Genomic DNA, 72,089 nt, shown 5'->3' with positions numbered 1-72,089 from the left:
CAAGGGCCTATCCAACTATTGTGAACGGTTTTCCACACACTCTGTTGGGCAATTCTAATATGAAAAATCTGTTTACCAACATATTTGAACCAACCAAATAGGTTGTTAGGGGTCCTAGGGCCCTTAGGAACATATGTTCTCATGAAATGCATCAAAAATGGGTCATAGAACTCTCAGGGACATGTGTTATCATAAAATGCATCAAAAGGAGTTGTAGATGCATTTGAACCAACCAAATAGCTCCCTACAGGTCCTAGAACCCCTAAGGACATAAGTTGTCATAAAATATGTCGAATAATGTATGACCCATTCTGACGCATTCGAACAAATCAAATAAGTTCCTAGGGGTCCTAGGGCCCCTAGGGATATATGTTTCCATAAAATGTAGTGAAAGGGGTCATAGGTTATCCTATGATGCCTTTTAACACATTTGAACCAACCAAATAGGTCCCTAGGGGTTCGAGGGTCTCTACAAACATATGTTTCCATGAAATGTAGTGAAAGGGATCATATATTATTCTATGACCCTGTGAGGCCTCACCTCGACCCATCATAGCATAGCTAATACATTATTATTATTTTGATACTCACGACTCGAGATGTCGAGACACTACCTGATACACTGAACATATTATGTTATTTAATGTTGTGCGATGTTTTACTTTTAGATATTTGATTTTGTCATTTAATGCTTTATGAACATATATACTGATGAAGTAAGTGAATGCAGAATTAGCACTTTGAGTATGCAATTTTGATGATTAAGTATATGAGTGGAACAAGATTTAAAAAATTGATTTTTGGAAATTAGATGTTGTAATTTAGGTGATTTCCCTAATACATTATCTACATATATGAATGTAATTTTCTTGAGCTACTCATGTGTGCGATGAGTATGTAGGATATTTTTAGCCAAGAAATCTAACAGAGGAATGAAATAGAACCCTATGTACCATTTGTGGAAACCTCATTGTATGTATTTTATTTGTATCGTGAGATGTATGAATTTGTCATTTTCATAATTAGTTTATGTTAATGTTTCATAACAAGTGTTTTATAGTGTCGCTTGACACTCGTGAATTGTATATACATCTCAGCATGTTGGTCAGGGTTAATCGAGTAACCTAAGGATTTTAAGTCGTACTAGGTTAATGACCCTATTGCATCAGTGTAGTATTGAGATTTATCACCCCTAATCTAGATTAGCATTTAATCTGCATTTTGGAGTTGTTCGATAGTCTTGTAAATTTCTAACTTTTGTTAGGTGCCAAATTTATCCCTAAGGCCTAAAAACATGAAATATTAATACCCAAGGGCTACGGGTATGGTTTGGGGGCATTTTCTACCCCCCCAGCCCCTTTTGTTGACTTTTGAGGTTACTCAAAAAGTCCATTTTCGCTTTAGTGCGAAAATAGAATGATTTCACCATGGGTTGAATGACTCTAACCCCACCTTGACATTAGCCTTAGGTTTAGTTGAGTTAGAAACCCCTAGATCTTTAGGCAAGTGGCGGGGGGGAGGAGTTATTGGTTTTTTGAGGTGGTTGAGTTTAGGAGCTTATTTAGAGGTTTTTTTTGAGGAGATTTGGGTTGTTACCCAACCTCTAGTTTGAGAGGGATTTTCCAAATTGAAGGAGAAGGAGAGGAAAGCTAGTTCTTCTCAAACTTGTTCATTGCCATAACCTATTTTCTTGAAGGTAGGAATACTTTACCCCTTTTTGGTTTTATGTAGTGCTTCATGTTTCAGTTTTATTACTTATGTATGTTTGTATGTGTGCTGAGTATGATGGGAGGGATTGGAAACAATGTTTCTTCAATGTTTTTTCTTTATGTTTGTTTTGAATTTTTAAGTTTTCTTTCATGGGTGTTTGGCATTACTCACCCTCGGATAGAGCAGAAGTGGCCATTTTCGAGGGAAAGTCTTCAGTTGGACTCCAGCAGTGTAGAGTCTCTTCTCAAGATGAGAAGAGGGAGATAGGGTAGGGTGTTATGGGCCCCTACCTATTAGCACAAACTACGTATGAGTTTTGGCATGTAAGAATGGAAGAACAGAAGTTCTTGGGTTATAGCTCCAATTGGGCACCTATTTTGGTGTTGTGTCTAACATCTCTTATTGGAAAAATCCACCTTCTCCCTAGTTTTGTTTCAATTTTGAATATGTTGTGAACACTCGGTATGAAAATGAATGTCTGATTTTGTTCCTTATTATGTTTGTTTGTCACCTGGTCAGTTTTTGTTCCATCCACAATCTCAGTGATGCATTGCAAAAAATGATATGGATCCCTTGATAAGGGCCGTGAAGGAAATTTAACTTGATTGTTGAAATTCAATTATGTTCGGGATTAAAATCTTGTGTAAACTGTATTTAAAACTTTTGTTGTAGTGGCAATGATGTCAAGTTTTCTTCCTGATTCTTTCTTGACAGAGCCTTTGAATCAGGTGGTCAGTAAAATAATGAATGAGTAATATCATTGCATTTAAGTTTTTCATACTTTCAATTATATATATGTGTATAAAAAAGAAGAAGATAAAATGATGATGTTCAATTATGCAAAATTCACTTTTCAAATATGTTAAGACAAAAATTATGTTATGTTGGGAACTTGATTTGTCTTCGTGCTTATTAGGAGATAAAATTGCTCTTGCTTTATTATGATAGCAAACCATTAAATTCTATGTTTTAATACCATTAAAAGAAAATATATCCCCCTTTCTATAAAAAAAAGTTGCTTGTAAATTCACACTTACCATAAATAACGACTTGAAAAAAAAAACAAATTTACCCACCAGGAGCAAAATACTCTCTAGATTTTGCACGTAGAAAGATTTTAATCCCTTGGTGCAACAGGGAATATTCCTCAAAGATGCCCTTTAAAAATCATTTGTTTTACAATAAAACACAACAATTAAATACATCAAAATTAAATAAATTATATTTATATAAATTCAAAATATCCTAAAAACCTTACCTAATAAACTTTTACCTTTCATTTCCCTCCCCTTAGTCCTAGTCCCCACCTAAGCCCTTTACTCTCATCTCTCGACATGACTGTAGCGCCAGACTTGAGGTCTCCCACGTGGCCCGATGTCACTATCACTAGTACCTGTGAGTGGCAGGTGGTGAAGGTATGGGATAACGCAAGGTTGTTGGCATTAAGTTTTTAAACCTTGTTTCTTTACTTTTTTTGTAGCACCCACTTGTGAAGGGATGTCATGCATGTAAGAGGGGACACTCCTGTTGCAAGGTATGCCTAGTCAGTGCTTGGACAGGGCGTTGCAAACTTGGGCAACATTGTTAATGTCTGTAGGGTAATGGGTGGGTGGTCTGAAATTAGTGGTTTATGATCAAAGTTAATTTAGCTTTTGTTTGTAGTTGATTTAACAGTTGTAGATTTTTGCTTGAAGATTAGTTTTATTGTTCTTTTGATAATATTGGTTATTAGGTAGTTAGTGATTAGATTAGTTGAGGTTAGTTAAGTTGATTTAGTTAGTGTTTTATATATTATTTTTTAAATATAGTTTTGTTTAGATTTGTAAATATTAGTATAGTATTAAAGTTAGCTTAGTTTAAAAGATAATTTAGTTTAAATTAGAAGTGTTTAGATTTTAGATTAATCTAGAAATTAGTTTTTAATTAAGTAGAAAATTTAATTAGTATATTCAAAGTTTCAAGTATACTTAGTGTTAGCTATTATCTTGTTTTATTAAGTTGGCACTAATAGAGTAGTTTGTTTGAAATTGTTAAATATAGATTTAAATTAAATAAAGTTTTTAACCATTAAGTTTGTTAGGTTTAAAACAAGTTTATTAGTATATGTTAGACTAATAAGATAATTTTAATTTGTTTTGTTTTATCATTTAATCAAATATAAAGTATATTTATGTGTATGTTAGATGTGGCATTTATTTAATAGCTTTATGATTTTTATATTTCAAAATGATTAGACCCAATTCATTTGAATTTTTATTCAAATAATTTTAATATATAGTTGTAATCTTAATGTAATAGCGAATCAAATGTTGATACCATTGTAATAACAAGAGTTTAACTTTAACTATTTATTCTTTTTCATGATTGTAAACTTAAGATAAAATGTAGTAAAACTATTCTTTCTCTTGCGAATCATCTCTTAAACCTTAGTGAACCGAATTCTTATTACTTTAAAAAAAAATTATTTGTGTGTTTTTGCCGTCATATTTTGGGCATGATAGACCCCTTTCAACACATTCAAAAATTTCAAATAGGTTCCTAGGGGTCATAGAGCCCCTAGTGACACATGTTGTCATGAAATGCATCAAAAGGGGTCATGGGTTATAATATGACCCCTTTCGATGCATTCAAACAAACTAAATAGGTCCCTAGTGGTCCTAGGACCCCAAGGGGCATTTGTTATCATGAAATGCATCAAAAGGGGTCATAAGTTATCCTATGACCCTTTTTGACACATTTGAACTAGCCAAATAGGTCCCTTGAGGTCTTAGACATATGTTCTCATGAAATACGTTGAAAGGGGTCATAGTATAATGTATGAACCCTTTCAACCAATTCAAACCAACCAAAAAGTTCCTTAGGGGTCATAGGATCCCTAGGTACATGCTATAATGAATTGCATTGAAAGGGATCATAGGATAACCTATGATAATTTTCAACATATTTGAACCAACCAAAAAGGTCCCTAGGGACATATGCTATCATTAAATGTGTCAAAAAGGGTCATAAGTTACCCCATGACCCTTTTTGTTGCATTCAAACCAACCAAATATGTCTTTAGGGGTCCTAGGGATCCTAGTCACATATTCTGTCATGAAATGTGTCGAAAGGCATCATAGGTTAGCCTATCATGAAATGTGTCAAAATGCATCATAGGTTAGCCTATCACCCCTTTTGATTCATTCAAACCATCCAAATAGGTCCCTAGGGATCCTAGGGCCCCTAATGGGTCACAAGAGGTTAGATTTTATCCTATGACCCCTTTCAACACATTTGAACCAAAAAAATAAGTCCCTAGGGGTCATAAGGTCCCTAGGCACATATGTTGTCATGAAATGCATTGAAATGGCTCATAAGATAATCGATGACCCCTTTGGACACATTCAAACTAACCAAATAGGTCCTTAGGTGTCCTAGAGCTCCTATGGATATATGTTGTCATAAAATGTGTTAAAATAGGTCATAGGTTATCCTATGACCCCTTTCAATGAATTTCATGAAAACATATGTCTCTAGGGGTCCTATTTGGTCAGTTGAAATGTGTCAAAAGGGGTTATAGAATAACCAATTATGACTTTTTACACATTTGAACCATCCAAATAGGTCCCTAGGGAAATATGTTGCCATAAAATGCATCAAAATTGGTCACAAGTTACCCTATGACCCCTTTCAATGCGTTCAAATCAACCAAATAGATCATTAGGGATCTTGTGACCCCTAGGACATATGTTGTCACAAAATGCATCAAAAGGGGTTATAGGATAACCTATGACACCTTTTGATGCATTCGAACCAAGAAAATAGGTCCCTAGGGCTCCTCGAGACATATGTTGTCATGAAATACATTGAAGAGGTCATAGAATAAACTATGACCCCATTCGATGCATTCCCATGACCTCTTTCGACACATTCAGACCAACCAAATAGGTTCCTAGGGTTCCTAAAGCTCCTACGGACATATCTTGTCATGAAATGGGTCAAAAGTGATCATAGGTTATTATATGACAACTTTTGATGTATTCAAACCAACCAAATAGGTCCCCAGGGGTTCTAGGGCCCATAGTGACATATGTTGTCATGAAATGAATCTAAAGGGGTCATAGTATAACATATGAACCCTTTTGATGCATTCAAAACAACCAAATAGATCCCTAGGGGTCCTAGGGTTCCTAGGGACATATGTTGCCATGAAATATGTCAAAAGTGATCATAGGATAACTAACGACACCTTTTGGCACATTTGAACCAACCAAATAGGTCTTTAGGGGTCTTTGGGCCCATAGGGACATATGTTGTCATGAAATATGTTGAAAATAACCTATGAACCCTTTTAATGCAATCGAACCAACCAAATAGGTCTCCAGGGGTCCTAGGGCCCCTAGTGAAATATGTTGTCATGAAATGCATCAAAAGAGGTCATAGGATAACCTATGACCTCTTTCATGACATTTGAACCAAACAATTAAGTCCATAGGGGTCTTAGGATAACTACAAACATATATTGTCATGAAATGCATCAAAAGATGCCATAGGATAACCTATGATCCCTTTTGATGAATTTGAACGAACCAAATAGGTCACTAGGGGTCCTAGGACCCCTTGGGACATATGTTGTCATGAAATGCATCGAAAGGGTTCATAGGTTATCCTATGAACCCTTTTGACGTATTAAAACCAACCAAATAAGTCTGTGGGGTTCCTAGGGCCCCTAGGGACATTTATTCTCATGAAATGCACCATAAGATGTCATAGGATAATTGATGACCCCTTTGGACACATTTGAACTAACCAAATAGGTCTCTAGGGGTCTTAGGGCCCCTAGAGATATGTGTTGTCATGAAATGTGTCGAAAGGGGTCAAAGGTTATCCTACAACCCATTTTGATGCATTCAAACCAACCAAATTGGTACCTAGGCATCCTAGGACCCCTATGGACATGTGTTGTCATGAAATGCATCAAAAGGTGTCATAAGATAAGCTATGACCCCTTTCAACGCATTCGACTCAACCAAAAAGGTCCTTAGAGACATAAGTTGTCATGAAATGCATCAAAAGTGGTCATATGTTATCCTATGACCCCTTTCAATGCATTCAAACCAACCAAATAGATTCCTAGTAGTCTTAGGGCCCCTAAGGACATATGTTGTCATGGAATGTGTCGAAAGTGGTCATTAGTTATCCTATGACCCCTTTCAATGCATTCAAACCAACTAAATAGGTCCCTATGGGTCCTAGGACCCCTAAGGACATATGTTAACATGAAATGTGTTGAAAGGTGTCATAGAATAACCTTTGACACCTTTTGATACATTAAATAAAAACCCAATATGTCCCTAGGGGTTGTAGGGGCCATAAGGCCCCTAGGGACATATGTTGTCATGAAATGTGTATAAATGGGTCATAGGATAACTTATGACCCCTTTCAATGCATTGAAACCAATGAAATAGGTCTCTAGGGGTCTTAGGGACCCTAGGGAAATATGTTGTCATGAAATGTGATGAAAGGGGTTATAGGGTTATCCTATGACACCTTTTGAAGCATTTTAACTAACCAAATAGGTCCCTAGGGGTCTTATGGCCCCTAGGGACAAATGTTGTCATTGAATGCATTGAAAAGGGTCATAGGATAGCCTATGACCCCTTTCATTGCATTTGAACCAACCAAATAGGTCCCTAAGTGTCATAGGTCCCTTAGGGACATATGTTATCATAAGATAACCTATGAACCCTTTTGACACATTCGTGCCAACAAAATAGTTCCCTAAGGTTCCAGGTCCGTTAAGGACATGTTATGTCATGAGATTTGTCGAAAGGGGTCATAGGATAACCTATGACTGCTTTCAATGCATTTGAACCAACCAAATAGGTCCCTAGGGATCCTAGGACCCCTAGGGACATAACTTGTCATGAAATGCATAAAAAGGGTCATAATTTATCCTATGACCCCTTTCGACGCATTCAAACCAACCAAATAGGTACCTAGGGGTCGTAGGAGCCCTAAGAACATATTTTGTCATGAAATACATTGAAAGGGGTCATAGGATAACCTATGACCCCTTTTGATGCATTCAAACTAACTAAATAGGTCCCTAGGGATCCTAGGGCCCCCAGGGACATATGTTGTCATGAAATATGTCAAAAGGGATCATAGGTTATCCTATGACCACTATTGACCCATTCGATCGAATCATATATAATATCCTATTTAATATAATTATAATAATCATATATATTAATATATTATATTTATAGGTCATAATTATAATATTATTAATAATAATTATTATTATAATAATATTGTATATTACTTTATTATATTGATTAATAATAATATCAATTAAAATAATAATAGTAAAAATATAATAATAATAATCATAATAATCATATATATTACTATATTTTATTTAATAATAATATTCAAAATTATAATTATATACAAATAATAAATTTAATAAAATATTTATATATAATAATATACAATTTTGTTCACATTGCCTACACTTGCCAAATTTTGACTTTCGTCCAAAATTTGGGCATCTATTTTGGGTACCTGATATCATATTAGGTATCTAATTTGGAATCAAGTACATGAAATAATGGTATACTTTTTGCAAAATATTCGCTATCATTGTAGACTTGGCAATCACTTTTTTTGTGGGCCATTTTCATGCATTTGGAGAAAAATGATTTCTCGGGGCCATACAATTGAAATAAGCTCTATAATGTATGATTAATTATTCGATATTGTTTTTGAATGGGGAGTAGTAGTCATTGAAAGGATAAAAGAAAATGGAAGGTATGAATGAAGTCATTGTAGCATATATGGAAAGGGACAAGATAAATCACCAAAGGAAGAAACAAGGTATGCTAAATGTGAGTTAAGTTGATGATGTATTGATCAAAGGTGAAATCATAGAGCTAGATAATGGATATGTACAGTTGGGGTATGAAGGTCCAAGAACACCAAAATGGATAACTGAAATTGATGAAACAATTATTACCAATTTGGAAGGGAAAAAATCAAAAAGAATGATTCTGTTAAAGGCTTCAAGGCTATATAAGATGTTTTTTGACAACAAGTCAGTAGTGGAGCAATGCCAACTTTCTATGCATTTATTAAAGATGCAAAAGATGATACCTATGCTTTCCAAATTGAAGATTTGTGTTAATAAAAAATTGGAAATGAATGCCATTATTGTGAAAAATCATTTTAGTGCTCTCAATAGCATTGGAAAAAATAGCAGGGACAAGGATAAGAGAGTTTCTCAAAGGGTTATTAAAACTTCCTTGGTAAGTTATCATTTGAAAGAGGGTAGATATATGAGACAAACTTGTATTGACTTGAACCTAAATTGTACTACTTTGAGGAGAGCACTTAGTACATGAGAGAGAATTGATGATCCTCTTCAAAATGAAACATAGGCTTTTGGTGGGAGGCTTCCACATTTTGATAAGAAGCTATCCGATGATGTGAAGGAAGAAATTATATAGTTTAGACACTCTAGCTCAAGAGTATCACCCAATGCTAAAGACTTATTAAAGTTGAGAATTTGCATCAGAGATTGTATGCCACACGAGGTAAGTCAAACTATTTTATTCAAATAATTTAGAGAGATTCATCCAATATTGCATATATCACAATGGGATTTTGAATCTTTGAAGCCATTTTATTGTGTGCCACTTAAAATTTGAAATACATGTTGTTGCAAATATCACGTCAGATTTTGTATGCACCATGAACTATTACTCTCCATCTATTCTACTTTGCATAGCAAAGAAATGTTCAATAATTGTGGTGCTAGTGGGCTTCCAAAACCATCAAGAGACTTGCTAGATCAATTTTTATGTTGTAGAGTTGATGGTTGTTTCTTTTATAGAAATGCTTGCTTAAATGAGAAGTGTTTAGAATGTGGTGGCTTATCCAAGTTTGACACTTGTTTCAATGAGGGGTGTGAACAAGATCTTGGGAAGACAATAGTAAAAGAAAAAATGGTATATGAAATGGAGAAATGCACATTGAAGAGTGAGGGTGAGGTCTCTAGATGTGAATTGGTCGCAAAAGAAATCAACATGGCTAGTTTTATTTTATATTTCAAGAAAAATATTTTCTACAAGTATGCAAGGCATATTCATAGGTCTCAATGGCTGGATCAAAAATTTAGAATGTGTAAGGAGAAATTTCACATTGGCAAGTTATTATATCAATTGTTGACTTTGCTAAAAACTACACATTGCAGCCTCAAAATGAGACACAATCATAGTATTACAACTCCATTCAGATTGCTATTTTTGTCCACATAGCATATAGACATGCCCCTAATAGTGTGAAAGATAATCAAAAGATTATTATGGAGTACCATTTTGCATGAGTGATGATAGATCTCACTCTCATGAGTTTGTGTAACATTGTTTTGAAAATTATTTTGATTTATTATAGGAGCATGACATTGCTGTGGATAGACATATCATTTGGTTAGATAATTGTATACTTTAATTTAGGTATGCTCACACATTTTATTTGTTGTGTAGGATGCACATAGGGGGGTGCCTCATATTTGGAGTCTTTTTAGTGCCTCATATGTGATCTGCAAGATAAGTTGTATGTTGTATTTAGGTCAAAGATCTTCTGATATATTTTAGCAATTGTATTAGATAAGGGAAAATCCTATGGACTTAGGTTGGCCTAATAGTCATTTATAAATCCTTTAGCAGGGTGGCATTCTAAGTGAATGTTCTAAAGTTCTCTAACTAGGCCCACTTCTAATATGGTGGTTAAATCCTCTAACAAGGTCACATTTAATAGTGCATTGTAAAGCCTTTAATAGGGTAGGCCTTTTAGAAGGCATCACATCAGAATAGTGAGAATTGAGTAGCATGTTACTGGTAGTTTTTTCCAAATTGGGTTTCCACATAAATCACTGTGTGAATGATTGAATGTGCTCACTATACTTAGTAAAAAGTTCGAATAGGACATTTGGACCTTGAATAATTTTATTCACACCCCCCACCCCCCACTCATTATTCTAAAGAATTTCTAATAGGTGTATCGTCCAAAAATATAAATTGATACTTAGAAAGATCACCTATGAGAGCCAAACAAATATTCTTGCATTTTATGCAAGTATGGGGCACACAAACATGTGATGAGCTTGCCAATGATGAACTTGCACCAACATCATCAACATGGGGAGGGAACACTAACCTAGCCTAGGATTTCAATAGACTACTCAATCTATGGATCACTCTAATAGTATGAGAGCTAACATCTATAATGATATCAAGATGCTCCACTAAAGGAGGGGGGGCTGATATCAGTAGGGGGAAAAAAGTGCTAGCTTTCTTCCATTGGGAAAATGTTCCAAAGCTCCTCCTCGTACACTAATGTTGGGCATCATGCTCCAATAGTTCACCTTGAGGTGAAACACAATTTTGGCTTACAATTTTTTAATGAATTAGAATGGTACCTTTAAATTTCTATGTGGAGGGATGTCAAAAAACATCCACCAATGATCCCAAAAGTGCACACACATAGCCTCATTTGTGCACCATTTAATTGATAGTTTGGGCTTTGTGTGTTCTGCTTGTTTATTGGTTTTTGGGTTGGCAAAAAGGCTAACTATATCATCTTTAGTTATATTTAGGGTTGCAACCTAATCATAGTCCAAACAATCATCAAACATGGTTTGCATTTGGTCATGCCAATGAAGAGAAACATTTTGTTCATTGGTAAATGTTTCAATATTATCCACTATGGTGGTTAACGTAGATAAAATGGGAGCCAATGCGAGTATAGTGTTAAATGTGGTTCACAAAACCCTCAATTCGACAAGATTTTCAAATATCAAATCTTTAATTCAACGAAGGTTTTGAGCGGGTAGGTGATTTTTTGGTGGACAGTTTTGAGGAGTTACTATTTTGCTTGGGAGGGTTACAAGGAACATTATTTCCTGCCTCAACATCACCATTTGGGTCAGCCATACCTTTTAATTTGCAAAACATAGTTTCTATTAAAAACAACCTAAATTTCAACAATTTCTATTAAAAAAAACTAATTTTGAACAAATTCAATTTAAAATAACTAATTTATAATAATATTCATTCAGAACATTTTTTAAAAAATGTTACCTATATCTAGTACCCATTCAAAAATCTGATGCCATAATGGAGCTCAATAATAAAACAAAAAAATGCAATGTAAAAAGAGCTTTTAGGTTTTTCTTTAAAAAAATCCTATGTCACAAATTTTGGGTATTGAATTTCATATTAGATACTCAATATAATATTGGGTATCCAATATGAAATCAGATACCTAATTACCGATCAAATACCTAAAAAGACTTGGTCCAAACTCTTTAGCCTTGGTATCAAGATGGGTGGAAAAAAGTCTAAGTAGATTTTGAAATGCTTTTAGATGTTTTCAAACTCTTCTCTTTTCACATCGCCCCTTTTTGGCACATCATGATCCTGGACATACCCAAAAAATATAAATTATTCTACATAGAATATGTTTCTTAAGTTAGAAGGGTTGATCAAATTATATGTAATTAATCTCTTTGAATTTATAAATATTCATTTTATTTAAGAAAAAAAAATGTTAAAATAAAAGTCATTACCTCTGGTGTTCAAGTAGAAGATATATACCCAAAGGATTATAAAGATAATATAGTTATGAGTATATTGTTTAAGGCAATTTGAAATAATTCTAATATTAAAATTCATAATTTATAAAAGGGATGATTAATCATTCATTTAAAAAAATTTCTTGATTTTAGATGAAGTATAAAATCATGTATGAAAAGGTTGAGTATAGGAGTTGTGGTTGATTTCGATACCAATGGTTATATTTGTATAAAACTACATTACATTTATATGTATTATAAGATTAAATTTACAAGTAGGGTTATAGGTAGTAAATATATTATTATTTTCTCAAAAATAATTCATATGTTGATTTAGTGTATTTGTGCATGGTATTTCTTATCAACTAATGAGTTTTATAAATATAAAAGAGAATTTTTTTTCCAAACTAGAGCCTATAACCTTTATGTTGTTGGAAACTTATAATTGGAACAATTGTTTTTTTTTCATTGATGTCAAATCTATGGATGAGACATATTGCTACCTAATCTAAATGTTATATCTATTTGATTGATGAAGAAGATTTGAGAAGTTACTCATAACTACAACACCTAGAGAAAAGGTTCAAGTTATGAAAGTGAAGTAACAATGTACATTTGATTAGATAGACTTTTATACAGAAAAGTAATTGTTTATTTCATGAAAGCTAAGGTAAGTCGAGCAAAAGAGTAAAATACTAAGGACTGCTAAGTAATGCTAGTGTCAACCAAGCTATAGCAGGGCTAAGAAAATCCAGTGTTGACTAAGAATTAGCATTGACCGAGAAAGTTAGTTGATGCCAAGCAAGAAAAGATTTATAGCAATCGAGTATTTCAATGTTGATCGAGTATCAGAATTTAGAGATTGCCAAATGAAAGTAAGAGATAAAATTCAAATAAATTATAAGATCAATATGACTCAGTTGATTTCTTGGGACATGTAAAACATGTTAAAGATAATATTGATGAGTATGATCATTAAATTCAAGGAGGTGATTAGGTAAAAACCTAAGAAATGGATTCTAGAGAGGTTTCTAAAGGATGATCAAGAAGATGGATAGATACATTGAATTGAGTTCAACATGATCATAAACCCTTAGATCTACGATGGATGTAGAAAATGGTAAAGAACAAATTGTCTATTTAAAGAGATATATAACCCATCATTTGGTGCCATGTCTAGTCAAGCCCTACCAAGCCCAGCCAATCTGTGTATGAGAAAGTTTGTATGTGAATGTGAAGCTAAAGGGGAAAGCTTGTAGATATAATATTGTTGCTGATAAGTGAATTATAGAAGAAATCTTAAGTGTTGATGAGAAGAGTGGATTGATTTCTTGAAGGGTGACCAAGAAGATCAAGATGAAAGATGGAAATGTAAGGCTTATTGATGAACTAACATAAGGACTGAACAAAGATTTGAACCTAGAAAAGTAATTTGTAACTACACAGATTAGACCTTCTTTTTTCTTTCTTATCATTGTAAACATTTTTTATTGAAATCCTTTTAACGAAGGTTGACATAATAGTCATTTGAAGATTTAACAGTCTGTGTAAATCCTTTAACTAGGTGATAGTTTAAATGTAATGATAAAAGTCCTTTTACAAGGCCACCTCGAATAGGAGAATAAATCCTCTAACCAAGTCACATTTAATAGTGTTTATTGTAACCTTTAACAAGGTTGGCTCCTAACAAAGCTAACTTTGAAAGAATGAAAAAGAGTGAAATTTTGCTGGTGGTATTTCCCAAATTTGGTTTCCATTTAAAATCCTAGTGACAAACTATGATGAATGTTTTATGAATGTTTTCATTTGGCAAAGTTTTCATTATACAATGCAAGTTGTATTTATGAAAGTTTCATAGTAGAGACTGAGCAACAATAAGATGAGCATAACAATGAACTGATTAATGTTTAATTATTCAAGTGGTACATATAGAACTTGAGTAATTGATTCACCCTCCCAATACACTTATTCTAAAAATTTCTAACATATGTGAAATTATTATGTCAGAATCTTAAGAAACCAAAAGACTAGTTATGTTTATTCTTGATGTGATGATCCTCTTTGTTAAAATTAATGTCATGTTTAAATATAAGGATGTGTATGTGAGTATTGGAGTGGGTTCTTATTTTGGTGCCAAAGGCCTATGGATTTTTTGATATTCTTATTCATAGTTAATGTTCCTATGATCTCTATTCTTAGAGGATAATTTGATGTTTAAGTACTATTGGGTTTTAATCTCATAATTAAGGCTTCTTTTTGCTCCCATTCATGTTCATTGGCATATAATTTTTTGAGTTAATCAAATTTTGTCTCAAAACTTATTTTGGTTCTATTAACATTTTTCGATATTAATTTTTCTTCTTCTTATTTTTATATTGATACTCTTGGAGAATGATTGCATGTTTAAGGAATAAAGTTATATTATTTTATCTGATTGGGTTGTATGAATCCAAAAGAAGACATATTATTATAAAATTTGGATTGATGGCTTTCACATGGAATCTAGAGAGTTACTATATGATTTTCTTTGAGAATTTATGTGATTTTGATGTTCTCTCTATGATATTGGCATTGTGTATCATTTTTATGATTATGTATATGCTTGAAATGTAATCTTGATGAATTATTTGAATATGAGTACTTTATATAACTCTATCTGATATGTTTCTTTATTTATTCTTTGATTTTAGATTTGGAGCATAGGAGGGGCTTGCTATGAACGTAGTGTGACTTGGTTTTGGGATTCCACATTAATAAAGATAACGACACCTCACTCATGGTTTGAGGATGTGTTCACTCATTTTTTGATGATGTGTTGAGAAGTACCAGTCTTTCATGGGGTATTGATATGAAAGTGTAACACCTTGGTTAAGTGAGGTAATCATTTCCATATGGTGTTCACCTAGGCATTCGATCTAAAGAGGTTATGGGATGGCACTTGCAAGGAACCATGTGATGACACCCTTTAATTTTTATCCTAGGAGTTTATTGTTGTTTTTTTTAGATTTACCTCTAATATAGAATATATGTTTGAGATAATTAATGGGTATGTGCAGGATCATGATCAACCAAACTAAGCTCTTGAGTGACACTAAAAAAATAGCAAATTAGGGTTATGTCAATTTGACAGGATTTTTTTTACTTTTTATAAAATTTATATAAAAAATTTGAGAGAAATGAATCTCTAGGAAATTGAATTTAATTTCTAAACTGCTAGACCTTATCTAAAAAAATAAAAATTGATTGGTCAATTTTAGATTTTAATGCAATAGTACAAAATTTCCAGGACAAAAATAAGAAGTAAACATTTGTCTAACCACCTTAATCAAAATCAAATGATAATATTATTTAATAATATTCTAGATATAAGAAGTAAAATCATGCCTAGATGTGACACATATTTTTGGGGTATTTTTATTCTAAATAAATAAATAATTGTTAATTTTCTACTTTAGCATTTTTGGAATACAAAACTCTTGTCTCTGATCAACTTAACTAATTCAAAGCTCTGCAAAATTTTTCTTCCTTATAGTATAAATAACATAGAATGTGATGCATTTCTTGGATTTCAAAAATGTTGTACCATTCAAAAGTTATAGTTGTTTTTCAAGAAGTGTGTTAGTTAACACTTTATATGTAACTCCATTAGAAAATCAGTAATAATTAATTGCTAAACTCACAATTTGAAAAACCTTACACTTATGGAAAGCTAAGAACATTCTTAAGAAACCCTTTTCATTTCATGAAATTTTTGTGGAAAAAGTCATCAGCTACATGTTTGAAGTGAAAAACACAAAAGATCAGGTCAAAAACACCTTTTTGTGATGTTTTTAAAGTTGACCATATAGGGATGGTATCAAAAGATATAGTAAGCCTTGTAAAGGTATTAGTTTTTTTGGTTTAGTATCAAGATGAGTGGGAGAAAAGTTAGAATATATTCAAAGCGTTTTAAAACTACATATTTTTCAAATTGCTACTTTTTGGCAAACTGTAATCCAGCATATACCCTCTTTCTTATTATGTTAGTTACCCCTTTTTTTCCCTATGGAACTCCTGGTATGAGATTACCAATATTGTTTTATTTCTTGTATCTGATCTTGGCTTGGGGCCTTCTATTACCTCCCAACTCAAGGGAGTGGGTTCTAAGATTTCACATAGTTGGGTGGAACATATTTTTATCTATCAAGTATGTTTGTAGAGTTGTTAGAGTGTCTTGGATGATCATGTGAGGTTATATAATTTCCTTATACAACTTTTTGTTCATGTTCTCAAATGTGTCCATCAACTCTTCAATATGTAGCTTAATGTTCTTGCATCATGACTATATTATAATGTTGATGTATTAATGTTTTATTGATATTTTCTTGAGGAGACACATATAAAAATATATGTGAAAATGATGTAGAAAATACTTGTAATATATAAAAGTAAACTTGTGTTTGTGGTCATTTGCAATGGACATGTCTATGCATTTTGGATTTCCAATAATATGATATTTAGGTTATCCTTTTTAAAAAATTGTATTTATCTATTCATAATGTTAGTCTATGCATACTCTTATGATGACCTTAATTTATTGACATATATGTTACATGTTACTAGTAGCAAAGTTGGGGAACCTACAAGAACTTGGTATCTATGTAATTTTAAACATTAATGTTTTCTATTGATAAAAAGTATTATAATGAATAATTTTTAGAAATAACAATATTAAAACATATGTGTAGCATATATATATATATATATATATATATATATATATATATATATATATATATAGTTATACTTTCTTTGCATGCACTATGATATGATGTTACAAACACATACATATTCACATATGTCTATGTTTACATATATTCATATGTCACTTTATGAGCATAATAGTCAAAACTTATAGAAAAATATAACATGCTATGAAGGCTAAAAAATGGGGCATGACAAGGAAATTTGATAACATGTAATGTTACAAAGTGGTTTCTTGGCCCATAGAATAAATCATCATGACATTGCAAACTTGAGAAATCCATGGAGATAATTTATGAAACTTGTGCAACAAATTTAATAATATGAGATATAGATGTTAGGGTAAAAGTTCAATTATTATATTATTTTTCATTCACATACGGATATAATATGACTATGCAGAGTACATGTTATATTAGTGCAAAAAATATGAGATTAGGGATCTATTTTACATTAGAATTTGGATAAATGCATGTTATGTCCATTGGCTCATTATGTGTAAGTTTATGGAGATGTTTGGGAGAAAAGAAGAAAGAAGTGTATTCAAAGTAATAAAAAAAAATCACATGGACATTCCTTTTAAGAAAAAGAAAAACAATTGCAAAATTGCAAAAGAGATTAGAAGACATTGATATAAGTTTGTAAATGGGAAATAATAATTCAATTTATAAATTTAGAAGATTAACAATAGAAATAAAAATATAAATCAAATCTACAAAATTTAAAAGAAATCACATGTATAACAAGTATAAAAAAATTGAGTTGAACCATGGGTAGGAGAGAGAGCAGAATGGGAAAGGGAGTAGGAGTGGGAAAGGGAGTGAACATGCCTATTGAAACCTAGAGTTTTTGGTAGTGGGAAAGGTGTTGCAAGGGTGCCTCAACTTGTTGAGGAAGATGATAACAAAGAAGATGAGCATGAGCGTGAAACCAGCAATTGGGGAGGTCTTTTTTCTAGTGTATGGGTGCTCTCTTACCTTGATTTAGGTTTTTTTTCTTGGACTTTGATCATGTTTCTCCGACTGTGGTGCCTAGACACTTTGATCCCCTTTAGATCAGAAGGTCTTCGAATCCCCTTACTCTGTGTGTTCTAAACTAGATACATGGGTCTTATGGTTGTATTTTCATGGGATGGTGAGGTGCAACTCGATGTGGGATTTTCTAGATTTGTGTGGGAGTCATATGGTCATGGATAACATAACAAAGGAGGGAGTGCAATGAATGAAGTCTTGTTTCCTATTTTGGTGAATCTGATGGTGATATTTTTTATGGATTTCTACCTAATGTCCTTATTTTTTTCTAGAAAAATGGGAAATGGAAAAATTATTGGCATTTCTATGTGCTTGAACCATGGGTCTCTAACTACCAAGTTTATCTAGGATTTTCTTGTCTTTTTCATCAAGTTTGAAGGATCCTATGTTTTCATCTTCTCTTGTTGGGAATTTTGTTCTATTTTGGGTTTTATATGGTCTACTTTGTGGTTTTGTAGGGGTTGTCACTCCTTATATCACTATGTTGGATGTTTTATTGGGCTATTATCCTTATGAATACCTTTGGTTGTGGAAGCATATGTTGCTTGGTTTCCATGTACTTTGCAAGTACCTAGTTTCAAGGTTGTTTATGGACCTTACACATTTGAAGGTGGAGATCTCTAATTGTGGGTCTTATTTGTTGGGTATCTCATTGAAATCTTTCTCTAGCTATTTTATGTTTCCCAACATTTTTTTGTGTTTGGGTATTGGATGTTCTTGTGCCTCTATACATGTTGCTCATGTTTGGTTTCCTGCTTTAATGGATGGTTTTTTCCTTGTTGGGAAGGCTCTCCAACATTCTCTAGTTATGAGAAATGTGAAGTTATATAGGTGGTGGACTTGGATATTTATGTTTGATTCTTCTTGCATGGCTTCTATAGAGGTGAAGCTATCTCTTATCAAGGTGGAGAGCAGGTGCAAGATTTTGGAAGTGGAGGAGACACCTATTGAGGGGGATATTTTTAGGGCTATCAATTTTGGAGGGGTTGGGGGATGGTGGCATCACTACCTTAGCCTTGGTATTTTAATATTTCTTCACTTTATTTCTATTGAGGTGGACCCTTTCACTATTAAGGTGTGAAAGGAGACTACAATGGGTTGGAAGATCTTGGAGAGTGTTGAGCTCAACAAGGGGTCCAGATGATTATGAATCTTTGTTTCTATAGAGAAGAATGGACAAGTAGTTTGCTACTTGAGTTTGGTTATCAAATCTTATGGTGATGCAAGTGTTTTTTTGCTTTTTGTCTTCCCGTCATCATATGTATGCTAGAAGTTTTAAAGGTATCACCTAGGTCCTTTGTTACTATTTTTGGCTAAAGTTTACATCTTTTGAGGGGGCTTGTCCCAAGTTGACATTTGTCAATATTGACATTGGTTTTAGTCACTTTTAGACCTTTTTCTTTAATAGAGATAGGTCTAGATGCAACTCTTTCATGATTGAGGTTATGGATGTTTGGCACTAGGTGATGTTATTATTGTTCAAGAGTACCTAATGTCTATTGTTTGTACCACAGGTTAGCACCCTCTTGCTACTTTTCTTAATAAAAAATTATTATAAAAAACATCAAATAACAATAAAATATGAATTTTGTAAAGATATAAATATAGGACATAATAATCATTTTATATGACTATTTACAATTCATTGCACCGTTATCATTTTTATTGATAATTTTGGTTTCTAAATATTTAACAATTTTATGTCCATGGTACCTTTCCATAAAGACTATACTCTTATGCAATTGAGACTAGTGCAAGGGTGTATAGAAATTGGAAAAGTGAATGAATATTCATCAAATTTTAATAGTGCTCACTTTCATTATTGAGGTTTGATTCATTTAAAATTTTATAGTATGCCAACCAAATTGGGCAAAGTGGCCTAGAATTTGACTCGCCAGGTAACAAAATTTTAAAAATACCTTTATTATTATTATGAATAGTCCCTTCCTTATATTAAAAAAAGACAATGAAGTTAGATATTCACCAAAGAAGGGGCTGAGGGAAATAGGATCATCGCACGAGTTCATACGGCCATAGGCCAAACATCAACTATTCATCACAAAAAGCATTTAGAAAACATAAGAAAATATAGAAATCCTCAAGCTACCAATGCAACACCAGTTGAGGGAGGAGGATCCTTATCATCAGAACCCCACCTAAGGGTGGGGTAAGTAGAAAACTTAGGAGGATCCCTACTATCATTAGTAGCAGTAGTAGTATCTTCATCTTTCTCTCTCATAGGCGGAGGAGGAGAAATAGGTAAGTATAGTTGAGGAAACACCCACTTGGGATCTGAGTGCATAGAGGGCCAATCGATAGAACAACCAGCAAGGGGAGCCATTGGGGACCACCCCAAATAAGACCTCTAGGGAGGTGAGGTAGAGAATTGATGACCACCAGATTCTCTAAAAGAGTGACGCCAACCAAAAGAACCACTACTGGGAGAGTGGGGTAGTTGAGAGGAAGGCATATGTGAGTGGTGAGAAGAAATACTATGTCCTTGATGACAACCACAAGGAAGAGTATGATCATTGAAGGTCAAATCCAATGAAATACAAGACCCTATATAGGGGAAATTTCCCCAATGAACCAAAATCTCCTATAAGTGAGCCACCTCCAAAGCCACCTTATCTATTTGTACTTGAATCTGCAACATGACATTGTTATAAATACATGCTTTAGCATACATAGCCACATTAATGTCAAGTGTATTGTTCGCATAAATAACTACATTGTGATCTTTCCAAATGGTAAATAAGATATCCAATCTAAAAGCATGCCATACCTGGGCATACTTGAAGGATATCTGAGTATTATCACCTAGAATTACCATATGTCAAGAAAAAGGTTGTGGGTAGAAGGGGCAAAAAAGATCATGGATCCATCACCAGTAACATTGAGCCCATCTACAAAACCAAAAAATGTGCAAAAAATTCTTATATTGATGATACAAAGGGCAATGTGGGTCAGGAACTCCCAGGTTCTATAGCTAGGGGCCCAAAGGCAAGCCCTAAAAAAGAATACACCAGGTGAAATGTACAATTTTGGGTTCAGTAATGGTGTACCACATAGTCAAGAACCTATGACTTCGAGTATAGTTAGAAGATTGCAAATGTCATTGTTGGTTGAGAACATAAACCATGGGTAGGTGAGGAACCAACCATTAGTAGCCCAATCGAGGCTTATAGCTAGTTATTGGGGTGTCTAGATACCACTTCTAGTCTTTCCACCAAGGGCAAGAGAACTGAATGCCCACTTTATGTAACAAATATGCACACACTATAGCAACTAGAAGATCAAAAGTTTTCTGATCTAGATGAATGAGATGGAATTTCACTTTCATGTCCTCCCACAACCATAAGCTCATAATAACTCTAGAGAAAATATCTCTAGGGGTTCTTTTGCCACATTTAAAAAATTGCAAAGCACTAGCTCCATGCACTTAGCTAGGGGAATAGCTTGGATAGAAAATAATGGTCACCACTAGAGATTGTGCTAGTTCATGAGAGCCCATCTCTCAACCCATTTCCAACCTAGTGAAGCCAAGGCTTAACTACTTCCCAAGATTTCCAAATACTCTTCGCAACAAAAGTACCCCAAATCTTGATAGGTTTAGTGGTGACAAGAAGGGTCTGAAACCCAATCCCCTTCCATGCTGGTTGATGAACTAGAAAGCCTAAAGAAATGCAATGTCTTAACAAAATCTTCCATGCTTCATTGTTGAAAAGAGCTCAAATCACCCATTTGGCACATAAAACAATCCCTTGCTTCTGGGTGGACAACAAGCAAGGACTACCAAACTCTTTGGGAAGATAGTAGAGATCATAGGTGACTATATGAAAGCCTAGGTTAGAAGTGTCTGATACCTAGAGGAAGTCACATAATAGGTGCTCAAGCTTGACGTAAGAGGCCTTTGAAGGAACCCAATAGGAGGAGTAGTATACATGGGTGGTAGCCAACACTTTGCAGAAAATTTGGAATTTTCCAGTAAGAGAGAGAGGTTTGGTGATCCAATACTCTAGTTTCTTTCATATTCTGGCAAGAACTACATTCTAGAGCTCAAGAGCTTAGGCTTGGAAGGAAAAAGGGATGCGTAGAAAATGAAAGACTTCCCCATGCTAAATCCATTTCCATTAATATTTCTCAATCAAAGCTAGATGAAGGGAAAACTACTTGTAGCAAAGGGTTTTGTGCCACTGAATAGTAGACCTTGAAGAAAGACAAAATGTGTCAAGACATTGCAAAGTAGAAGCAACATTCTCTTCATCATTTATGAGAGTGAGGAAGGAGTTGTTTGCAAAATGACCATTTACAAGTTGATCAGGGAAATTCAAGATGGAAATACCCTAGACCCTCCTTTTTTAAATGGAAGTTGTCAGTAAATATCAAAAACCTTCTACTACCAACACATATAAAGATGGTGCCAATGGGCATCCTTGTTGAATTGAATGATAAAGCCCAAAAGCTTGAGACTGATAACCATTAATGGAGATGCAAGTAGAGGCATCCCATAAAAGCAACTAGACTAACTACAAAAAATGTAGGGCTAAACCCAAGAGCCTGAAGAATTGCAAGGATGAAAGGCCACTCAATTCGATCATAATCTTTGGTCAAATTAATTTTGAGAAAGATGGCCTATTTCTTAGAATTTCAAGCCCATTCCATCCCCTCCCACATAGCAATTATATTGTCTAGGATATAATAGGATTTGATAAAACTCATTTGTTTAGGCTGAATGATCTGAGGAAGAAAATGATGGATTTTAAGAAATAAAGCCTAGGAAATGATCTTGTAGGAGACATTCAACAAAGTAATAGGCCTCCAATTTCATCTGTCTTCAGGGTCACGTACCTTAGGTATGAATCTAATAATTCCCTTGTTAATAATATTGCCTAAAGAATAGGAATTGTAGTCTTCATTGTAAACCTTATGCTAGTCTGGTCTAATCTCATCCCAAAATGTTTTGTAAAATTCACAAGCCAAGAGCCTTGTCATCCACTATGGAGAAGACAACTTCCTTAAGGTTTGCTAAAGTGAGCTTCAGCTCATAGAACACATATTGTTCTAGACCGAGTCTTTTGGGAGTGACAGCTAAACAAGCCTACAAGGCTTGGTTTTAGGCAATTGAGGGGCCCTATGCAGTGCAAACTTTATCATAGTGGTGAAAAAAAGCTTGGAAAATGTCAGGAATCTCATAGAAGGTGTGTTGACCCTCCCAAATGTATTTGATCCCCACTGTAGAGTGACAAGCCCTCAACTCATTGAAAAATTCCTTGGAAGCTTGATCACCAACCTCCAGCTAGTGAAGGTGGGCTTTGAGTTGAGCTCCCTAGGTAGCATAATTGCCTACAACTTTGTTTTGGTGGTGAAGGTTGGCAATCAAACCTAGAGATCCATATCAAATGCATTCATGGAAAGAGCTTCAATGGCCATACAAATATCTTTGGTAGTGCCTTGTAGGATCTCTTGTGGCAAGTGGCCAACTACCTCCCATAAATGCAAAGAAACCTCGTAGTATGGGTGATGGCATCATTCCACAACTAAATCCACCCATAGGAAGAGTGGAGCCTAGGTTCAAGGTTCCAAGTTTTTTAAAATATGAGAAATAGTGGGTGGATGGGATAGCACTGACGTATTAAGGTAAACCTGAGTTTTACAATTACAAGGAGGGGTAGAATGCTAGGTAATCGAGAAGTGGATGGGAAAATGGTTTGAAAGAGTCATGTCATAGAGTGTAGTGAAAAGTAGCAGACTCATGTGAGAAAAGGAGAAAAAGGACTAAGCAAAAATCATAGCATGGTCTAGCCTTTTAAGGATCCTATCAACTCCCTCTCAAAAGTTGTACCATGTGTACCAGACATCATCAGTCTGGTGGTGATGAACATTGCGATCAAAAAGACCCAACTTGTTCCACATGTAAAACCATGCTTCTCACTCTCCAACTGACCATAAAAATGGCATAGGACCCACTTTATCAATAGACAGCTCAACCATATTAAAATCTTTGTAGAATATCTAGGTGGCAGGAGGCAAAACATTTAGCTAGTTAGCTCTAGAAGTGTGAGCACTCAACCGCATCATTAGGGGCATAGATATTGATAATTCCAATAGAATGATTTTGAAAAGATATGAAAATCCAAACAACTCTCCACATGGGGTCAAAACCATGGGAAATAACAAAAGGGAAAAGTTGAGGGGAGAGGAGAGTGACTACACCACCTCAACCAACTTCATGCTAAGAAGAAAAGCTAACACCATTCGGCCATATCACAAGGCAAGCTAAGTTGAGAAGAAACCCAGAGACTTTCACTTCTTGCAGGTATAAAACATCAATATTGCCAAGCCTATGCTTGGTATCATGAACAAAATATTTTCTAGGGAGGTTTTTTAGGCCCTGCATATTCCAGAAGAGAAAATTTATGATAAACCAGCTTGCATATTCTCCTTGTCCTCAAGCACGGAAAAGTTGTTATGCAAGAAAATGGAGGATTCAAAGGAGGGGTCACCCAAAGTGATGGCTCTTCATTTATCCCCAATGATAGCAACTACATGTCGGCCCTCAGGGGTACGAGAGTGAGTGAAAAATAGAGAGGAAGTCATAGAGGCTTCTTGAGGTGAACAAGCTTAGGCAACTTGGACCTCCAACTATTTTTTCCCTTGCAACACAAGGTTTAAAATAGGTGGTGGTACAACCATGGGAACCTCTTGTGCCCATGGCACAAGAGGAGCCACATTGGAGCTGTGATGGTTGGGTTCTTGAGAAATAGGGGTTGGCTTAATGGAACCCTTGCCTTTCTTGAAAACCTTTGTCCACTTATCCCTTTTAAATATGACAGCTAGCTTGGGTACCTACATTATAGAGTGATTGCACTCAAGAAGAGGAAAATCCTTTATCTTATTGCTAGTAGATTGATAGTGAAAGAAATTATTTAGGAGATTTAGTTAGGGCACCTTTTGGGTAATGGTGGTAGCACAAATATGAATTTCCATGGATTCTTTAAGGTCCCTAAAGAGGTTGATCTCAACACAGACCCTCCACTAAAGTTGGGCATTAAAATCTTTGTTTGGTTCCACACAAATCACTTTGCCCAAAATTTGGGAAATTTCTAGGAGAAAAGACTAGCAAGAAATGGGAAGCCCAGGGAACTCTACCCAAACTAGAACCCTAAGTTTGTGATCATCCAAGATGCAAAAGTCTTGAGGCCATCTCTAAAAAACAAGTAGAGATGAGAAAATTGTCCATGGCCCATGGCTGAAAATTCTCTCAACCTAGGAGGGGTTTCCAAAATAAAACAAAAAAGGCCCTTAGTGAGGTTCTAAATCCCTTCAAGGAAAATCCACTGGGGAATCCAAGCCCTCGATACCCATTCACACAGTGTAATTTTAGATCGAGTGTGTTCCACAAAATACCCAATAAGGGTTTGGGTTTCTAACCATTTTCAAGAAAATTCAAAAGTAAAAACATTCAAAACTAGGTCAAGAGAAGAATTACCTTGTGAAATACCTTGGGCACAAATGTACAGAGATGTTTTCTCAGTGGGGCTATTTTTGCATGTAGCAACAACTCTAGCACCAGCAGCAACTGCTGGGCCAAAGAGGGTTGAGGCCATTATATCCTAAAGTAAATTCTTACACTAAATGTAGAAAGATAGATAGTAAAGAAGAAAGGCCTCAAACGTAAACTGTAGAAACCCTATCAGAGCTCTTTTTTCACATGTCTCACCATTAAGACTTACCTTGCAATGATACCTTTTCAAGAATGTCTATACAATATTTTTGCAAATAGATCATGATTAGGCACTACTTACTCCATCTTTTCCCAGTAGTTTCTACATAGTTCATAACAAAAAACATCAAACATGAAAGTTCAACTTCAACAAAATACTAATTAATATCTTACACTTCCACAAAAATTAACTACAAAGATTGAGCCTTTTTTCATTGGAATCAATTTATTCTTTTTCCTCTATTGATACAAATGTCATAGCTTTTGGTAAAGGTAACTACTTGTTTTCTATTCAGGAATAGTTCTAAGACTTCATCGATTAATGTGAAATTGTGAACTATTTATCATCTATGGATGCTAAACTATACTATATATTCCTTACTTATGTAAAATGAAATGTTTCTAATTTTACTGAAATTTGGATGTATTAGACTATCTAAATCTTAATTTCATGTTCTAGGAAGTTCCATATATTCAATATGCATGCGATTGTTGTGATTGCAAGAATAACTTCTATTGTTCCTATAGTTGTGGTAGGGGTATATGACAAGGCATGACAAAAATCGTTATAGATTAAAAAATAATATTAATAGATATATCAATAGCTATGGAGAAAAAACTACTTTTCCTTAATTTGAGAAAAATGGCTATGCTATAACAATTTTATTAGAATTATTATTTTATATGTAATTTCTATAATATTTTATTTTGGGATCTTTGTGGAGTATGTGTACTTCATTGTAAACAACTGATAGATAAATTAAAAATGATTAATAGTTAGAGTAACAGTGAGATGGGTGAATTTATAGGAAGTGAGATGGGTGATTTCTTGGGAAGTATGTGTGCTCCATCGTTATGAGCATCACTTAGATCCAATGAGTGCTAAGCATTCCATTCATTCTTATGAATGATGTGTTCATGTGAACCACTACTCATGAAATAGGGGCTCTCTATTCAAATATTTAATTATTAAGCTTCATTCTCCTTAAAAGGTTTTCATGACTTAGGGTTAGGTATGAATCTACAGCTAAGATTCATCCTTTTTTCCTCTTTAGCATTCTAATTATATAATTGGTTGCATGCAGATTACATAGGAAATCTAATAGATTCAATCTTATGTCTAAGACTCAAAATCTATCCATTAGCTATCATGCAGCATGATTTACAACTGAGTATGTGAAGGCACAAACTTATATGTTGATTCTATGTTACTTGGTACTTGATGTTTACTGATGCTTGGTACATATAGAAATTCTATCTCGCTTAGTACCTCTAGTTCACTTGACACATACACTTGTTCAGCATCATTTGTTTGCTTAGCACATGAATGAATTGGCACTTACTAACTTTCTAACTCAACACCTATTGCAACTTAGCACTTGTACATATATTATGTTGGGATTAAAGATAGAGTATCTGAGAAGGGGGGTGAATCAATTACTAACAAAAATTAATCCACAAATCCCTTAGATGTCTTAAAGATCTAGTTATTGCTAATACTTGGTAAAAAAATGTTGTAACTTGGTAAATTAAACTATTACTTATCTTCAAGCATTCATGCATGTAACTAAAAACAAAATGAACACAAGAGACACTAGATTTAATGTGAAAACCCAATATGGGAAAAACCACTGAGTAACTAGTCACCAATTTTTCACTCTTCTGAAGTGAGCCCTGTTAGGAGCCAACCCTGTTAAAGGTTACAATACACACTGTTAGGTGTGACCCTGTTAGAGGATGTAATCACCCTATTAGGAGTGGCCTTGCTAGAGGTCTTCAAAACAATTCAACTAAACTGTCACCTTGTTAGAGGATTTATAAAATGGTTGTTAAACCAACTCTGTTAAGAGATTTGAAATCATTGCTACAATTGTTAGAAAGTAACAATGAATTAACCTAAACAAGATGTAACTAAATTTTTTGATTACAGGTCTCTGTTTTGCATCATTAGATCCTCCTTGATCAAATATGGCTCTGTTGCTCCTCAATGATCTCTAATCATCCTTCAAATTCACTTCCATAATAATTAGTCTTCATATCTCATTAATTCCACACTTCCATATCACACTCTTAGAATTCGCAACTTAACCTCTTAATTATACAATTCAGATTGTCAAGTTTGCTCATTCACATGTTATATTTACCAATAAACCATACATCAATCGGCTACAAATATTACTCTAAAATAAAAATGTTATTTCATAAAATAATGAAATCCTTTACTTGACGACCCTGCTCGGTAAATATTGCTTCCAAAAATTTCCTAAGTTAACCTTCTTGACTCGATTAACATTGTAAGATCCGTAAAATCCTTTGGCTACCGAGTTTACTTGGTAAGAACTAAATTCCTTCATGAGAGCTTGGTAAGAACTGCTTCTACCAAATTTCCTTTGATGATCGAGTGAGCTCGGTAAGAACTATTTCTACCACATTTCCTTTGATGATCAAGTGAGCTCGATAAGAATTGTTTCTGCCACATCTCTTTTGATGACTGAGTGAGCTTGGTAAGAACTATTTCTTGATAGATACTACAAGTTTTCTTCACTAACCTCCTAGGCTCAGTAGATTCTGTCCTTTTGCCTTGCTAATCTTCTGAGTTCGGTATACTCTATCTAATGATTGATATGACATTTGTGTGACATCAAAGACAACACACAATTGAACAATTGTATCCAACAATATTATACTTGGCATATATTGCTAGCTTGACATGAACTTAGAAAAATTCTCATGCTAGATTTTTCTTATACTAATTCTCTTTATTTGTGCCTTGCCTTTTCATTCTTTCTTTATTTTCTCTATTCTAGCTCCCACTTTCACATATCTTCCCTTGCATTTGTAGTTTCCTCCTGGCCCTTTAGTTTCTCCCAGTTCATTTTTATTTGCATTGTCTCCCCCTTTGTTTGCTCTATCCCATCATGTTTATCTCCCACTTTTTGACACTTATGTCAAAGGGTCTATACTCTAACTAAGTATTTGGCCAAAAAGGATCTATTTATCTCCATTACTATCCTTAGAGTAGTGTCTCAATTCTATAGTTCCACTTCCAATGGTTTAATCTAGATGGTTAACACTGCTGCAAGGTGAACTAATCCATCTAATGTGGAAAGATTGGGATTTTTCTTTAACAAATTTTCTGCATAGGCTAGTTCCTTTTGCAAAATTTCCATGTCTGGGCTTATGGAAGATTGTATCTGGATTAACTTGGCCTTGATGTTTACCTCATCAACTATTAATACAACTAATTCCTTCTGAGTGTGAAGCAATAGTGTCAAAATGCTTCTCACTCTAAGCTCCATCTCTTGGTAGTTGCATAGCAGATAACTTCAAGTCTTTCTCCAAGCTCATAATCCTCTAGCTAGTTTCCTATTTGAAGATGGAAGGATCACATAGCTTTGTGTCCAGTGAGAAAATTTTCTCAAGTACTTCCTTCACTTTTTCAAATTTTTATCTAGTTCAACTTGTGAAAGTGAAATATCAGTAGAGATTCTCTCATTTACCTTGCTGAAATTTCCTTTCTGACTATTCTAGTAGTTTAACATTTGTATCAAGGTCTTCATTTTGCACCTGGTCAACTATGTTTGAAAGTTGTTCCATTATTGGCCTTGTTTCATCAGGTGTTTTCAAGCTAAAGACATCTAGAAAGATGTCCTTGATTTCATGTAAAGGTTTCCTTTGCTTGTACTCATTTCTAATTTTTTCTTGCTTCTTTTTCCTCTCTAATGCCTCTTGCATTAGATTGATCTACTCAAGAGTAATATAATCATAGTCATAGTTGGGGATGACTATGTCTTTATCTAATGTAGGTTCTCCATAGTGAAATACCATTACTACTCTTGTTGAGCTCGAACCTAGTGCAAATATTTACAATGGCATGGCATTAGTGCTTGACTTTTGAAGCATTGTTGGAGTCCCTATTGTAGGCAAATTCATCAATGTTTGTATTGCTTCTTGCTCCTTCTCCTTAGGACTTTCCTTTTCCTCTCTGATCTATCTTTTTCAATCACAATGATTTTTGGAGGTGCACCTTGTACCTATGCTATAGGGACAGATGTATCCATCTATCCTATTTCCTCCTTTATAGGCTTTTTCTCCTCTGCATTTTGTGTCTTTTGTTCAATCGTCAAGACTTGAACTGTGGAGTCAACCTTTGAAGATTTGTCTATTGCTATTTGTGCTATTGGTTTTCCACTTGTAGCTATAGGGATGTGAGAAGGTGGTTCTTGTGGATTCATCTTAACCCTTGATATATGTACTATAGCCTTTTGTAGTTCTTGTACATCGACCAAGACTGGATTTGTACACAATTGTGCTTTTGATGTAGTTTGGTCAAGATTTTTTTTTTTGAGATCTTCTACAGTTAGTGCATTGATGTTTTGACCAGATTTTTGTAGAACATCTTGCATGGCTATGGTGTCTATAGGTGTTCTAGTATCATGTGGAGGGCTCAAAGGTGGTAGTTGTGTGTCTTGCACACTCTGTTCTTGTTGCTGCTCCTTAGCAGTTGCCACTTTATCTGTCCTTTGTTGTGTCTCCTCCACTATTTTTTCCCTTGATTCTTTCTCTACTTCCTCCTCCTTCTAATTCTCTTCTTCTTCTTCATTGTATTTATCTTCAAGGGGATCCTCTTCTCCTAGTTTCACTATGGTCAAACCATATATCAACTTCCATATTTTTGTTGATTTATTTACAACATCTTCAATGTTATTTTGAGGAATGTTGAAGTCTCTATATTTGGGAGAGAATTTTTTCCCATGATTTTTTCTTGCCTTAGTGATCTAACCTTTAGTTAGCTCAGGTATTACCCTGGTTAAGGTAGATTATCTTATTTCCTTCTCCATGTTAAGGTAGTAATAACATTTATTTTCAATAATTGAATACGAATCTTTTGGTATAGAATTATCATGTTCAAGTGGAGTTGTCTTGAAATTGGCCATCATGGTGTAGATAGATTCTTCCACCATGTTTTTCTCTTCTCTTATTAGCTTACCAAAATCAATACTTTTGAAGCCAATCAAGTCAACATTATCCTTTATCACAAATATTTTCTAAATCAGATTTAGATGCATGATTTACCACTCTGACTTGGCTTGCATCCTTTAACTTGATCTTCTCCTCATCAAAGTCAAGTTGAGCAACATATTTTCTTCTCAACTTTTTCTTTGTTGGCCCTTATTGTTCTGTTGCCTTCTTATTCTCTTTTATTTCCTCATATACCTTTTGAGTAGTAGCTCTTGTAATAGATTTTCTTGCTAGAGTAGCAGCCTTATTAGGGCTTGGTTTGGCAACTTTCTTAGGCTTTGCAGTGGGCATTGTGCTTTCTTTCCTCTTCTTTGGTTGTGGTTTAGTAGGTTCTTCCTTGGCTTCCTCTTCCTCAATTTATTCTCCCATACCTTGTGTCCCTTATTCCTGCTCTCCTTCTTCCTCATCTTCTTCTTCATCATCCTCCTCACCCTCTATTATTACTTATCCAAATCTTACTTTTAGTTTCTTTACTAATCTGTCTTTCATATTCAAAACTAATGTTGTCTTTAGTTTAGCACTTTTATTTACTTCCTCTGCAAGTAAATTTTTTATTTCTATAGATGCCCCATAAATATTGATCTCATAACCAAGTGGCCTTAGCCATCTAACTCTTGGTACAATAGCTTGAATATATGTATAATCTATATCAACAAAAAAAAAATATCATTGATGTGCTAATCAACTAGGGAAACATGTATCCTAAGCCTTTATTTCATAGACTTCTTAAAGTCTTCAAAATAGCTTGTCAAAATTGTTTCAAAATTTTCCCCCATCTACTCTATGTATTAATTAATTTGTATAGTAGCTGATCTATTTGTTTTCCAACCTATCTTGCCAAAGGAAGGAAATTCATTCTAAACATAAAAGAATATGCATATCAAAATTGATCCAAATTTGCATTGGGCACTCTTGGACCTTCTTATGGCTCCCAAGTTCTCCATGATTTGTTGCAGATGTAAATTGGCTAGATCATATGAATGATCCTCCTTTACAATCTTATATCCCACATCAACTATAATGCAAGGCACACTATTCAATGTTCTTGATTGATATAATTTGTGAGAGACAACTCTATAAAAAAATTCTATGAGATGGTGCTTGATTGTTTCTATTGGCATACACCTCTTATTCCATTGAGCACCAAGGTTTCTTTCAATGACCTCTTTTGAGTCACTTCTTAAGATCTTAGGATGAAATAAGATTGGATACCATGTACCTTGGTGGATGATCCTTTTAGTTATCTTTACTGGACCTCCTCCTTATAACCATAAGCAGTTGTCATGAATTCTACTTAGAACAAGTCTGATCGATTTTGTTTTTAAAAATGTAGGGAAGTCTAGGGCATGGGTAAGTCCCTTTTTCTCAACTATGTTGTATTCTTCCTTTAACACTCTATTATCACATTTTTTACTGTAGGCTTCCCTAATTTCCATGTCTCATATCCCTCCTACTTTGCAATTATAGCATTTGCAAACATCTCGAACCATAACTACTTTAGGAGGAATCTTGGATTGTGCACTAGATGGGTCATTTTTGTAGGCTACTTCAAGGATGGGCTTGAAATTTGGTTATTTTACCTCCCTACTAACAAGTTGAACTTCAAACAACTCCTTATCTTTGGGGTTTCTAGAGCTAGAGGCCATATCTTCAAGATAGGTTTTAATGAATTCAAAGGCTATGTAGGTTGACACTTGAATAAATACCTTTTAATTAATGAATTTTCTTTGAATCTCTCCTCAAATATGTTTGAATACTTTGGCTTCACTTGAAATCACTTCTTTTCTCTACTCACTATTTTCTTTGTGTTCAAATGACAAAAATGATCAAAAAAATCAATGATATACCCCAATACATTGTTGGAATTATAGATGGAGTAATTGAGAGGGGGTGTGAATCAGTTACCACAAAAATAAATCCAAATCCCTTAGATGTCTAAAATAACTATTTACTACTGTGACTCAATAAACACTCTCAAGAATGCTATAACTTGGTATATTAGCTTGTTACTAATCTTTAAGAATTCATAATTAATAACATGCATGCTTAATTAATTAACATGAACACAAGAGACACCAGATTTAACGTGGAAACCCAATATGGGAAAAACCACCAAGTAACTAGCTACCAATTTTCACTCTTCTAAAGTGAGCCCTGTTAGGAGCCAACCCTGTTAAAGGTTACAAAACACATTGTTAGGTGTGACCTTATTAAGAGTGGCCTTGATAGAGGTTTTTGGAAAAATTCAACTAAACTATCACCTTGTTAGAGGATTTATAAAATGGCTGCTAAACCAACTCTATTAAGAGATTTTGGAATCATTGCTACAATGGTTAGGAAGTAACAATGAATTGACTTGAATAAGATGCAACTAAATTTGTTGAGTATAGATCTCTATTCTGCACCATTAGATCCTCCATGTTCAAATATAGGTTTGCTACTCCTTAATAACCTCTAGTCATCCTTCAAAATTTTCTCTTACAATAATCAGTCCTCCTTCACATTCATATCATATTGAATCCATCACTTAGAATTCACAACTTGACCTCTTATATATACCATTCATATTATCAGGTCAGCACATTTATAGGTTACATCTACCAATTAACCATACAGAAGTCGACTATGAGTATTACATTTAAACAAATAAACTTTATTTCCCAAAATAATGAAATCCTTCATTGGCTAACCCTACTTGGTAAACACTGCTCTAAAAACAATTTCTTAAGTTAACCAACTCAACTCGGTTAACACTGCAAGTTCTACGAAATCCTTTGGCTGCCGAGTGAACTCGGTAAGAACTGAATTTTCTTTGCTAACCATGAGAGCTCAGTAAGAACTATTCTTTGCCATCTTTTCCTTTGATGACCAAGTAAGCTTGGTAGACACTAAATTTGCTTTGCTAACATTGAAATCTCAGTAAGAACTATCTACACAAGGTAAAGTCTGAGAATGTTCATTAGACTCTATCTTTTGCTTTGCTCACCAACTAAGCTTGGTAGACTCTGACTAATAACTGATATGACATTTGTGTAATATCAAAGACAACACACAATTGAACAATTGTATCCAACAATCTCCCTCTTCAGCATTGATGGAAATACAACATGGTACAGTAGAATGAAATTTGAAAACAAGTCTTTTCTGATAGAATGCTTCTCCCTCTTACATTTCATTCCACAAAACTCCTTAAATATAGTAATCTCCCTCTTTAATAGTAATCTCTCCCTCTCGCATACATTCTCTTTTTCTTGCAAATTTTAGAAAGATATGACAGTAAACTCTCCCTCTTTGACAAAACATACCAAAGGCAACACAACTCAAAATGAATTTCACTATACCTTAAGTACTAATTCATATGCAATGTCTTCATTACTTTACTGCATCAACTAATAGATCTTCAATTCTATATCTATTGATGGATCACTAAAACTATATTTTAGTGATCTCCAAATATGGGAATGACCCCTAACTTACCTCTTAGATACAAGAATGCATCCTTACGTAAAGGCTTTATGAATATGTTAGCAATTTGTTCCTTTGTATCGACATATTCCAATCTTATTTCCTTATCCTGCACCAATTCTCTGGCAAAGTGATACTTTATAGCACTATGCTTGGTTTTTGAATTCATCACTGGATTCTTGGATATGTTAATTGCACTTGTATTGTCACAAAACATAACAACAAGTTCTTTTATTTCTTGCTTCATACCTTCCAATAACTATTTGAACCAAACAATGTTTGAATAGTTTACTGCTACTGCAACATATTCTGCCTCTCCAGTGGACTAGGATGTACAATTTTTCTTTTTACTTGTCCGAGAAACCAACCTCTTTCAAAGTAAGAAAGCTCCTCCACTTGTACTCTTTCTGTCATCAATGTTTCCTGCCCAATATGCATTAGTCAATACTTTTAAATCCAAATTTCCACCAAGTTTATACCATACTTTTGATATCTCATGATCCTTTTGATTGCCTTCATGTGATTTTGTCTTGGTTTTGCTGAAAATCTTGCTACCATACCTACTACAAGGGCAATGTCTAGTCTTGTATGCACTATATACTACAACTTTCCAATCATAGATCTATATAATGTTTGATCCACTTCCTTTGATTCATCATCCTTGCTAAGTTTCAATCCAGTACACACAGGAGTCCCAACTAGTTTGCAGTCTTCCATACCAAACTTTTTCAGTAACTCCTTGATGTATTTTGATTGAGTGATGTAAATTTTGTTCTTATTCCACTAAATTTGAAGACCAACAAAGAATTTGATCTCACCAAACATTGACATTTTAAATTCCTTGTTCATTTGGTCTAAAAATTCTTTGCAAAGATCATCATTTCCTATGAACAAAGTATCATCTACAAATATTTCTGCCAAAATAATCTTATTATCTGGTCATTCCTTGATATACAAGCTACTATTATCATTAGTTCTTTGAAAACCAATATGAATAAGATAGTTATGCAATCTCTCATTTCATGCTTTAGGGGCTTGTTTTAGACCATACAATGCTTTATGTAATTTGCAGACCATGTCCTTCTTGTTTGGATCAACAAAACCTTTAGGTTGTTCAATGTAAACCTCTTCATCAAGTATACCATTGAGAAATTTTGACTTGACATCCATCTAATAAACTTTGAATCCTTTGTATGTAGCATATGCAAGTAAGGTTCTAACACCTTCCAGTCTTGCAATAAGAGCAAAAGTTTCTCCATAGTCTACACCTTCTTCTTGAGAGTATCCTTTGCATACTAGTCTAGCTTTTTTTCTTGACACTTTACCATCTTCATTTAGCTTATTTTTGAATACCCACTTAGTTCCAATCACATTTTTGTCTTTAGGCCTAGATACAAGAGTCCATGTTTTTTTTTTTTTCTATCTGCTCTATCTCTTCATTCATAGCCTCAATCCAAATTTCATTTTCTAGTGCATCTTTGACACTTCTAGGTTCAAAATCAGCAAGTAAACAAGTACCTTTTAGCTTAGTTCTTGTCATAGTTCCTTCGTATTTATCTCCAATGATCTGATCTGGTGCATGATACCTCTTGACATACTTGGCTAGCACAAGCTCCTTTCCTTTTGAATGAATTGCATTGTTATCTTCTTGAGGTTCAACTTCTAGTTTAGGTTGCTCAGGCTCGGTAGCTATTGATTTGATAGCTTTTGTTTGCAACTCAGGTCCTTGCAACTTGGTAGGCATTAGCTCAGTTTGAACTTCCTGCAACTTGGTTACAAAAGACTCTAGAGTAGAAGATTTTTGATTGATAGGTGTGTCTGGCACTATATCAAGTTCAATGAAAAAAAATCTGCTATAGTCTTCTAGTTCTCTTTTTCTTTCTTCTTTAGTTCTTTTTTCAAACTCATCAACTTTCACATGTGCACTTTCTATGACTTTGTAAGTAAACAAATTCAAACATCTATATGCTTTACTCTTGCAAGAACATCCTAGAAATATTCCATCATCACCCTTCACATCAAATTTACCTTTTCTAGATTCTTTCAAAATGCAACATTTTCTTCCAAATACTATTAGGTAACCTACATTAGGTTTGTATCCATATGTCATGTCTCCTTTTCAAATAATTAAAAAATAATAATCTTTGCTAAGGAAGGCAGGCCCAAGAAAGTGAAGTTTTGAAAAAAGGGGGGTTAATCTTTGGAAACCGTTGGACTAATAAATGAAAATTATTATTAAAATATGTTTCATTAACCTCTCTTGGACGTGAGTTATAGTTATGCCCTCTTTTAAGGGGTTTGAGAGGCATTTTGGGCTCATTCCAGAACTTGATTTTGCTGATTCTTTGTTATTCTTTAGAAGCTGCCAAACCTGTGGAGAAGGAGATCCAAGAACGGGAGTTTGTAGGTTTCCAGGGAGACCCAAGAATGGGAGTTTTTAGGTTTCTAAGAAGGCTAAGGATGGGAGTTTGAAGCCATTCCATGTGCATGCTCATGCAGAGTTTTCCTTTGTGCTAAACAGTGCAGATTTGTGAGTTTTCACGTGTATTTTTTGTAAGAGTTTGGTGTTTCCAATTGAGTATTTCATATCAGTTTGGGTTGCTGCTGTATATCAGACTTTTAAATGTTAAAATAGAGCTGAAAATATGTATTTGGATATGATTATACTTCTATGATAGATTATTAAGTTTTTGTTGTGATTCTGGGCTATTTTGTGCTATTTTCGGGAGACCGATGAGCATTGTTTTTGTCCTCCGTTTGGAAGCTATTGTGTGCATGTTATACAGATCTAGAAATTTCATTTTATAGGCTGTTATTCTATTCAAATTTCTGTAAAAATTTCTACTTTCAGATTTAATAATAACAGGTGAAGTTGTGAAGCTTTTTGGCACTATTTTTGGCATACCCAATTTGGGGTTTCTTGAGAAATTTGGTGGATCTTTGTGATATCAGTTGTTTGATTTTGAAAATTAGATTAGAGGTGTGAAATACCATATCAAATAAGAAAAGGGGACATTTTAGTGGTATCAGACCCATGATCTTGCCAGCCTGAGGGTTTGTAGAAGCTTACATGTCAGTTTTAACAACTACCCAGATCTTGCATGTCAGTTTTGACAACTACCCAGATTTTGCATGTCATAATTTATGATTGCATGTTGCTTCTAATCAGCTACATGTCAAAATTTATGGTTGCATGCTACTTCTAATCATTTTCATGTTAGTTCTTGGTGAATTTGGTGGTTGTACAAGTTTGCATGTCAGTTTTGAGAACTACCCAAATCTTGCATGTCATAATTTATGGTTGCATGTTGCTTCTAATCAGCTGCATGCCAAAATTTATGGTTGCATGCTACTTCTAATCATTTGCATGTTAGTTCTTGGTGTTTGAAGAAGTTATTACCTATTGGGGTTACACTCTACTTTATCCAAAATGAACAGGTATAGTACAGAGCCTCAAAGGACACGATCTTGAACAATTGATATCCAAAGTCAAAATAGTAGAAAGCATGGTTATTTAGACATTTGAGATAAACTAATGAAAATAAGCCATGACATGTCTAAACAGTTGGTTGAGCACCACCGTATAATGAATGACATGTTGTCTGACCTAGCTAAGGTAGATAAGTTGACTGAATTTCTATTTGGTAGATTTTCTCACAGGATAGATGACACAATTCCTAAGAACTTGCATGAGGAGTTTGAGAAACTAGCTGATAGCCAAGTAGAGGTCTTAGATTCTACTCTACCACAGGAGGTGGTGGGAAAGGATATTACAGAGATTGATAGTAACGGTCAACTTGATACTCAAATTGAGATAATTGTTTATAGGTCGTCAAAGGGTGATGCCACAGGTATTCAGGATGGTATATTTAGAACAGGCAGTGACTATAGTGTAGTGGGTTCAGATGATGATTATGAGGATATCGTTGTGCAGGATGGTGAGATACCTAGTAGAGATGAGCAGACATTGAGCATTCATGACTTTGCTAAGAAAGAGTACCAGGCACATTTAGATGCTTCATCACATGAGGTTGAGGCTGGTAGTACTTCACATGATTTTTCCAGCCAGCTGAAGGTGAACAAAGATAGTATTGTGACTTCATTATCTCATCATGATAGGTATGTGGAGTTAGTTAGTATTGGTCATATTACTCAGGTGAGGAGTTTGCTTGAGTTACCAGTTGATTCTAGTTTATGGATATGGACTCAAGATTGTTATATTGGCATTTGGGATTTAGTTGACTAGAGATCTTTAACACTTTTTGGTAGCAGTGTTTGTTTGGGTGCTATCATGGATTTGATTAGCAGATTACACGGTGTTGTCTTTTCTTGTGCCAGTATCTTGTCTGATGTTGGTATTAGTTTTTATACACCGATGTTGGGCTTTGTTCATATATCCAGTCGACCATACTTGCTAGAATGTGTTGATGATATTTCATATTTGGCAGTGTGTATAAATGAGTCCCAGGATCATATTGGCATTGATGACATCTAGGAGGATGCAGTGGGTAGTTTTGAAGACTTAGTTTTCTTGGGTATAGAGGAGTTGGACAGCAATGCTAATGTTTTTGATACTTTTTATGTTGATATGAGCTTTAGATTTGATTCACAGGATATGGATGGTAATACTCTAGAGACTAGTAACTTTGAGGATACTCCTTTAGATAGTACATCAGAGGAGGTTTGTAGGAGACAGTCAAGCCAGTGCCATCATGTGTTTAATCAGTTGAGAGTTAGTGACCGAGACATTGCTATCACTTGCCAGCATTTCGATGCTGCTCGTCAGTTGTTAGCAGTTTATGGATGGGGTTCTCCTACTAGTGATGAGCAAGGAGGCAGTTATCTTTCCTTAACAGAGTTCCACTCTTTATGGGAGGCTATTCAGATTTTGAGACAGAATTATATGCAGTTGGTAGCTAATAGAGATTATCTTATGGAGTGGGTCAGTACAGCATATGATACATTATTGGCCAAGGAAGATGAGGTGAGTGAGCTTATTGAGCAACTTGAGGAGACTTTTGAGATTCTTGAGAGTACACAGTTGGCTTTCAAGGAGTCACAGTTTCATTTGGCTATGGTGACCATGGAGTTAGAGTGACTAGAATCTTTACCTGATTCTATACAGTCACAAGCTGTGGTGTTTGGTGATCCGAGGATGTCCATGGCCGAGATTGTCAGAGACAATGGAGATGGGGATGCATCCATCCTTGATACTAACATTGGCATATTAGGTTCATTCCCACTAGATTCAGGTTCAGTTGAGTTGGGTGTTGTAGTAGATTGTTGTATGCCTGACATGGTGGTGGCCTCTAGTACTAATGGAACGAAGACTAGAGATGTATCAAAGATCAAGTGTGATGTTGGTGAGTCAGCAGTTGGCATGGTTCCTGCTAGTAATACTACTCCCTTGGTGATATCTTCGGAGGTAGTTGTTAGTTTCAACATGGTTAATGATCAATTGCAATTAGTTTCATCTAGATTATAGTCTAAGCCACTGACTGAGATTGGCAAATTCTATTGGCATTACACTGTGAGGTATGCTCATCAATTTACCTTTGATAACCATGTTGATGAGATGATGATACAGAGATGTACTTTGGTTCCTAGTGCTTATCATCAGTTATGGGATAGTTTGATGCCTTGGGATTAGAGTTGTGATGGTCACAACATGGTGATAGGTTCTACAGTTGATAGCTTGATAATACATGACTTAGAGCAAGAGTTTTGGAGTGATGCTTCAGTGGGTGTTGTTATTGATTCTACTCCTTTGGCTATGACATCTCCTGACTTAGCTAGTGATCAGTCACAGTGGGTTGTATCACTTGTTCATGGTGAGCTGTTAACTGAGGTTGGTTTTTTTAATCAACATTATATTGCAGGGTATGTACATCAGTTAGCATTTGATCCTTGTTTAGAGGAGTTGATGGCAGACAAATTTGGTTTGGATTCAATTTCTTACTCTTTATCTTGTAATGTCTTTTCACCATCAACAGTGCATGGGAGTTATGGTTATGAGATAGTGGTCGATGATTTACAGAGTTGTGTTGACTGTAGGAGTTGTACAGTGTGTGGATTCTCCATACTTGGTACAGTTTCATTCGAGAGCATTCACCATTGTCGTAGAGTTGGATTGTACATTCCATATGGGCCAGTGGGATACGTTGATGGTATTTACTGTGTTGGTAGTTTGATTTATCCACTTTACTTGGGTTCTAATGTTCAAAAAGTTTGTGTCTCATGGGTTTTTGATTGTGGTAGTTGTGATTTTGGAGTTTGGTTGAGCTATAATTTTCAGTTTGATTATGGATTCCTCTTGGTCATATTGCAGAGGATATTGCAGGAGCCTGTGTTAATTGGTAGTAGTATAGTTCATGAATACATTTGGGATCCAGGTGGATTGATTGGTTTACTGTTCAACCATTGCTTGAAGACAAGAAATTTTTGGGAGGGGAGGACTTTTCATGTCCCCTTTTCAAATAATTAAAAAATAATAATCTTTGCTAAGTTAGGCAGGCCCAAGAAAGTGAAATTTCAGAAAAAGGGGGGTTAATCTTTGGAAACCGTTGGACTAATAAAAGAAAATTATTATTAAAATATGTTTCATTAACCTCTCTTGGATGTGAGTTATAGTCATTCTCTCTTTTAAGGGGTTTGGGAGGCATTTTGGGCTCATTCCAGAACTTGATTTTGCTGATTCTTTGTTATTCTTCGAAAGCTGTCAAACCTGTGGAGAAGGAGACCCAAGAATGGGAGTTTGCAGGTTTCCATGGAGACCCAAGAATGGGAGTTTGCAGGTTTCCATGGAGACCCAAGAATGGGAGTTTTTAGGTTTCCAAGAAGGCTAAGGATGGGAGTTTTAAGCCATTCCATGTGCATTCTCATGCAGAGTTTGCCTTTGTGCTAAACAGTGTAGATTTGTGAGTTTTCGGGTGTATTTTTTGTAAGAGTTTGGTGTTTCCGGCTGAGTATTTCATATCAGTTTGGGTTGCTGCTGTATATAAAAATTTTCAATGTTAAAATAGATCTAAAAATATGTATTTGGATATGATTATACTTTTGTAATAGATTATTAAGTTTTTGTTGTGATTTCGAGCTATTTTGTGCTATTTTCGGGAGCCCGATGAGCATTGTTTTTTTCCTCTGTTTGGGAGCTATTGTGTGCATGTTATAAAAATTTGGAAATATCATTTTATAGGCTGTTATGCTGCTCAAATTTCTTTAAAAAATTCCACTTTCAGATTTAGTAATAACAGGTGAAGCTGTGAAGCTTTTTGGCACTATTTTCGGCATACCCAATTTGGGGTTTCTTGAGAAATTTGGTGGATCTTTGTGATATCAGTTGTTTGATTTTGAAAATCAGATTAGAGGTGTGAAATACGATATCAAATCAGAAAAGGGGACATTTCACCATACCATAACTAATAGGGGGTTTTGAATGAGTCCTTCTTCAGATGTACTTAGTTCAAGGTATGAACTGTAGTGCTGATAGCTTCCTTCTAGTATTTGATAGCAATACTCTTTTCAATCATTAAGGTTCTTTCATAGTCCATGATAGATCTATTCCTTCTTTTAGCTATTCCATTTTTTTTAGGAGTTCCAAGTGCTGAAACCTGCCTTTTGATTCATCTTTCAATGCAAAAGTTATTGAACTCATGTGAAATGAATTCACCACCTCTGTTTGACCTAAAAAAAATTAGTCTTTTTTCTTCTTTCCTTCTCTACTTAGGCAAAATATGATTTGAACTTCTCAAATACTTCTAATTTCTCTCTTAGATACATGACAATCATCATTCTTGAGTAATCATCAACAAAAAGAATGAAGAACGTTTCACTATTATAACTTTCAATTCCAATAGGTCCACACAAATCAGAATGCACAATTTCTAAAACTTCTTCAGACTGATAGTTCTTACTTTTAAAGCTAGTCTTTCCCATCTTGCTAATTTGACAATTCTTTCATAGACCAACCTCAAATTTCTTTATGCTAGGAATGCCTCTTACTTTCCTAAATTTACTTATTTTCACCAAGTTATCAAAGTTCACATGACACAACCTCCTATGCCATAACCAACTCTCTTCAACTTGAGCAATAAAATATGAACATTCACTAAGTTCAAGATTAAAAAATTACCTTTTTTTTGAGTGCCTGATCCAATCAGCTTTCCTTTTCCATCCAGTAGTCTTTCTTTTCCATGCATGAATTCCACTTTAAATCCATTATTGAGTAGATATTCTACACTCAATAGATTGTGTTTCAGTCCTTCTACCCAATATGCATTATCACATACAAGTTCTTTGGTTAGTGAGATTCTTCCTTTTCATTATTACAAAACCTCACACTGCCACCATCATAGTCTTCAAAATGTTTAAACTTAGTTTTATCACCAGTCATGTGATGAGAAAAACTACTATCTGTAATCCATGTATCATTTTTGATCACATGAGAAATGAGTGCCATTTCCTCATCACTATTAGATTCATCCTCTATAGCAATGTAAACAATTGCATCTTATTCATCATCAGAATCATTAAAATCCTTAGCCATGAAATTGGTTTTTTACCTTTGTTCTTGAATGATTTGAAGTCTTTCTTGCCATTGCACTTGTGACCTTTCTTCTCATCCTTGTTCTGCTTATTTGGGTACCTAGTAGCAACATGTCCAATTTCTTCACAAGAAAAATAGATTAGAGGACCCTTACCTTTATATTTCCCTTTCCCTTTTGAATATTTTCTTGCTAACAGAGCTTCAACCACCTCAAGATCACTGTCTGAACCCTATTTTGATTCTTCATCACTGTTTGACTGAGAATCCTTTATCTTTTTTCCTTTCTCCTTGAGTGAAAGATTGGCTTCAAATGTTGATTCAATGTTCTTGGCAGCTAGAACATAATTATCATGGTTATCTAGCTTGAATTCAGTCAATCTTCCAACTATGGCCTCTAAATTTATCTTATGATTTGCTTCACATCTTCCTTTTTGAATTGCAAAAACTCTAATTGTATAAATGGGAAGTAGTGTTCTAAGAACTTTATTTATAATTGTTTCCTCCTTGTTATCTCCTCTAGATGTTTTGATTGCACTGACACTTGATTTAACTCTTTCAATATATTTTGCTATGTTTTCATCCTCTCTCATCCTCATCTAATCAAATTGACCTCTTAAACTTTCTTCTTTGGCTCTTCTCACATTATCATCACCTCCATAGATCTCTTTCATCTTGTTCCACATTTCAAATGCAATTTTGCAATCCTTGATATCATGAAATTCTTCATAACTTAGGGTAGATGCAATATATATCATCATGTTGTTGTGAGTCTTCTTTTCAGCAATATCATTGATAAATAATGTGCCAATAGGTTCTGCATATTTTTCATCAAGGTGCTTCAGCCCTATATCACCAATAGAAGCCAGATGAAGTCTCATCAATCCTTGCCATGTTGAGAAGTTGTCCCTATTAAGTCTTGGAATTTCCCTCTTGTAAGGCATCCTAATCTTTAGCTTAGATCCTTGACATTTTTTCCTGCAAGCACCAAAAGCTCTGATACCAATTGTTGGAATTATAGATGGAGTAAATTAGAGGGGGGGTGAATCAGTTACCACAAAAACAAATCCAAATCTCTTAGATGTCTAAAATAACTAGTTACTACTATCACTCGGTAAAAACTCACAAGAATGTTGTAACTCGATAGATTAACTTGTTACTAATCTTTAATAATTCATAATTATTAGCATGCATGCAAAAGTAAATAACATGAACACAAGAGACACCTGATTTAACATGGAAATCCAATATGGAAAAAACCACTAAGTAACTAGCTACCAATTTTCACTCTTCTGAAGTGAGCCCTGTTAGGAGCCAACCCTATTAAAGGTTACAAAACACACTGTTAGGTGTGACGCTATTAGAGGATTTAATCACCCTATTAAGAGTGACCTTTCTAGAGGTCTTTATAACAATTCAACCGAACTATCACCTTGTTAGAGGATTTACAAAATGGTTGCTAAACCAACTCTATTAAGAAATTTTGGAATCATTACTATAATGGTTAGAAAGTAACAATGAATTGACTTAAATAAGATGCAACTGAATTTACTAAGTACATATCTCTATTCTACACCATTAGATACTCCTTGATCAAATATAGCTTTTCTGCTCCTCAATGATCTCTAGTCGTCCTTCAAAATTTGTTATTACAATAATCAGTCCTCCTTCACATTCATATCATATCTAATCCACCACTTAGAATTTGCAACTTGACCTCTTATATATACCATTCAGATTATCAAGTCAACAAATTTATAGGTTACATTTATCAATAAACCATACATTAGTCAGCTACAAGTATTTCATTTTAAAAAATAAATTTTATTTTCCAAAACAATGAAATCCTTCATTGGCCAACCCTGCTCAGTAAACACTGCTCTAAAAATAATTTCTTGAGTTAACCAACTCAACTTAGTTAACACTAAAAATTTTGTGAAATCCTTTGGCTACTGAGTGAACTTGGTAAGAACTAAATTTTCTTCACTAACCATGAGAGCTTGATAAGAACTATTCTTTGCCATGTTTTCCTTTGATGACTGAGTAAGCTTGATAGACACTGAATTTCATTTGATAACCTTGAAAGCTCGGTAACAACTATCTACACAAGGTAAATTTTGAGAATGCTTGGTAGACACTGTAAACCTTCTTGCAAACCTTCTAAGCTCCATAGACTCTATCTTTTTCTTTGCTAACCAACTGAGCTCGGTAGACTTTGACTGATAACTAATATGAGATTTGTGTAATATCAAAGACAACACACAATTGAACAATTGTATCCAACATACATGGCATTAAATGCTTAGTGTTCATACAACTAGATACTTAGCTTGTATGCATTTTCTTGCATTACTCAACATCACTTCACTCGAAAACTAAAGGATTTACCCTCACTCAGGATCAACTAGCGCAATTTTACTTTATAACAACTAATCACTTGGCTTCCACTAGTTCTATCCAAAAACTCGACATACACTATGATTTCATTTAGAAACTGAAGATATCTTGTCACGCTCGCTGGTAGAGTAAAAATTTGAAATTTTATCCTTGAATATTTGTTAATGTTGGCTTATCCTTTTCAATACTAATTTTTTTTGGAACTAATATATGATAAGGAATTGTATATCAGTTCCTCATACCTTTTTTTACTTAGTTATTTGAAGTGTGACCACCTAACCTTTTTGGTGAAGTGATCCCTCCATTGGATGTGTTGCTTCCATTTATTTTCTACCATGTCTTATTCATCTCTCCTCTAATGTGTTCAACATTGACTTTCCCTTTTCCTTTGTTGAACTTAGAGTTGGGTGTCTTTGACCTTGTTGGAAAATACTTGTTGATGTGTCCTCTCTTTAGGTAGTTGAAACAAGTGGTTTGACTTAACCATCTATTATAGTTGCCACTACAGTGTGTTCTTATGTAGTTATCAGAAATGTGTCCATATTCTTGATAGTAGTGACAACTTTTCCTAGTGTTGTAGCCCCAATTGTAGTTATGTCCATGACTTTTTGTCTTTGCTAGTTGGTTTGGTGACCACATAGGCTTGGATCTACATTGAAAGGCTCTATTTCTATACTTTTGATAGTTGTAGCATTGACCTTCAAATCTTGGTGTCCTAATAATGGTTTTAGTCCTACATTCATGTGCCTAATGTCCTTGCTTATTGCACTTATGACAGTGATCCATGGTTTTAGGTTTGTCATGCTGATTGACATTCTTGCTCTTGTACACATTAGCATTATGTCCTTTCTTACCACAAAAATGGTAAGTGGGTGTTGAGTTCTTACCTTTTTCACTTCTTTCTTCAATATTCTTGGATGATTCTCCTTCTTTAGTGTTGGTATAGCCTAATCTTCATGTGTCATTGTTGGATATTGGAGATTTTAGTAGTTCCTCAAAGTACTTGATGACTTCATTAGGCTTCTTGAAGCTCTCTATAATCTCTTTTTCTTTTATTAGATCATTTTGCAGTTGTTCATTTTGCAACCTTAGTGTGGTAATCTCAATTTCTTTGACATTTAACTCATGATGGGCATTCATCATTTGGCTTAGGGTGTCTAGCTGCATGTTGGAAACTCTTGCAAACTCATTTGACTTTTTATCTAGTCTGTTAGCTAGGCTCCTCTTGTCATCTTTCATTGTGGCCTTATCTTCAATGGCTATTTTATTCAATTTTGTTACTTCACGTAGCATCATGGCTTGTGATTCTTGCTTAATCTTGAGAGTTTTGATCTCTTCTACTTGAGCTCTATTCTTCTCCATTAGGTCTATAACTGCTACATCAAACTCCTTTGAGTCTCTATTGGCAAACACTTTTGTAGTGTCAATCTCTTTGTACTGTGTATCATTCTCAACTAAGGCAATGTATTTTTTCTTCTCTTTAGGGATTTCCTCAGTTCCTCCCTAGCTTCTTCTAAAGAATATAGAATGAGATGTATTTCAATCTTCTGGTTCTCTATAATCTTTCCAAGCTTGTAGACCTCCATATCTAGACTTTTTCTCCAAGTTGTAAAGCTTCTCCTTATGAGATCCATGCTCTGATACCAATTGTTGGAATTTACAAGTGGGAAGTATACTTCTGAGAGGGGGGTGAATTAGATGTATTAAGTTTAAACCAATAAAACTTTTAACTAAAATCAATACATGCATGTAACATATGTAAATAACATGAAAGTAAAAACATGCATGAAAATAGATGACTCAATATTTGATCACCCAGAAACCCTCCAAGATGAGAAGGTAAAACTGTGGTGGGGATGACACCCATAAATTATCACTACAACAATATGTTACTTGTCAAGGATACAAAGTTTTACCATTAGCAATGGTTTTCCCTATGAGAGCCCTACTATATTAAAGGCTCTAACACCTTGTAAAAAGTGTACCTTTCTAAAGAATTTACAAAACATTCACTTGGAATGTCACCCTATTAAAGGATTTACAAAATGGTTGTTAAAATAACCTATCTTCATAGGATTTCCATTCTCCTAATATAATTGTTAGAAAGTATAGTAGAATGTGTTGACCTGATCACTCACAATCCTCAATTGCTGATTTTACATTGCTATTAAATCCATACTTATATGATCCTTTCTGATCTAATGCGAGGCTGCATCTAGCCCTAATACTCTGTTCTGCTTAACTGATCTTGCAATTCCTTTGTTCTACTAAGTCACCTTGAATGCCCTCTTCAACCTTCTATACTTTTCTCTCTTTTTACTCTATCATCTCTCTATTCAAGTCTTTAATTATTGAGCTTCATCCTCCTTAGAAGGTTTTCATGACTTAGGGTTAGGTATGAATCTACGGCCGAGATTCATCCTTTTTGCCTCTTTAGCATTATAATTATTTGATTGGTTGCATGTAGATTACATGGGAAATATAATAGATTTGATCTTATCTCTAAGACTCAAATTCTATCCATTAGCTATCATGCAACATGATTTACAACTGAGTCTATAAAGGCACAAACTCATATGTTGATTCTGTGTTACTCGACACTTGATATTTACTGATGCTCGATATATATAGAAATTTTCTTGGTAGGAACTTATAGCTCACTTGACACATGCAAATGCTTGACATAGTTTTTTTTCTTGACACCTAAATAACTCGGCACTTACTAACTTTTTGACTTGGCACGTATTGTAGCTTGGCACTTTTATTATATTCGACATATATTGCTAGCTTGGCATGAACTTAGCAAATATTTTAAGTGTATTGACACTCATTTGTCAAAACCATTATGAGACCAACATATATATAGCATTATTTAATCTAATTACTATTAATTACATGAATACAATTTGAACTATAAGAATACCACAGGAAAGGTAAAACAACATTGCATCCATTTTCCAATAAACAAATGTATACAAACTTAATTATAAGAAATATCATATGCAAGGATAATACTCAATTATTTTCAACATACGTGGGCTAGCCACTTCTCATTTATTTTTTTGAATCACCTGATTCAAAGACTTCATCGAGAAAGAACTAGGGAAGAAAACCTAAAATCATGGCCATTTCAAAAATAAGTTGAATATTAACATTTTTTTATAATAGGATCATTATCTTGAGGAGAAATATCCCAATACATTTGAATTGAAATATCAACTTTGACTATCTGCTTGGCTCCATAATAAGGTAGCCACTGCATGAAATCTGCAATCTCATCAAGGTAACTGTTAACAAAATGAAACTGATTGGGAGACAAATAGATTTAACATGAAGACACATTCAACCCATTTACTCCCACCCCAGGTTTGTACAATACGTTCATTATTGAGCCAAACAAAGGAGAAGGTGGATTTTTTTCCAGAAAGGAAACATTAGCCACAACACCATAATAGATGCCCTTTCGAAGCTATAACCACAAGGACTTTCATTCATTCATTTTTCAATTTCCCAAAATACAAATATGGTTTTACTAACAAGTAGGGGCCCATAACACCCTACTTTCTCCCTCTCCTCATCATGAGAAGAGACTCTGAACTATTGGAGTCCAATTGAAGCCCTCCTCCCATACATGGCCACTTCTGCCCTATCTAAGGGTGAGTAATGCCAATACAACCCTTACAATTTCTCTCAAAAATCAAATTCAAAATACAAAGGAAAAAATTTGAAGAAAAACCAATCACAATCCCATCCCTAACATGTTCATCGTACATACTAAAGCACACATACATACAAAAACCTACATAAATAAATGAAATAAAACATGAAGACATGAGCTTGAATGATTCCTACCTTCACAAATGGTTATGAAAAATAAAAATTTGAGAAGAAATTCCCTTCCTTCTTCTTCAATCCTAACTTTACTCTCCAAATGTGAAGATTGGGTGAACACGCTTCCACCCTCAAATCTGCCACTAAATAGACTCCTAACTCAACCACCTACAAATTACAATAACTCCCCACTTGACTAGGGCTTCTAGAGTCTTCTGTGTTAACTTCATCATTAAGGAAAACTTTAAGGTGGAGTATAAACTTGTTCAACTCATCGGAAAACTCCAATTTTCGTACTAAAGAAAAAAGGGATACCTGGGTGGTCACAAAAGTCAACAAAAGGGGCTAGAGGGGTGGAAAATGCCCCTAACCCATACATATACCCCCTAGGTACTTAGTTTTCATAATTTTTGGCCTCTAGGACTATTTAATGACCTATTAAATTTAATGAAAATATTTGGGCTTTATCAAAAAAAACCTTATGAATGCAAACTTACCACTAAAGCCTGATTACCCACTAATTAGTATTAATTCACTAACCTATTCCAACTCAGATTATTGGGTTATATGGCTAACCCTAATTTTCATGTTGAAATGCATATATGAATCATGAGTTTCAAGTGACACTATAAGATCACTATTACAAAACATTAACAGTTTAATGACTATAGAATGATAAACATATTCAATTTATGATACAAATAAAATACAAAACAAAAGAGGTTTGCATCTTTCATTTGAATCAACTCTAGTTTTCACGAACAATACATAGGGTCCAATTCTAATTCTCTGTTAGATTTCCTAGGTAATAATCCTATAGACTCACTTCACATATTAGTAGCTCAAGAAAAATCGCATGCATATATTCAAAATTTATCTAAATAATCACATAAATTAGAACATCAATCTTTCATATAATTAATTTTTATCTCATTTTTAGTCATATATTTAATCATCAGTAATTACATAATCAATATAACATAACTTATTCATTAGTTTAGATTAAAGTAATAGAATAATCATCGTTGGGTATGCATAAACCTAAACATCATAAACATCACCAATAAGGAATACCAAACTATCTGAATGGGCATAACCTAGTCATCGAGGTATCATAATCAACATCATCATCTTTAGGTGAAAACACCTTGTATCATCAATAATGTAACTTAATGTTTAAATGGTTGAGACAACGTATTAGTTCTCAAATCACTAGTTATTTAAAACATGAATGTATCAGCTAATCTCAATTTTTATTAGGACATCTAAAACATAAAACATCACTTCATATCCATTATAATCTCCTATAATATATTTAACAAATAAATTTATATTTAATAAGTACATACAAGGAGGGACCTTACAAACATTTTTGGCCTTTTTGATATTTGTTTTTCTTTTGGGATCATGATTTTGTCCATGTTCACATGTCGATTAGACTGGAAATGTTGATCTTTGATTGCATGTGGATTTATTGACTTATAGACCTTATGCTTGGCATCCAAATTACTTGGAGATGGAATGGAAGTAAGAGATGGATAAGAATTATGTGGAGGATTTGTGGATGGGTGAAGGGCTCTCAAGGATGTGTGCCTTTGTGTACTTTCATATGAGAAAGTGTAAGTGGATTGTAAACTAGTGGATGGAGGAACATATGGACCTAAAATGGATGGAAGGGGTGGAGGAGGAGGTATACATTTGGATCTAGATTTGGAAGGGATACCAACACCTTGAGAGTGAGCTTTACAACTGAAGTCATGACGTTTAGAATCCTCTTTGATATGAAAGGGTTTTGACATACTTTGTTCTTCAATGTTGGACCCTTTCACTTGATAAATATTTTGACCAGTGGGATACCTGCTACTAGATGTGAGTCCATGTTAAGGTGTATATGATATGGAAGACTTGATAAGACAATTAATTAGACTACAATTTTTAGAACTGGGGGAACCCATTTGAAGTGAAGGTGGTTCATGAACATCTTTCACAAGTGTATTTAGGCAATGAGGGGGATCAAGGGTGATAATTAAATTGTGTAATGGAATAGGATTAGTGGTAGGATCATCTTCTAGGATAGGATCCTATGGAGGATAAAGGAATGATGGGTTCTTTTGTATGATCTATGAGTGAAGGAATACTTTGTTCTTGACTTGGATTTGGATCAGCTGGAAATATGGAAGGGTGATCTTGATCTTTCTTAGAAAGTGAAAGGTGAAGGGGAAATGGATCATCTGGAAAATGGGGTTATTGTAAAGCTTAATGGGAATGAATCCTTGATCAAAGAATGGATTGGATTGGATATTTTTTGGATCTTGATCTTGATTATTTTTAGGACTTATTTTTATATTCTTTAAATCATCCTCTTGACATCACGCATAGAAGTTTGAAAAGGGATTAATGTTTGTATTTGATGGATCTAGATTTTGAGTTGGACTATTTGAAATGGAATTTCTTGAAGATTAAAGACACAATATTATGTCTTCTAGGAATTAAGAATCATGAAAGGAACTTATGTCAAGGATGGGACTAGTTGGAATTTGTTCTATGGATAGTCCTTGGGAGGTTTCCACATTAGAAGTGAAACTTGAGGGTGATGAAGGAAAATGTTCCTATCATTTTTTGTGAGATGAAGGGTTGGAGGGAGACATGTATGTTTCCTAAAGGTAAGTACTTTGAGGGGACATTGGTGTTGCATCAATGTGAATGTTTTTGGATGAGCCATTTCTAGACATGGGTGAATCATTATTGTCATCCTTTTCAAATAACTTTGAAAGATTTGTTTAGTAGTATAATACTTGGATTTTTGTTTCTTGGTTGATATTGTTGGTTTTGTTCAATTGATATGTAAAACTTCTTCAAATTTATTTGGTTGAAGATTTTCCTCAAAAGCAATTTGATTAATTATTTTTTCTTGATGTAAAATGTTGACATGTTTGTGTTTGCACTTATTTGAGAAAAACTTATTTGATTTGTGGACATAAAGTGTTGTTGATCAAATGTTGTTAAAGGCCAAATTGTTTGTGATTATTTTTAGGACCAAAGGTTATGAAATTTCTTGAGATTTACTTGATTTAAATGCAATATGATTGGACTGATCATATTTAAGGTCTTCATTTAGAAGTATTTGGTTGAATCATTTCATTGCCTTTGCAAGTTGTGCAATAAGTTTTGGCATTTTTGATCTATCCATGAGATATATTATGTGATCTTTAGGCAACATTTTTAATGGAAAACTATAAATTTTAGCCATGTCATAGCCTTGTCTTATACTAAATTCCATTTTCTCTTGAACCTTTTCGGCTTCTTTAGCCACCTTATTTTGCAAAATTTTGATAAGGGGTATGTAAGATTCAAGTGATTGATCATAAGTTGTTGAGGGTGTCATGTGTGTTTGATCAAAAGAGGTAATGTCATTTGAATTGTATGCCATGTTTGGGTCAAAACCTTGTGTTGAGTCGAAAGGTGTTTGTGAAGTATCCATGATGTTTGGGTGAAAACCTTGTTGTTGCACATGTATGTCTTGTGTTGGGTCAAAGAATTTTTGTGGGTTCTTGTCACTTGAAATGTACATGGTTTGATATGGATCTTGTTACCTTGTGGAAGTTTGTAATCTTCTAAAAATTTCAATAATGTCTAAGAATGTATGAAAATGCACATAAGTATGAGGGTGTATGAAAAATGCACTTTATATTTGGATTATGGGATTTTTAAACGAAAATGAAAGATAAGGTTTTATGTATGCAATGTGTTGATTATTTAGGACATGAAAAGTTAAAGTGTAATGTAGGGGTATGCAAAGTTTGGACTATGCAAAGAAATGTTTGGCTAAAATGTCAAGACTTGGACAAAGTTTGTGTTTGATTGTGCTCCTTGGATTTTGGAGGCTTTTTATGTTTGGAAAATTTTTTTTGATATGATATGAAAATATTTTGGAGATTGATATGAAAATTCAAAATGCAATTTTTTTTAGTTTTTTTGAACTAAGTAGATGAAATGCAAACCCAAGTTTATGCAACTATGGTTTGAGAAAACTAAGATAATGAAAAGTGAGGACACGATTATGTAACCTAAGGTTATGCATGATGATGAAAATGAAAACCAAGGACATGAAAAAGAAGGTTTTAATTTTGAGGAAAATCTTTGGAAAATACAAGGCTAAGAGTCTAACCTTAAGAGGATGAATATTGGATCTTGACCAAGAAAGAAAGGATGAAATCAAAATGACAATATTGATAAAAAGACCAAGTCAAATCCATTAGGACATAGATAAAATTTGACTCAAAGAAAATGATAAAAGGACAAATTATAAAAAGGCCAAGGTCAAGATCATTTATTCACCCAAATAAGAGAATACTCTAGGGCTCATATTTTTTTTGGATTTCCAAAATAAAGTTGAAAATGAGGGCTATGATGGGATAAAAAAATGAGGGATATGATGATAAAAATGAGGATTAGGTTGTGCAAAATGAGGATAATGTGAGGTATGATAACTGGAAATGAGGACAATGTAGGGAGTAAGATGAGGGTTATGCTCTGCAAATGGGATCCTAAGTGCAAATTAAAAATTATGCAAGGAATATGATAAGGACATGATACAGAATATGCAATATGGATATGAAAATTTATTTTTAAGAGACATGCCATAAGATCCTAGGGCAAGAAGTTTGAGTTTCCATGTGTTTTTAATGTTTCTACACAAGTTTGACAAGTGTATGTTTTCGAATGTTTTTGAAAAGTTTTGGCAATTTTATCAATTTGGAAATTATCTTGATTAATGTGAAACACTCACACAAGACACAATAGACAAAATGGTTCTTGTTAAAAGTGAACAAACACAACACAACCTAGTTTTAAAGGACAATATCCACCAATTTCTCACTTCAACCAAAGTTCATCCATGCTTATCCAAAGTGGACAACCTATAATCTTGGTAGCATAGGCTCCCTCTTATAGTGCACTCACTTCTTGGGCATACCAAGATCCACTTCCCAAGTGACTATTGTCTCTTCTAAGGACTGCTAAAGTGTGAGATGTCTTCATGAGCATGGGTGACCCCTTGAGCTAGTGGATTGAAGGATTTTGACCATTACAGCAAAGTCTTTTAGTACAAGAAACTCTTTTTAATAGGTGGAAGATAAACTCCCACAAGAGGTCTCCTAGCCCTAGGAACCAAGGTTTGATGCACCTCTAAAGGTACTAGAAGAGAGCTATCACCCAGGCATACTGCCAATTGGGAATTACCCATAATTGAGCCTTTATATAATGATTAGAGTGGGGACCTAGCTTTGGCCTATTACTACTCTAAATTCATCCCATGGCATACCCAATATTAGATATCTTGGTCCAAGGTAGACTTCTCTAAAATAATTACATCAATTTTTCTTACACCCAAGATCAATGAAGGAAAGTGGAGAGGATACATCTATATAATCCTTTGGAATTTTTGAGACTATAGACATGACAAGCATAATAGAAAATGTTCATTTTAGGACTCAAATAAAGTGTTTGCTAATCTAAGAAATAAAAAGCACATTGGATTTAAGGAAAACACACAATGTCTTCAAACAACGTCCTACATCAAACACATTAGTATGTTTATGATATGATCTTCATCCCACAATTGGCACAAGCTAAAAAGAGACCATTAGTTACACCAAAAATGGTACTTTAAAGAACTACATATATTTCTCTTCACCCAAGTTCCACAGAGGTGATGGTAGAGGATATGTCTATATAGCCCTTTGAGATTCAAAATTGAAAAATTGCATGATAATTGTTTATTAACACATTAAGAAAGGAAATTTGACAAAATATGAATTTTTTAATTCTTTTCCCTCCAAATTAGGCTAAATTAGATTTGTTGTTTATTCACCTCCTAATTAGATCTAAGTGGTTTTTTTATTCATTTGATCCATTAAGAAAGGAAAATTTGAGAGCATAAAAAAGAAAAATTGTTGTTCTTTGATCCTCCAAAACAGGCTAGAAGAGATGATGTGATATTCATTAACCTCCTAATTAGACTATGTGACTTTTTTGTTCATTTTAATTCCAAAAAGAAGAAATTAAAGAACAAATAAAATAAGACTCTAAGAGTGCTCCAAGATTCTTCCTTGTACCTACAAGCACACAAGAAAAAGAAAGAACATTAGTATAAGATTCATGTCAGGTTCACCAAATGTAGGAGAGGAAAAATATCAGAAATATGCATCCAACAGGAACCATCAAACTCTAAAAGCATGTACACAAAATCATAATCCTAACACGAAATAAATTGAGAAAAGTAAGAAAAATAACAAACTCCCTCAATTTGTCAATTGTGCCCTTTCTTGCTTCTCCAAAAGAGTTGATGTAGCTCCCATATTGACATAATGAAAGAAAGATGAAAAATGATAATATGATGATGAGAAGAATTGAAAGAAGATGTTTAGCCAAAATGAGACAGATGATCACAATCTATAGAATTTGCAACAAAAATTGTAAATTAGAAATTTTAGTGCACAAAAGGGTAAAAGTCATAAAATATGAAAATTTACAAATTGAAAGAGGAAATTTTTCATAAAGGATAACAAAAGGATGCACAATTACAAATTGAAGAGTTAAAAAAAGGAAAATTTTCATAAACTATGAAAAATATGACAAAAGGAAAAAAGTGGAAAATTGTCATGAACTATGACAATTACGAAAATGGAATAAGGAAAATGTCATGAACTATAATGAGTTATGACAAAAGAGAAAAGTATTTTTTTCATAAACTATAACAATTTATGACCAAAGGAAAAGGGAAAGTGCAGGCTAGAAAAGAGGAAGTGGAAGCACAATTAGTGGGAAAATGTAAGAGTTGGGATTTTAGAATTTAAAAACTCATAAATCACTCCAAAATCGAAATTAGAATTTAGGAAATAGAAAATTCCCAAAATTCATGGAAATTGAATAATTAATTAATAAATATTAATTAACTGGGAATAATTGATAAAATAGGGTGAATTGATAAAATGAAATGAATTAATGATTAAAAGAAATAGGAATAAAGTATGGGTTATTTATTCCTATAGGAGAAATTAATAGAAATGATTGGCCAAATGATAAAATAAATACAAGGAATAACCCTATCAAAGGATTAAATACAAGGAATAACCCTATCGAGGACTTGATTAAATTGATGAAACAAATGATTCCAGATGAAGGACATAAAATGATGAGTTGTCAAGGACACATGACAAGGACTAATGATGTTGATAAGGTATTGAAGGATTTAGCAATGCCTAAAGGATTGACGATGATAAGAGGACATTGAAATGGTTTTGAATTGGTTCTAAGATGATCTACATTTAATTGAATGATGATCAAGTTGGCAAAAATATCAAAGTTAATGAAACGATAAAATGGGACAAGTTAGGATGTGAAGGTGATAAAAGAGTAGGTGCAAACAATTTTTGAGTGTTTACAATTTGAAATGCCAAACTCATTGCAAGCATGAATTACGAATTTCTTAACACTATGTAGATTCCTCATGGGTTGGATGGTGGTGACCACTTAGGTGATTTGTGAACTTGATTATTATGATAGAAAAATGATAATGATTTTCTAGGCTCAAATTCACATAGAAAGATAAATCTAGTTGTCGGATATTTCAATAATCCCCATCAATCATGTTATATGTCATGGTTGGAGACAAGGTGTTGATGTGTGTTAATATGTGTATTCTCCAAAATTTTAGACTTCCTCTTCTGAATTCCTTGAACATTATAGAGAAGGTTTATATTCCAACATTGTTTCTTGGGGTTGCATTAGGCCATGATAATGTGTCATGTTTTTCAAATTTTCTTTGAGTTTGGATTGGAGATAATATGGGAGCTATCTTTCTTTGAGGACTTCGGAGTCTCCACCAAATTCCTTGAAGCATTATCTTTTGGGTTAGATAGAAACAAGAAAGTTCCTTTAGATTTTTGTTGAATGATATTTGATATGCCATGTCTTTTTACTTTCAAACAAGAAAATCTATTTCTATCTACACATTGAAATTATACAACCAAAGTGTGTAAGATTATGGCAGTTTCTTCTGAGGGAAAATGGATAATGGTTGGTTCATGGTATATTACCAATCTATGAATTTCTCATGATATAGATGCCTTTAAGATTATTGATCTTTAAATTTTTAACATTCATCCACTTGAAAAATAGGTTGATAACCATCTCTAAAATGTGTGTTTCAGCCCTCAAGCTTAACCCCTTTTTGGTTTTAGAGGTTATAGTTTATGGTTCAGAGAAACACATGTATGTGATACTTTTCTTACATCTTATAGGGATAAGAAGTTAATATTTTGAATGGAAACATGCATTTTGAAAATCTTTTCTCAACCCTTTAAAGTTTTAAAAGTTAGTGTTGCCATAAAAAAAATGTGTTTTGGCACCTTTCATTAATCTTTTGTAATTTGATTCTTAAGTGCCAAATTTTAGAAATTTTAAGACATAATAGAAACACTAAGATCAAAAAATAACTTAATCGGCTATAAATTATAAGATCTTTTAAACTTCAAAATCTAACACATTTGGATTTCCTTGGTTTGCTTAAGAATTTTTTTTAGCATAATTGGCATTTGAAAAACAACAGAAACAACTAGCTCTATTAGGGGACAAGGACTGACAAGGATGAAGCTTGAACATAGAACTACTAGAACATTTCCTTATCCATTAGGCTATAGAGTCACATTGATGAAAAAAAACTTTGCAAAGGACTGAATTGACACCAAAAATTGGACAACTAAAAGGAAGACTAGACATAACAAAACTGAATGACACATGAGAGACTAAAAAAGATAACAAAAAAACTCTTGACTATCTATGTACAAAGGTAATGGGATATACACCTCAGTAATGATAATATTTCAAGTGTTTCCTATTGCAAGCTAAGGACAACTGGGTACCACTCAAGCATAATAAAGTTAAAGAATTTTGGCTACACCTCTTTGATTTGGAATGGGCCTCTCCATAAGGAATCAAAATTTCCATTGAGACCCTTTCACTCTCTATATTTTTTCCAAAGAAAAACAAGATCACCCTCCTAGAATACTCTTTTCTTTGCCTTCTTATAAAACAACTTCTTTACTCATGCTTGATGTTCTCAAATTTTGTTTACCACGAGTTCCCTTTCTTCTTCTAATTTTTTCAAATGTAGTATCCTCCTTTCTAGAGCATTTTTGAATTCATAGTTCTCTATAGCATGTTGCAATTTCAAACTAGAAAACTAAAGAGAGAGAGGCAGATTGAATTCTGTAACATACAAGATCTCAAAGGGGGGTAATCCATTTTCTCTCTTCTTAGTTTTACATGTTAGAATCTAATTGAAAAGATCATTGATGAGTTAGAAAGATTGTTGAAGAAGTATGTTTCAATCATTGCTTTGTCACTGATCTCAAACTTGCTATTTTCTAGTAAGAAAATTTCTTATTAGATCCAAGTACTATCACTTAGTTGATTGATGAAGAGCATTTAATTGATGAGATGTAACAACAACACCTAGAGGAAAGGTTGAGTTATGATTCTGTAATGAAGTGCAAGGATCGGTTAAGACAATGATGAAATGATGTATTGGTAATATACTTGAAGATACAAAGTTTGGCCACACTTAGAGACTTTAGAAGAACATGCAAAACCTAGGTTGTTTGCAATACCTAGACAAATTTTATAATGGGTGCCAATAAAATTCAGTTCATGCCAAGCAAATCATTAGTTGGTGTTGAGAAAATGAAAAATCTAGAGTGTGCTGAGTAACTTAGTTAGTGTTGAGAAAAATGTAATAGGTGTCAAGCATCAGTAAATTGTAGTTGATGCTGAGTGAAAATGTAATAGGCACCAAGTAACATAGTATTTGTCGAGCATCAAAAAGTTAATAGTGTTGAGCTATTGCATTATTTGAAAAGTCAAAAATTCACCATATCTGAGCTGACAAGTTTGTTATCTTGAATTTTGTGAACCAGCTAGAAGATAAGGATGATGAGTTGGTGGTACATAATTTTAGGTTAACCATTTTTAGGCAATTTCAAGGGACAAATACATTGTGTTTTACCTAATTCATCTAAACCCTAATTTGGATGATGGAAATTAGAGAAAGAAAAGTATTGTAAATTCTTGCTTAAGGAATTTTAGGTCATAAAGGAAAAGTAGTGTGGGTATGTGCAGGATCATGGTGTACCAAACTATGGCCTTAAGTGGCAATGAAAAACCAACAAATCAGGGTTATGTCAACTTGAAACATAATTTTAAAGTGGTTCTAGAATTTATATCAAAAAGTTGTAAGAAAATAATCTATAGGAAATTGAATATAGTTTCTAAACTACAAGGCCTTATCTGGAGAAAAAAATATTTGATTGGTTAAAAGTTTGGATTTTAATGCAGTACTACAAAAATTTCAGGGCAAAAATAAAAAGTAGGTGTATGTCTGACCACCTTAATCATAATCAAATGATAATATTTTTAAATATAATTTTAGATATAAAAGGTACACTCATGCCTGGATGTGATACATATTTTTGGAAATTTTTATTCCAAATAAATAATTAATTATAATTTTCTACTATACTATTTTTAGAATTAAAAAACTCCCATGTCTGACCACCTTAACAAGTTCAAAAATAAATCAAAATTAAGTTTTTTGTTTTTTTTTTCTTATACTAGTCAAAGCATAGAATGTGACGCATCTTTTGGATTTCACAAATCTTATATGATTTGAAATTTATAGCTATTTTTCAACCAGTATGTCAATCAGCACTTTGCAGCTAACTCCATTAGAAAATAAGTAATAATTACTTACTGAACTCATAATTTGACAAAACTTACATTTATGAAAAGCTAAGAACATTCTTAAGAAACCCTTTTCATTACATCAAATTTTGGTTAAAAAAAAGTTGTTAGCTACATGCTTGAAGTAATAAACACATAAGAACATGCTAAAAACACATTTTTGGGATGTTTTAAAGATGACCATATAAGGTTGGTATTGAAAGATATAGTAGGAATTATAAAGGTATTAATTGTTTTCATTTAGTATCAGGATGGGTGGGAAAAAAGTGGGAATAGATTTTGAAATTCTTTGAGGCATTTCAAAACTACATATTTTTCAGATCGCCACTTTTTGGCACACCATGGTCCTACACATACCCGTGTGTGGTCAAGTAGTTAGTAGTTGGAGAGTGGTGCCAAAGACAAGAAAATGAGAAGGTTAAGATAAGACCTAGGAGAATAGATTTCAAATCTTCTACTTCATCAAAGGGCCATTGGAGTGATTGCATTGGTACAATAAGCAAGAAGCTTAAGGAGATAGAAGCTTTAAGAGTGGACAAATTGTCACAACTATAGAGATTGAATGCGAAGTAGATTTGTGAACCGAATTATGATATGAAATGAGCAAGCTAAGTTGTAAGTCTTATTTGGTCAAAGTCCCTTATTGTTACTCTCTAGAATTTGTATCAGTTAGGTAAAAATCCTTTGGACTAAGGTTAGTTTAACAACCATCAAAAATCCTTTAACAGGGTTACATTCCAAGTGAATGTCCTAAAGTCCTTTAACCAAGCTCACTTCTAAAAAGGTGATTGAAATCCCTTAACCAAGTCACATTTAATAGTGTTTTTTATAACCTTTAACAAGTTTGGCCTTTCACAAGGAATCACTTTAGAAGAGTGAAAAAGAAGTAGCATGTTACTAGTGGTTTTTCCCAAATTGGGTTTCCACATAAATCACTGTGTTATGTGTTGAACTTTCATATTTTATTATTTGCATTTTGATTTATCAGTAATCTGTAAGTTTAGAATAACAAGCTTGGATGCACGAATGTTTAATGGGCTCACTAGGACAAGTGAAAATTTTTATTGGACCTTGAGTAACTAATTCACCCCCCCAGATACTCTAAAGAATTCTAACAATTGGTATCAAAACTATCTACTGATTGAACTATTTTTAAGGTACTAGAAGCAAAAAGATTAAGATGTCCAAGAGAAAAATTCCCAAGCTCAAAATAGACAACTTTCCTGCATGAAAAAGTCTAATGAAGTTGCATCTTGGAGGGATAGGTGACCACACACAAACCTTAATTATAGTAGAGCATGTTGATCTAGTTGGTGTACCTACTACTAAAGATATGAAAAATAAGGAGCACAATCAAACAATGTTGGTGATTAGCTATGCCCTTAGCTACACTGAATTTGATGACATCAAGGGATGTGACACTACATTCAAGATATGAGTAGTAATGCAAACCATCTATGCAAGAGACAAGAATGTGCAAAGATCCAAGTCAAAAAGCCTAAGAGTTAAGTTTGACGACATGAAAATGGAAGAAGGTGAGAACATAGCTTAGTATGTTCCTAGAATTAAAGACGTTGTTAGTGCAATTAAAGGGGTAACTAGTCATATTGATGATGATATTATTCTAAGTAAAGTCTTAAGAACATTACTTCCTATCTAGGCTATTAGAGTGTTTGATATACATGAATTGAGATGCATTCTAGGGAACAATTTAAGTCTTGAAGGTTTAGTGGGAAGACTCACTTCATTTGAGTTATCCAACTTTGACGTCTACAAGCTAGAGAGGCTTGAACTTTCTTTCAAGGCTAAGTTGTTGCTAAAAGATTCTAATGAAAAGAAGAAAAGGAAGAAGAGAAGGATAAAGCATGTGTCTAGTGATAGTGACATTGAAGAGGAAGATGTTGAACAATTGGAAGCATTGCTAGCAAGGATATTTCATATAACAAAAGGAAAATTTAAAGGTAAGTTACCCATTATTTGTTTCAATTGCAATGAAGTTGGACATATTACTGCTAGGTGTCTAGAGAAGAGAAACTAAAAAGGAAAAAACAAATAAAAATGTAGAAAAAGTGAAGAAAGCAGAGAGTACAAAGACAAAGGCAAAAAGTGCTACATAGTAGAAGAAGATGATTCAGATGAAAATGATGATAAGCTAGTCTATGTTGCTATGAAGGATGGGTTAGATGGAGATGAAGCAACTGCACTAGTAACTTGTGTGAACAAGAATGAAAAATGGATCATTGATATTGGTTGCTCACACCACATGACATGAGATAAAGGTAAGTTCACTGCATTAACTCATTATGATGAAAATAGTGCTAGATTTAGTAATGATGCTCCACATTTAATAAAAGGAAAAGGTTCCATTAAGCTCATAGAAAAGATCTCATGTGATAATGCATATTATGTTGAAGGGTTGAATTGCAATCTACCTGAGTGTGTCACAACTAAGCAATATAGGTTGCAAAGTTGAATTTGGAAATAAAACTGCCAAGATCTTCGACAAAAATGGAAATCTGATAGTAAAAGGAGACCAAACTAGGAGTAATCTATTTTACCTTGACATTGAAGATGCTACTTGTCTTATTGCTAAAATTAATGATGTGTGGATATGGCATAAAAGGTTATGTCATGTCAACTTTGATAACTTGATTAATATCAACAATATGAAGAAAGTAAGAGGTTTGCCTAAACTAAAAAATCCTGACAATATAATGTGCAAATAATGTTAGTTAGGTAAGATAACCAAGTCAAGTTTCAAAAGAAAAACTTTAACTTCCAAAGATATTTTATAAATTGTTCATATTGACTTGTGTGGACCTATAGAAGTATAAATTTACAAGGGAGACAAGTATATAATTCTATTTGTAGATGACTACTCTAGGATAATGACTGCCATGTTCTTAAAGAAAAAGTTTAATGACTTTCAAATGTTTAAGTGGTTTTTGGAAAGGGTTGAAAAAGAAATAGGTGAGAGTCTGAAATGCTTGAGACTAGATAAAGGAGGAGAATTCACATCAAGAGAGTTTGAGATGTTTTGTAATGATAAGGGAATAAAAAGATAGCAATTAGCAAAAAAGACCCCTCCACAAAATTGAATTACTGAGAGAAAGAATAGATCAGTAATGGACTATGCTAGAACATTGATGATGGAGAAAAATATGTCTCTAAAGTAATGGAGAGAAGCTATAAGTATAGTTGTTTACACCCTGACCCAAGTACAAATCAATAAAAGTACAAATACAACACCTTTTGAATTATGGTATGGTCACTCACCCAATGTAAAACATTTCAAATTATTTGGTAGAAAATGTTATATTCTTAAAGATACTAGAAATGGTAAATTTGATGCAAAAAGTGACAAAGGTATATTCCTTGGTTATTCCACAAGAAGCAAAGCATATAAGTGTTTGAATACTAACACTAACAAAAATGTGGAGAGTGAAAATGTAAATTTTGATGAATAATCAGAACCTCATGATGTTGAAACCATCATAAGACTAGAAGAATATAGATCTTTTGTATACTTCTACGAAGGAATGCCTACTGATGAAGAAGTTGCCATTCTAGTAGTCAAACCAGAAACAAGTTTTAGTATCTACCAACTCATGACTAGTGAATGCCAAGATAAATTCAAATTTCGAGTTAAAGAATGATGAAAATGTAAATTCTAATTCTAAAATCAGCACACATGATAGAGATGTTAAGTTACCTGAAAGAAACATGCATAGTGACTCTGAAGCTAAAAGACCAAATGTAGAATCAAGGACTGAACCAAGACTATCTAAGCATGTGAAGAGACATCACCCTACTGAAGGAATCATTGGTAACAAGGATGCAAAACCAATGACAAGGAATAGTCTAAGGAAAGTATCTTTCTTGCTAAGTAAGATAGAACCCAAAACAATGAGAGATGCACTAGAAAATGATGGTTGGTGCAAAGCCATGGAAGAGAAAATTGAGTAGATAGAGAAGAACAAAACATGAAGTTAAGTTCCAAGACTAGATGAAAAGAATATGATTGGTATCAAGTGGGTGGTTAGGAACAAGCTAGATGAGAATGGTTAAAACAAAGCCAGACTAGTTTGTAAAGGTTATACTTAAGAAGAATGACTAGACTATGGGGAAAAATTTGGCCCCATTGCAAGAACATAAGGAGTAAGAACTTTACTTGCATATGCTACTTACAAAGGTTTTAAAGTCTACTAGATGGATGTTCATTCTACTTTTCTAAATGGTATACTAGAAGAGAAAGTTTACATAGATCAACTAGAGGGATTTTTTGATGACAATAAAAAGGATATGGTATGTAAAATGCACAAAACACTCTATGGTTTGAAACAAACACCTAGAGCATGGTATGAAAGATTTCACAAATACCTTGTAAAGATTGGATTTGAGAGAACATATGACAAAAAAATCCTATATATCAAGATAGAGAAAGGTAAAGACATTTTAATATCTAAAATCTTTGTTGATGATATGATATTTGGAGGAAAAGATTCACTATGCAAAGATTTTTCTAATCAAATGAAACATGAGTTTGAGATGTCAATGTTTGGGGAAATCAAATTCTTTGTTGGATTGCAAATTTATCAACTGAAGTATGGCATATTTGTTACCCAATCAAAATACATCGAGGAGATACTCAAAAAATTTGGACTGGAAGATTCAAAACCAATCAGTACACCAATGATAATAGGACAAAAGTTATCAAAGAATGATGAATCAGCTGAAGTGAATTAGACACTATATAGGTCAATGATTGGTAAGTTATAATATATCGTACAAAATTGACCTAATACTACATTATCTTTTGGAATAGTAGAAATAATTTCTATAAACCCAAGAGAAAATCATCTTATGGCAGTAAAAAGAATAATGAGGTACTTAAAAGGAACAAAGGACTTTGGCTTCTACTATAAGAAGATTGAAAATTTTGAGTTAAGAGCCTACACTGAAATAGATTACGAAGGTAATATAGATGACAGAAAAATCACCAGTGGAGGAGGACACTTTTTAGGTAGGATATTAGTCACTTGGACTAGTAAGAAGCAAAGCTGCAAATCATGATCCATAGTTGAAACTGAATATGTTGCTACTACCTTAAACTGTACAAAAATAGTTTGGATTAAGCATCTACTCAAATGTATGAAGGAAGAGATAACAGAACCTATGATACTTTATTGTGATAATACTAGTGCCATCAACATATCAAAGAATCCTATGATGCATGCCAAAACAAAGCATATTGCAATTAAGAATAATTATGTAAGAGAGTTAGTACAAGGCAAAGAAGTGAAGATGGAATATGTGAATTCAAAGGAACAAATTGCTGACATCTTCACAAAGCCATTACCTAAGGATGCATATGAATATCTTAGAGGTAAGCTAGGGGTAATATCCCTATCAAAGGCTATTTGGGTAATAGCAGAACTACCCTACACCAAATAGGTTGATTGCTGAATGAAATGTATTGATGCAAAGGATCTTACTTTAGGTTTCTCCAAAAGTACTCAAATTGCTGAAATCCCAAATTAGTCACAAGCAAGGTGAAAAAGGGAGAAATTGGAGTTGCAAAATCTATATCTACATGTAGAAGATGCTAATATGTTATGTCTTTGTCTTTGTTGTCAAATAGGGAGATAAATAAAAAAAAATGATCAAAACTGATAAGGGAGAAATCAATCAAATCTGATGAAGCCAAATAAAAGAGGGAGAAATAACAAGACGATCAAGGGAGAATGAAAAAGGAGTAACCGTAGAAAATACACAACAAAAAAGACAAAGAGGGAGAAATAGTAGCTAGGAGGGAGAACCAAAGAAATCAATCAGGATGACAGATTTAAGAGGAAGCAGATCAAAAGATATAGTGTATCAGCAAAGAGAGAGTCATAAGAAGTTGAAGTTGCTACTAAAAAGAAAACTTTTTTAACAAATTTCTTTTGGCATTGACTTTCTATTTTAATCTAAATAGTTTTCATATAGGTAACTTGGTTGATCAATTTGGTTTTCCATCAATGCCAAAGAGGGAGATTGTTGGAATCTAATTGAAAAGATCATTGATGAGCGAGAAATATTGTTGAAGAAGTATGTTTCAATCATTGTTTTGTCACTGATGTCAAACCTACTATTTATTGGTAAGACGATTGATTATAAGATCCAAGTACTATCACTTAGTTGATGGATGAAGAGGATTGAATCAATGAGATGTAACAACAACAACTAAAGGAAAGGTTGAGTTATGATTTTATAATGAAGTAAAAGGATTAGTTAAGACAATGATGAAATGATGTATTGGTAATGTACTTGAAGATATAAAGGTTTTCTATACTTATAAATTTTAGAAGAACTTGCAAAACCTAGACTGTCTATAAAACCTGAACAAAGTTTATAATGCATGCCTAGAAAGTTAGTTCATGCCAAGTAGATCATTAGTTGATGCCGAGAAAATGAAAAATCTAGACCGTGTCGACTAACTTGTTTAGTGTCAGAGAAAAATGTAATAGGTGTTAAGCATCAATAAATTGTAGTTGATGCCAAGTAAAAATGTAATAGGTGCCAAGTAACACAATATGTGATGAGCATTAGAAAGTCAATAGTGTCAAGCTGCTACATTATTTGAAAACACAAATATTTTCTAGATCTAAGCAAACAAGTTTGTTATCTTGAATTTTTTGAACCAGGTGGAAGATTAGGATGATGAGCTGGTGGTATAGAATTTTAGGCTAATAGTTTTTAGGTGACTTCGAGTGAATTCTACATAAAGTTTCTAGAAGAAACAAGATAAGGGAAAAATACATTTTATCTTACCTAATTCATCTAAACCCTAATTTGGACAACAAAAATTAGAGTGAGAAATATATTGTAAATTCATATTGAAGGAATTTTAGGTCATAAGGAAAAGTAGTGTGTGGTCAAGTGGTTAGTAGTTGGAGAGTGGTGCCAAAGACAAGGCATTTAGAGGATTAAGAGAAGACCTAGGAGAATAGAGTATAGATGCTCTACTTCATTAAAGGACCATTGGAGTGACTAGATTGGTACAATAAGAGATAAGCTTAAGGAGAAAAAATCTTGAGGAGTGGACAACTATCAAAATTGTAGAGATTGAATGTCAAGTAGATTTTTGAACTAAATTGTGATATGAAATCATCAAGCTAAGTTTTAAGTCTTATCAGGTCAAAATCCCTTATGGTTACTCTCTAGAAATTGTATTAGTTAGGGAAAAAATCCTTTGGACTAAGGTTGGTTTAACAACTGGTATTGAAATTCCTTTAATAGGGTGGCATTCAAAGTGAATATCCTAAAGTCCTTTAACCAAGCTCACTTCTAATAGGGTGATTAGAATCCCTTAACTGGGTCACATTTAACAATGTGTGTTGCAACTTTTAATAGGGTTTGCCTTTCATAGGGCATCACTTTAAAATACTAGAAAAGAAGTAGCATGTTACTGGTGGTTTTTCCCAAATTGAGTTTCCACATAAATCATTGTGTTATGTGTTGATCTTTCATGTTTTATTGTTGCATGTTGATTTATCAGTAATCTGCAAGTTTAGAATTACAAGCTTGGATGCATGAATGTTTAATAGGCTCATTAGGACAAGTGAAAAGTTTTATTGGACCCTGAGTAACTGATTCACCAACCCCCCTAGTTACTATAAAGAATTCTAACAATACAATCTACTCATAATGCATCATATAAGTGTGTAGGCCAAGACCTTTAGTTGTCATCTCTTAACTTTTACAAATTGTATATGATATATTTTTTGCTTTCTTTTGAATGAATGCTCCCTTGTGCATAATAATCTAAGGAATGTGACATTGTGATTATATATTTATAACAAAATGCTTATATTTATTGGGATGAAAAGTTGGCGGCATTGTCAGCAACAATTTTGTTAGGGACCCCAAATTTGCACAAGATGTTCTACTTTATAAAATCACACACCACCTCTAAGGTTGTTTGTTTTACTAGAATGGCTTCCACCCACTTGGTGAAATGTCTAGTGTCTAGGGTGAAAGCACAAACTGGTGTCACCCATTTATAAAGGAAAAGGCTAACAAAAGTATAAATGTTCATATTCAATGACATAAAAATGGTAGTATTGTTTAGTAAATGATAATGAATAAAACTAATGAAATGTTTAGAAATGGTTGAAGTTTAGGATTATAATTTTAAATAATTATTTTGAATAAGAATTCATATATTTTCCTTATTTTTGAAGACAATTGTTTTCTTGTTGAAAAATGTGGAAAATTAGGGGTCTAGTTCCCACTGCAAAACTATATGGAATAGACTTATTTTCCTTCAATCTTAGATTATGTTATAGATAACATATATAGCTAGAACAATTAAAAATAAAAATTGGTTTTAGACCTATATTTTATCTTTAAAAATGATTCAAATTTCAACTCACCTAGAATCAATAGTTTTCATCTCCCACCACATTTTTCAAAACAAATTTATTCTAACTAAAAGAAAAATTATAGATTGTTGAAGAGGATTCTCTCCTCTAGAACATCTAGTGAGTTTTTTTTATACAATTTAATAGTTTTTCCTTTCTCAAAATTGACATCTTCTTGGGTGTTAAAATATGTACTTGTTGAAATTTTTAATTACAATATAATATATCTAATTAAAACACTATAAAGTCTATATGAGAATATTCTTGACTTTGAATGCTATAAAATTTTGTCTATATGTATTTTTTTTAATGTCATAAAAATAGTGCTTGAGTTATTGAAATGTCAGCCTTTTGGATAATTTTATTTCTCTAGTAATTGGATATAAACTAGTATAAAGCATGCATTTAATAGACATTTAGAAATGGAAAAGTGGGAGACCATATATAACTTATCTAGAGTGACTTTTTCTAGATCATATCTTTGAATAAAATTAATTTTTAGATATAAATACTCTTGAAAATGTAGTCATTCTAATAAGTCATCCTGAAAGGGGACAAAACTTTGGACTTTACCCTCCATCAAGATATAGTTGTGTTCAACATTGGATTGAGGATTGGTAGGACCAATAAAGTACAAATCCTATTGCTGAAAGGGTTCTTCAATCATAACTAGTTTGAATGGGAGTGGCTCTAATTCAACTCTTCCTTTGAATTGTTGACGTGATCTAAATTTCTTGACCCACTCTTTAGTATCTTTGAACATGTTGGGCCAATAGAAGTTGTTTCTCATAATTTTATAAGAAGTTACTGATGCTGAGAAGTTTCCTGAACATGTTTTGTTATGAAATGTTTGGAGTAGCTCCTTCCTTATCTCAAAATATACACACCTTAGGAAGGTACCATATATCCTCTTTTTGTACAAAATGATATCCCAAATAATGTACCTTACAAATTTCAATTTCAAGTTTCCATTTTCCTTTGGTGATCGAGGAGTGGGACACTCATCATATGTCATAAAATATGAGATGTTGGAAAAAAAATAGTCAATATTACTATCAAATAGAATCAAAGTAATTTCTTTAGCTTTTTCTTCTTCCTTTTTGGAAGCTCCTTATGCAATGGATTTATGCAAATATCTCCCCCTAACAAGCTTTGTAGGCTTAATATCAAGATCATACTCCTATAATTAAGCTATCCAAGAAGATCTTTTGTTTAAAGTAATATCATGTTGTGATAGAATAGCTTTTACTATTGTATCAAGGACAAATACCTTGGAATGAAAATTTAAAATATAAAACATGAACTTTTTACTTTTCTCACTACAACATGGGCATTCTTTTTTATCAAAGAGTGCTTCAATTTGTGATTTTTAAGAGGAATGCTTGTGAATTATATTTTGGCTTCATCATTTTCTACATTAAGATGGGTTAGTGTGGTAGATAAAGTATTTTTAGATGCATATTAGTACAAATGAATTCTTTTGGAGAAATCTAAATAAGAAAGGGTAGGCACATTAGCAATTGTAGACTTAATCTATTTAAAAGTAGCCTTACCTTCCTTTGTCCATTTTAAACTTATGTCCCCTTTCATCATATCAAGAATTAAATATGTGATCTCTAAGAATTCTGGCATCAATCTCCATATAAAATTTATTTGACCAAAGAAAGACCTACTCACCAATTTTCTCATTCACAAGGTTTTAATAGTTTGATAGCTTCTACCCTCTTGAAGTCTATTTGGATACCTTCCTTTGAGACAGTGTGTCACAAAATTTTTTCTTCTATCACTCCATACACATATTTCTTAGGATTCAATCTGATGCCATATCTCTAACATCGATTTAGGATAGCTTCCACATGGTATGTGTTGACCTCTCTATTTTGAGGAAACATTGTAAGATCTTTAAGGTATGTAACGATGATCTTATTATTAAGGTCTACAAATGAATAGTCCATTGTACATTGAAAGGTTTCTCTGATATTTATCAAAATGAATGACATTTGGCTATAGGAGAACGTACCCCATGGGGCAGTAATAGTTATTTTATCTTTTTCTTTACAGGCAACACTAATCTGATTATAATAAGAGAAGCCATCTAGAATATACATGATCTCATAACTAGACACCAATTTTAAGATATAATCTATCATAGGGATCCTATAATTATCTTTAAGTGATGCCTAATTTAAATTTTGAAAGTCAACACATATTCTCATCTTACCATTCTTCATGGTTGGGACAATATTGGAAATCCATGTGGAATGTGTTGGTATGATTTTTGAATGATAAAATTTCCCAAACCTAGGTTAAAAAAATCAGAATTTTATGCATTAGTGGTGATAGGGTTTCTGGTCATTGGTCATCTAGATTTGTCAGCCTTTGAATACATTTGTTAAACCCTATGTCTCATTCCTTTTAAAAACTTTTAGGAGTGAAATCCTTTTAAAAAATTTGCAAATATTCTCTATTCACTTAAGTTTTTCCACGTCCCCAAAGTGGTCTTTTCTCTCATGTTCCTCATCGTTCAATTTTGGTAAGATCTATGGCAATTGCTATCTCACTATGGAAATATGTGCACTTTTTATATATAGTGAGGTAGCGAATATCAAAAAATTAAAAGATAGGGCCATAAAATGGAGATGTAGTGATAAAAAATTGTGTTACAACCAAATTATTTAGTCACATGCACTTTGTCAGAGTTGCTAGAGCCAAAAAGGAACCCAGTAAAAGGTGTGCAAAAGAAGTCACCAGAATAAGGGTTTCTTTGATGATTTACTACTTCGATATCTGAAAAACTAAGTAGCGAATATCAAAAAATTAAAAGATAGGGCCATAAAATGGAGATGTAGTGATAAAAAATTGTGTTACAACCAAAGTATTTAGTCACATGCACTTTGTCAGAGTTGCTAGAGCCAAAAAGGAACCCAGTAAAAGGTGTGCAAAAGAAGTCACCAGAATAAGGGTTTCTTTGATGATTTACTACTTCGATATCTGAAAAACTAAGCATCTTTTCATTAGTGACATAAGAAATAGCCAAGAAATATATGACACAATGACCTCGAAACTTCCTGGTGACCATAAAGAATTCTAAGTTGCAATGGTGAGTAATGACTATTATTTCAGAAGCATTAATGAAGGTGATTGTGACTTCACTTGCCTTTATTTTTTTGGCACCGATTTTTGAATAGCCACTAGAGCCTGCTACTTCTGTATCAGAAAAATTTGGCATCTTTCCATTAGTGACATAGTGATCAGCTACCATGAAATGAACACATGGTGGGACTTGAGCTACATGGCGGTGGGACTTGAGCTATGGTTTTATATGCCAGCTATGTAGGATTTTATTACATCATCAGTATCTTGGACCCATGCCCCATGCATAAAACATATGAAGGATTTTGATCATCAGATCAAGCTTGGATCAACATTTCTCACTACCTCTCTATGGAAAGATGTGCACTTTTTATGTATAGTGAGGTAGTGAATATGGGACCCAACACATCTTCAAAGATTCATGTAGTTTCAAGGCCCTCAGATCAACTTCAAATCTATAGCCATTGTTATCTCACTATGAAGGGTTGCATGAAGTTTATGTATAGCAAGATAGTGAATGAGGGACCCACCATATTTCTCTTAAGAGTTGTATCAAATGTCTTCCACACAACCAACATAGAGTCAATGATTGTCGCTACTTAGCTATAGCAAGATGCTTGAAAGTTATGTATAGTGAGGTAGCAACTTGATGACATGTGGCCCTAGTCATTAGTGGGTTTGTTCTGAAATACCAACAATGAAGTA

Source organism: Cupressus sempervirens, chromosome 11 (genome assembly GCF_028749045.1).
Source record: "Cupressus sempervirens isolate cs-2001-9-10 chromosome 11, ASM2874904v1, whole genome shotgun sequence".
NCBI classification, from domain to species: domain Eukaryota; kingdom Viridiplantae; phylum Streptophyta; class Pinopsida; order Cupressales; family Cupressaceae; genus Cupressus; species Cupressus sempervirens.
Note: the sequence above shows the minus strand (reverse complement) of the source record.